The 72,089-nt window shown below is 35.3% G+C and overlaps 3 protein-coding genes, 1 long non-coding RNA gene, 1 other non-coding gene and 1 pseudogene across 8 annotated transcripts in view; 3 read left to right on the top strand and 3 right to left on the bottom strand.

Annotated features, from left to right (window-relative positions):
* The window catches only part of LOC145591583 (protein trichome birefringence-like 41), a 7,652-nt gene extending 4,671 nt beyond the window's left edge, over window positions 1-2,981 (top strand). The window contains exons 2-5 of the mRNA XM_081648114.1: window positions 588-759; window positions 1,637-1,812; window positions 1,919-2,077; window positions 2,552-2,981. Of these exons, the coding sequence (XP_081504240.1) occupies window positions 588-759; window positions 1,637-1,812; window positions 1,919-2,077; window positions 2,552-2,840 (796 nt within the window). The 3' untranslated portion in view covers window positions 2,841-2,981. The remainder of the gene's footprint in view (window positions 1-587; window positions 760-1,636; window positions 1,813-1,918; window positions 2,078-2,551) is intronic.
* Window positions 2,982-10,428: 7,447 nt separating this feature from the next.
* LOC145565644 (small nucleolar RNA R71) lies at window positions 10,429-10,535 on the bottom strand. The gene has a single exon (XR_014095070.1). It is a non-coding gene; the product is annotated as a small nucleolar RNA R71 (small nucleolar RNA).
* A 10,153-nt stretch (window positions 10,536-20,688) lies between these two features.
* LOC145633388 (protein trichome birefringence-like 41) lies at window positions 20,689-25,208 on the top strand. Its single transcript, XM_081685528.1, has 5 exons — window positions 20,689-20,942; window positions 22,820-23,006; window positions 24,132-24,310; window positions 24,670-24,828; window positions 24,920-25,208. The coding sequence occupies exons 1-5, from the start codon at window positions 20,689-20,691 to the stop codon at window positions 25,206-25,208; spliced, it is 1,068 nt and encodes a 355-aa protein (XP_081541654.1).
* A 5,766-nt stretch (window positions 25,209-30,974) lies between these two features.
* On the bottom strand, window positions 30,975-34,728 carry LOC145556622 (uncharacterized). Of its 3 annotated transcripts, none has more exons than XR_014091911.1 (4): window positions 34,515-34,728; window positions 34,171-34,240; window positions 33,225-33,422; window positions 30,975-32,879 (listed from the first exon to the last, which is right to left on the bottom strand). It is a non-coding gene; the product is annotated as an uncharacterized LOC145556622 (long non-coding RNA). The 3 variants fall into 3 exon arrangements; XR_014091910.1 differs by having other exon boundaries at window positions 30,975-31,619; window positions 32,402-33,422; window positions 34,515-34,725; XR_014091909.1 differs by having other exon boundaries at window positions 30,975-33,422; window positions 34,515-34,726.
* A 131-nt stretch (window positions 34,729-34,859) lies between these two features.
* On the top strand, window positions 34,860-37,364 carry LOC145556603 (protein trichome birefringence-like 42; annotated as a pseudogene). Its single transcript, XR_014091907.1, has 5 exons — window positions 34,860-35,232; window positions 35,846-36,018; window positions 36,384-36,544; window positions 36,719-36,877; window positions 36,997-37,364. The product of XR_014091907.1 is annotated as a protein trichome birefringence-like 42 (transcript).
* A 93-nt stretch (window positions 37,365-37,457) lies between these two features.
* On the bottom strand, window positions 37,458-42,491 carry LOC145556613 (large ribosomal subunit protein uL13c-like). The gene is made up of 4 exons (XM_081618267.1): window positions 42,103-42,491; window positions 40,628-40,813; window positions 39,184-39,354; window positions 37,458-37,791 (listed from the first exon to the last, which is right to left on the bottom strand). Exons 1-4 carry the CDS (start codon window positions 42,367-42,369, stop codon window positions 37,675-37,677), a joined length of 741 nt encoding a protein of 246 aa, XP_081474393.1. The 5' UTR covers window positions 42,370-42,491; the 3' UTR covers window positions 37,458-37,674.
* Between the last annotated feature and the right edge of the window lie 29,598 nt (window positions 42,492-72,089).

The following is a 72,089-nucleotide window of genomic DNA, read 5'->3' as shown; positions in this document are numbered from 1 at the left end:
AGGTAAGCTATACACAACATATAAGAAAAATATATCACGCTTTATTTTTATTTTTTTTGCTTTAATTTCCGTTTTAATAAATAGTAATTGGAGCTGTATAAGAATATAACAACAATAATAATAATACTCATGAGTGTGAGGGATTACTCAAATGGTAAAAGCTTCTCTAGGAGATTCTGAAATCGATTGTCACCTCTATCTTTGTGGCTATCTAAACACCAAAAAAAAAGAACGAGCTACCTAAACTTGAGGAAGATGATCTAAGCTCTACTAGTTTTTCTTTCAAAACAATTGGTTGGTGACTCAGTGATAAAAAAAATATATATATCATTTTGTACTTTTTTCCCACTTTTTCTTTAAGATAAATAGTTTAGTTATAGTGATTTTTATACAAACATGGGTACAAGTTACTCTGGTAAGTATATTTCGATTGTTCAAATAATTATTGCTCATTTATTCATCAAATGATTAATGATTAAAATTAATTGCATTCAGTGAATATAATAATTTTCAAGCTTCTTGCAAAGTATGAAATTGATTTATTAGTTCAATTTAATTGACCCCCTTTTTCTTAACTTAAAATACAGGTATGATGTAAATGACTTTTTCACAAAATTTAGTGGAAAGAAAATATTGTTTGTGGGGGATTCACTAAGCCTAAATCAATGGCAATCTCTTACTTGCATGCTTCATGCGGGCAATCCAAACGCTACATACAACTTGACGCAACAACAACCCATGTATTCCTTTCAATTTCCTGTAAGTCACTTGATTAGCTTTTTTATTAACCATTCAATCTATTGCACTATCAATTGTTAACTAATTTATGGTGACTAAATTACAATAATTTTTATAACCAAATATTAATTGATCCTGGGATCGATTCTCATCATCTGCCCTTGTGGCTCTCTAACACCCCAAAAAAAATAGGCAATTTTATAAACTTGGTTGCTCGTTACGTTGGGTGAATGAGACAAGGGTGGTATCTAGAGCCCCCAATGATAAGGAACTATTGGGTTTATTGGCTAAGTGTTGAATGTAGACATGTGGTTGTAATGGGGACGATAGTGACGGGGTTGCTAATGACTTGACATGTTGGGTAGAATAAAATGTTGGATTTGGTTGTAATTGGTGGTTAATTTACTTAAACAAATTAGGAGGGAAAGAGACCTATGTTCCTATTGAGTATTGATCTAGAAAGAAAAAAAAAGTTTCATGACATACAAAGTGTACGTGTCATGAGACATTTTCACATTCACTAAATTTTATAGTGTTTAAACACATGACCAGTGGTAATTAAGTTAGAAGTTTTAACCATCTAAGCCAATTTACTTATGTTTTTACATTTAACTAAAATTAATTACATCTAATTTTCAATAGAGGTTCTTATTTTGGTTTATTTTTCTTCCTATATTGTTTACTAATGTTTATTATGCACTTTATGTATTTAGAAACTTATACATTATAATATGAAAATTTAAAGTAATAACCCAGGACATTACTTGGACCACACACTAGTTGATTGAGTTAAATATGTGTAAGTTTAAGTATTTAATTTTAAAAATTTAGGAAAAATAAAAAGACAATTTTCTCTTCTAGATATGACTAAATTTAAATAATTTTTTTGGAATTGCAGGAGTATAATCTCACAATTAATATGCAATGGCATCAATTCCTAGTGGACATAGATGTGGAACCAACAGGCAGAATTTTAAAGCTTGAGTCTATCAAGGGTGGTGATGCATGGACTGATTTTGACTTGCTCATCTTTGATAGTTGGCATTGGTGGTTTTATGTTCCACCCCAGCAACCGTATGTCTCAATCTATTTATATATTTTTTGTATATTTCAAGTATCTATTACTACTTTTTCTCAAAAAAAAAAAAAGTTGTTAATATATATTGGAATACATTTGTAGATGGGATTTGATACAATTAGGAAATGAAACAAAGAAGGATATGAATCGAATAGAGGCATTCAAGATTGCGCTAGGAACTTGGGCAAAATGGGTTGATTCCGCGCTTGATCATAGTAGAACCAAAGTTTTTTATCAAGGCATCTCAGCGTCGCACTATCAGTGAGATAATACTTGCCTTATCCTTCACCGTTAAAACTATATTATGCTTCAATTAGAAACTGTACTACATGCATATTGTTTGCAATGATTAGACATTTTTCCCCTCCGCTTTATGTCAAATCGTTGCAAATAATATGTAACATATGTAGTAAATAGGTAGAACAGTAGATTTAGAAAAACAAAGTACTCGTAGCTATACAAAATTGTACTACGTAATCATAGATGACATAAACTGAATTTGTATTCTTCTTATCATCTTATCTAATTACTTTAATCATATAGTCCGTCAAATTACATACGATATGTTATTACTCCATGTGTATGTTACATGTACCAATACAATAACCTCTCTTTTTCTTCTTTTTTTTCTTTTTTTTTTTTAATTAAAACAACATACAAAAGACAATTACTGTGCCAACTTTGATTTTATATTCTAACACATCCTAAATGACATAATTCCCATGAAATTGGCAGTGGCATTGATTTTGGGAAACCAACGGCACAAGGTTGTGATAAGGAGACACAACCAATACCTGGATCAAAAAGCCCAGCACCACCAAGCCCAGGAATCGGTATAGTGAATAACATATTGGGCCAAATGAATAACCCGGCTTTCTTTTTGGACGTCTCATTGTTGACCCAATTAAGGCCCGATGCACATCCACAGAATTATGGTGCCTCAAAAACTGGCGGAGATTGCACACATTGGTGTCTTGCTGGTGTTCCTGATACTTGGAATTTACTACTTTATGCTTCTTTATAGTTTTTTAGGCCTTTATTTTTCATTTTTTATGATTAATTAAGGGATACACAATTAAAGTCTCATTCTTGATAGACTAAGTTGTTGAAATACACATTTATTTTTAATGAAATGTTTAAGAAATAAAAAGTTTAAATTGTCCTCCTTCCTTATGGTACTCGCAGATAGCCAGATATAGGTCTTTGTACATTATAATTGCATTATTCCTTTGACTTTATAGATTTATATTACTGTTTTTATTGTTTATAATGTTTTATAAACAATAAAAACAGTAATATAAATCAATATTAACCGGGGCTTCCTCTATTGTACTATTTTCTATGTACTCCCTCCGCCCACGATTATCTGCACCAAATATATTTTTTGCGGATTCCTAAGCAAAACTTTTAGTGTAGTTTAATTAAGTTTGAGTGGGTTTAATTAAATAGTAAAAATGAGGGAAATAGGAGACAGAAAGTGGTCCCATACTCCCATATGTTTAAGTATGATAGTGGGTTAAATGAGTAGGAAAGAGGAGAGAGAAAGTGGTCTCACATGTTTAATTAAAAAAGGTTAAACAAAATTAAAACAAAAAAGTAAGGGTAAGATGGTCTTTTTACACTTTAAATTTTACTAAAAGAGGAAAGAAAAAAATTTGTTGCACATAATAGAGAGCACCCATTTATGACAAATGTTGCAGATAATTGTGGGCGGAGGGAGTATAAGAAATGTGAGTGGGACACAAATCCTAAGTGCATGAAAAAAATGTACATGCACATGAGTTGAGGCGTAAACATTTAAAGAAATATGGGCTATTTTTGGTAGTTGAGTGAATAAAAAAAAATACGAAGGCAATTTGGTCTTTTCATAGTGTCCAAAAAATGGAAACAATAAATTGGGACACCTAAAATAAAAAATGGGAAAAATGATATCGGACACCCAAAATGAAAAATGAGAAAAACATTATGAGACGAGTGGAGTAACATATTTGTGCAAGTAAGGTTATATTGGAAGAAAGAAATAACACAATATAAAAAGATCCTTAGCGGCCAAACAAGAAAGTGTTGCAACCAATTATTATAACGTGGACATAAAAGAAAAGTATTACGGAAGGAGTTTAGAAATTAACTAGGTTAGAGCCCGTGCCATTCAAGTTGTCAATTTGGGTATTCAAGTCGGGTTCGGGCCGCGTCGAGTCAAATTAGGTTTTCGAGTTGAATTAGGATCAGGTTATATTGAGTTAATCTAGCCTCAGATCAGGTTAATTCAGGTTCAGGTCGGGTCAATTTTAGTTTAGATTATTCCGGGTCGTTTACCTTTTTGCGTGTAGGTCGGGTTCGATTTGAGTCAAATTCAGATCGGGTTCAATTTCAGGTTCAGGTTGTGTTGAGTCGCAGAGTCGGGTTTGGGTTAATAGATGGTACATTTAGGATCGGGCTAGGGTTGGGTCAATAATAATTGTTTGATTAGATAATCGTAAAGTTAGATCATTTTTGCTTTTGGTTCAAGTTCAATTCGAATATATAATGATGTGGTGAATCTGAACCTATATAATTTGATCAAACATTATCAAGATTTTATTAAGCCTATATGCGAAGTAATAGATGACAAAGGTATATAAGCTGAACAAATTGTACCAATATTTTGTTAAGAATTGAGGATTTGAAGAATTGTACAAGCTGAAAGAAAGGTGTGTAAAATTTTATTAAACCTTTCATGACTCGAGTCAATAAAAGGTTGTATGTGTTGGGTTATAACCGTTTTCAGGCTCTAACTAGTTCGGGTTCAGATTGTTGTCAGGTCGGATTAAAATCGGTTGACGGTTACTGTTAGATTGGGTGGAGGTTCGGGTTTAAGACATAAAGTTTTGGATTAAATCGGTAATCGATTAACAACATGTCGGGTTCCAGTCGGGTTGCAAGTCACTATTTTCACCCCATTGTTCGGGTACTGATCAAGTTCAGATCATTGCCGGTTCAGGTTGGGTTCTCGGGTCTGGTCAGTTTTTGCCAGCTAAACGTGCCATATATGCACGGTGATCATTATAGATTATTAATAGATAATTATTATAATCATAAATTAGTCGAGGAATAATAAAAGTATGTGATATGTTAAATTTTAATTGTAGCTTCTAATACACAATCAAAAATAAAAGTAAGCAAAAAAATCCGAGCAATATTTTTTTTGTTGTAAAACAAATCACGAAATATTTTTAAGAATATAATTTTTGGTTTATAGTTGTCCAATTTTCTGTTTTAGAAAAATTATTTGTGAAATCTTTTTATTTTAAATATACTATATTAATATGGAATATATACAACAAATAATATTATTTTTGAAATCGATTTGTTTCCTTAATTAATAATTTTTTTATATTAAAAAATAATAATAGTTAAGGACACACTAGAAGATGACACGTGTCATTGTCGGTGTGTCTTTTAATAAATATGATTGAATTGATTGATTTTTTAGACAATGCAGCTAGAGTAATATACTACCTCCGGATCAATTTAGTTGCAACAATTTCCATTTTGGGGTGGTTCAAATTACTTGCAACAAAAAAAAAATTCTTATTTGGTAACTTTTGGCCTGTAAAATGACATATATGCCCTTACTTTTTCTCTTAAACACTCTTATTAAATTACAAATCTGATTTCATTAAATTAAACCCCAAGCTTAATTAATTAAACTCTCACCCCTTTAGTTTTCTCTCTCCTCCTCCAACCCCCTTTTCATGGTGGCTTCGTGGTGTTAAGAGCAGTGGGGGTTGTAGATCAGCGGCGTGGGTTTGGTTTTGTGGGTGGGTTTCGTGGTGTTTGATCGTCGGGTTTCGTGGGTAGGTCTCGTTGGTTTGATGAGTTGGTGGTGATGGGTTTTGTGGTTGAAGATCGGCGACTGTAGACACCTAAAAATGTCTCCCCAAAACCAAACCCGTTGATGAACACCTTTCACCGCCATTATTGGTCGAGTTGAGTATTTAATCTTTGAAGTGCTTAAATCCATGTTCTATCCAATATATTTCATGAACCAATCCAATTTCTAGCTTATTTCCCTAAACCATAACCTATTTTCCACTTTTCGTGTCCACATCGCAAAACTGAGAGAAACTGATTTTATGGATATAAAATTTTGATCCAATTATTATTTTGTTGGATAGGCCTTTAAATAAGCTTTCCAACCATATATCATAAGCCCAGTTCCGAGCTATAACGAAAAAGATATGAGCAAAACATTAAACTCGGCCCAAAACCGACACCCTTCTACTAAAACAGCCATATCTTAAAATCTACGAATTATTTTGACCTGATTCTAATTGGGTTGAAAATTAGACTTGATAAGCTTTCCAATGATATATTATATGCTTTATTCTGAGTTACGGATCAAAAGTTATGATGATTTTAAAAACGGGTAAAAAACTGGAATTACCGCGCAGCAGCTAAAATGCCGCGACGCGGTAAGATCTGACGTGGCACGGGAGAAATTCCCGTGACAAGGTAATTTGGAGGGAATTTTCATGTTTTTTAGTGCCCTGTGACTTGGCATAAGTACCGTGACCCGGCGCCATATGCCGTGACACGGTGGACTTTGCCGCGTCACGGCGTTTTCTGCCGTGTCACGGTGGGTTGCTACCGTGTCACGGTGCTTAAAACTTTCCCGCGTCACGGGGAACTGTGCCGCGACACGGGAATTACTGCCGTGTCACGGTAGGAATTCCCGTGTCACGGTGCCAGTGCTGTGACACGGGACAACTCCGTGTTTTTTCCGCGTAATCCCTTCACGCGTTTTTACTCCCGTAGGTCAAATATTTCCCGCGTCACGCTAATTTCCCCCGTGACACGGTAGAGTCCGACCGTGTCACGGTACAGTCTGACCGTGTCACGGTACAGTCTGACCGTGTCGCGGTAGCCTTTTTTAGGGTTTTTATCTTTTTAGGGTTCCGTGTGTTCCCTCTGCTCATTTTCCCTATAAATACCCCCCTCCTTTTTGCAGTTCGGGGCAGCAATAATCATTCTCTCTCACCTTGCACCAAAAATCATCCTCTTCTCCCTCTTTAACCTAATTTCTAGCCTCCTTATTCTTCCATAATAATTCCCCTAAGCACTCCAAGGAGTTCATACAATACCCAAAGTTCTATACTTAAACCAAGGCGTGAAAGGTATAATTGACTGAGGGTTTGGACCAAATCAACTCTACTTTAATTTAATTTCCATTTACTTTATATTTTTATTAAAGTTACTAACAGTTTATTCATGATGTAGCAATTTAAAGGAACGCGCGGAATGTGAGTAATTAATTAATTTAATTACTCTTATTTTATTTTTAATATTGCTAGTATCATGATTAGGGTTGTTATTATTATTATTTGATTTGGCTAACACTATTATTGTTAAATTGCTTCCAATATTAATGTTTATTCTATTGTATTTTTTATGATCACCATATTGCATGTTAAAGGGAATATGTAATTGAAAATCACGCCTAATAAGATAATTTGGACAACCGGTTTAGGTTCCTTTTAATCTTGTTGTTTAATCAAGTGATCACAATATTTTAGAATTATATGTTGCATTAATATTCAACCAATTTAGCTTAATAATAGTTTGGAGCAAATTGAATATTTTGTTTGTATGCCTTTGAGATCGCAGGAATCACTTTTCACTATAAGAATCGAGTAGAGGCCAATACGGGCGAATGTGACTCCATGACTCACTTCGTACCATCATCCCCGATCCTCCTTTCGTGGTTCCGAACCATATGGAGTTAGTAATCTCATGGATTATGAATGGGGTGTAACCTTCACGGGTCAATCGTTGTTGCCTATCGTTGTCCCTTATCGTGGTTGCCTTTTTATGATCCGTGGACGGTTTACAAGTTCCTTAAAAACTTGTTGGCGGCTCCCTACTTTATTTGTCCCTAATCGTTGTCCCTAATCGTAATGTCAATTCCCACTTCCTATGAGTGCCAAGCATATTCACTACATGCTTTTTAACGTAGGCGCACTTCGAGCGACGCCTACAGCGACGTGTGGGTTTCGTGGTTGAAGATCGGTGACGTGTGGGTTTCGTGGGTGCTGGATTCGTGGGTTGCTGGGTGCGTGAGGGGCGGTGGTGGTGGGTGGCTGGGTTCGTGGGTTGCTGGGTTGCTGAGTGCGTGAGGTGGTGGTGGGTTGGCGGGTTCCTAGGTTCGTGTGGTGGCTGGGTTCGGGGGTTGCTGAGTACGTGAGGTGGTGGTGGGTGATGTGTCCATTTTATATAGTATTTTACCCCCGTCCCTTGGTCATAATTAGTAGTGTTTTTGGCTCTTTAGAGCCACTTTTATTACTAATTGGTGTTTTCTAGTGTTTTCGTAGATTTGGTTGACTTTCGCAAGGATTTATGCTTTTGGAGTATTTTCCCGAGTTATTTTGGAGCAATCACGAGCATTAGAGAAGCACGACCAGATTCAATAGCCCAGGGCCGGTTAGAGCCATCGAACCGGTGATTAAGGGCTCGGTATAGGTGATACCGGGGCATTTGGACCGAGTATTCAAGACCCAAAGAGGAAACCCAGATTGGCCCGAAGAATTGGAGCCCAATCAAAGTCCAAATAGTGGCCCAAATGAGCCGCCCGGCCAAAGAGGCTGGCGCCCGGAGGCGCGCCCGGCCGGGCGGGAGAAACTTAGGCAGGCGCCCGGTGACGCGCCCGGCCGGGCGGGAGAAACTTAGGCTGGCGCCCGGTGACGCGCCCGGCCGGGCGCGAGATTAGTATTAATAAGCAAACAAGGCGCGATCGTGTTATTGTTAGGAGACGATTAGCGTCGTTTAAGTTTGTTTTAGTTTAGGATTTTTGTACGGAGTATAAATACTCCTCCGTAATACGTTTTTAGGATCTCTTCTTCTTCTCTTTACTCTTTCTTTACTCTCTTAATTATTCTCTTAGAATCCTTTCTCTCAACTTTTGTTCTTAATTCTACTCTTAATTCCAGATTACTTTTTGGTAACAATTTCTTCCCCTTTAACTTCAGTTATTTTATTTGCTTCCTTGATTATGCTTTTATTTATTTATTTGATTAGTTTAGATTTAATTATGTGTGAGTAGTTTTATTTCTAGGGTTTATGGGGATCCTTAAATAATATGAAGGGGTAAATTATTGTTGTTGATTATCAATGCTAGATTAATTTCCTACTGATTGATTTAATGCTCTGTGACTAGATTGGGCCTATCTTTTATGCATGAGTTTGACAATATTGATTCAAGATTCGAGAGATGAGAATTGATGTTTAGGTCTAGTTTCAATAGGCAGGTTAATTTATAAATGGTTAAGTCGAGATTCGAGAGATGAGATTTAATACCGATAAATTAATTATGTGATTGTAATACGTAGCGAAAGCCCTTTACAATCTGGTTAATTGATGCATTGATGATTGACTATTATTGATTATTGGTATTGCATGATAATTTCTTATTGAATTGTTTTAATGTTTTACAATTGCGGCTTGTAAAAGTATAGCAATATTAAATTGATGAATCGAGCAGATGTTAATTTGATATTAAAGGCTATTTTCAATAAGAACTTAGATCTAGTAAATTGCGAGAGCCTGTTAGATCTATGTTGATTAATAAATTGCGAGAGCCTGTTAATCATGTTATTTATGCAATGTCAATGATTGATTACTATGTTTTACCCTGGAGTATTATTTATTGGTGAACCTATGCCCTAGATTCTTTTATTTATTATTTTCTCCTTATTCTCAATCTTAGTAGTTTAGTTTCTTATTCAAATATAAATATTGGTCACTTCATAATCTAGATTATTTTAGTTAATTAGGAATAGAAAGACTTGTTTCCCTGTGGAGATCGACCCTACTTCCCTATCTACTTTAGTTAGAGGATTTAGGAATTATTTTTGATTAGGGGATACGACTTTACCCTGTCAAAATTTGGCGCCGTTGCCGGGGAAACGGTTTTATTTTTATTTATGATTGTTTTTGTAGTCTAGATTATTTCTCTTTTGTCTCAGAGAGCGTTAGTTCTATGAGACAAATCTCATATTTGCTTCTAGTTTTTGTTTATGCCCAGGTGTTCCAGATCACGTTACATCCCATTCGATCTTGAGATCGAACGTTCCTTCCATAGACAGAAAAACTTCTACAAGCAAATCCTGGCGGATTCTTGTGATAATAACAATAATCACCGCGATCCTCCAACTGATTCCAGCGATTTAGAGGCATCATCAGACGCGGAATCAGAGATGACGGCTCCAAAGAATCTTAGTGACTATTCACAACCAAAGCTTACGGATTTTCCACATCTCACCCCTACTCCGGCTCTTGATGGGGTTCAATTTGAAATTAAACCTCAATTTATAACGATTATAGAGAGGAAGCAATTCAGTGGAGCCAAGGGTGAAGACCCGAATCTTCACATTGCCGACTATTGTCAATATTGCAACACCATCAGGCAAGCCGGGGTCACTCAAGACCAAATCAAGGAGATTCTCTTTCCCTTCTCTTTAACTGGAAAAGCTAAATTGTGGTTTAATGGCTTAAATAGAACTACACTTGGTATAACTGACTGGGAAACTCTTGTTTTGAATTTCTATAACAAGTATTATCCTGCAGAGAGAACATCAGTACTACGGAGTGCGATTCAGAACTTTGCCCGAGAAGCCGATGAATCTTTATATGAGGCTTGGGAGAGGTTCAATGACTTACAAAGAGAATGCCCTCACCATAATTTAGCACAATGGCAGTTAATCCAAGCCTTTTATAACGACATTGGAAATTCCTCTAGAATAATTTTAGACTCTGCAGCTAGTGGGAGATTTATGAATCTTAATGTTGATGATGCAGGTCAGGTTATTGAAGATATGGCGATACACAATTCCCAATATGGGAATCCCAGAGGATTTGCTAACAGGGGGAAGCATAGTGTCGACTCTGTATCCTTTTTGCAAGCTCAACTAACCTCTATTTGCCAAAAATTAGATAATCTGAGCACTGCTAATGTAGCTAATGTTTCTGCAATTAATAATAATTCTAATGAGGCTTTCTGTGAAAATTGTGGTATTGTAGGTCATTGGGAGCAGGATTGCAGGAGTTCCATGGAGCAAGTTAATGCCTTCCAAGCTTATAGGCAGAATAACCTATACTCCAACACTTACAATCCTGGGTATCGGAATCATCCATACCTTTCCTACCGGAGCACTAATGTTCAAAATCCACCACCACAAGAACCACAGGCGCCGCAGCAACAGCAGCAGAAATATTATCATCCCAATGCTAGCCAGAAGAACCAGCCACAACAAACCTCCTCATCTTCTGACCCTTCTTTGGTGGAAATTAGAGCAATGTTGGCCAATATGCAAAAGCACATGGAGAGCAGAGATGCGACAATTGATCAAATTCTAGCGCATAATAAAATTGTAGATAATCAAATTGCGCAACTCTCCGCTACTCTACAAGCCCGCCAACAGGGAGCCCTGCCGGCACAGCCGACTAGGCCTACGGATCAAGCATTTGCAATCACTCTACGGAGTGGTTCAAACTATGAAGGGCCTTCTATGCCCAAAGTTGATGAACCTGTTTTATCAAATAATGCTAATCTTGATTCCATTAAACCAAACAATGTAGTTGATAGCCCTGCAGGGCTAAAGGATAATACTAACATATCTAATTCTACATTGCAGAGTAAAACTCCAGAGAAGGTGGCTACTCCAGACAAGAATAAGAATGCTCCAAAGCCAATTATCAAACTTCCTTTCCCCAATCGTCAATCGAAGACAAACTTGGATAAGCATTTTGGTAAGTTCCTGGAGGTGGTAAAAGATTTGAAGGTAACAGTTCCCTTTACTGAATTGATCACACAAATCCCCTCGTATGCAAAATTTATGAAAGAAATATTGACGAGAAAAAGGTCTATTAGTGAGGTAGAGACAGTAGCTTTCACTGCAGAGTGTAGTGTCGTACTTCAAAATAAGTCTCCACCTAAATTAAAAGATTCGGGTAGTTTTTCTATCCCTTGTCATATTGGCAATCTCTTGATTGATAATGCATTATGTAATTTGGGTGCTAGTGTTAGCGTCATGCCATTATCTGTGTGTTCTAAGTTGAATATGGGTAAATTAAAAGCTACCAATATAACTCTACAAATGGCCGACCGTTCTTTCAAATACCCCTCAGGTGTTTTAGAGGATGTCCCCGTTAGAGTAGGTAAATTTTATATGCCTGTAGATTTTGTTGTTCTTGATATGGCTGAGGATATGCAAACCCCAATTATTTTGGGTAGACCATTCCTTAACACTGCAGGAGCAGTCATAGATGTAAGGAGTGGTAGATTAACACTATCAGTAGGGGATGATAAAGTTGTTTTTAATCTGAATAATGCCCCTAAAAACTCCATGACTGAGGAGAAATGTTTCAGTGTTAATGTGGTTGTAAATTATTCTAACAAGCCCCAAGCTCTTGAAAAAGATCCCTTGGAGGCGGTATCTTGTGTTGCATCCTTTTCAGATGAAATAGACAAATGGCAGAAGGAAGTCGATGCAATAGAAAGAGCACTCTACAATGTTGGTCTTGGTTTCGAGGATGAACAAGTGGAACCGATCGAGCAAGTTGTGCGAATCGAGCCTACGGTAAGTGTTCCGCCAGATCGAGTCGCAAGTGTTGAACGCGATGACAATTTGTAGCAACATTTGATCAAAGAAGGATTTTTAGTGCGTAGCATTGAAGATCCCCCAGTCCAAGTCAAGGAGGATCCACCAGATAAGGCGACTTGGCGCCCCACAGGTTATGTCAGGAAGCCGCATCGCAGCCTAAACATCGCTAGACCGGGTGAGAAACCACCCGATCAAGCGTTAGGGCAAGGGTCCTAGAAATTGTACTTGGTAAGAAGGTCGTGCGGGACCTAGATAAACCAGCGCTTTGCGGGAGGCAACCCGTATTTTTTAATGTTTTTAGTCTAGTTTTTCTTTTCTTTTTCCTATAAGAGGAGAGATGAGGGAATTTAATGAGTTCTATGAGTGTTTGTACAGGTTTGAAGGAAAAGAGTTAGCCAATTTTTGGAGAAAAGAAGAAAATTAATATTTCGCCGATTTAGTCTCGGGCCCGACCGGGCGAAGCTCGCCCGATCGGGCGCGAGAGCAATGATCTAAAAATAAGAAATTTTGCCCAAACGGGCGAGTGGCGCCCAATCGGGCGCGAAACTTGACGTTTACGGACTTAATTGTCCGCCCGATCGGGCAAGCCTCGCCCGATCGGGCGCGAGAAGGGCGAAAATTTTGACTTAAAAACCGCCCGACCGGGCGCGAGAGCTAGAAGAATATCAGGACGGTAGATCGCCCGACTGGGCGCGAAAGGTTACGAATTTAAACACATCAGATCGCCCGACCGGGCGAAGTCCGCCCGACCGGGCGCGAGAACCAGCATAGGAAATATCCCAGATCGCCCGACCGGGCGCGAGTTGTTCCGCGTCTTCTTCTTCCTTCTTTTCTTCTTTCTTTCTCCATTTCTTCTTTCTTCCATTACTTTCTCTCTCTAGAACTCGAATTCTCTCTACCTTCTCTCTAAGATTTCTCCTCCATTTCTTACCCAAATTCAAAACTCTTTACATATTTGTGATCCTCTCTTCATCCTCTTCACCTTCATATAAAAAATTTTCAGTTTTAATTCAATAAATTTTCAAACCCATTTCTTGAACATGACATTAAAGAGGGCTAGGTCCATTTTTGGTAGGAGCTCCAGTTCGAGGGAGGAATACGACCCGGACTTGCAACTCCCGTATTGGCCGACGATCTGGATTGTGAGTCGGGAACAAAAGGAACGGCTAGAGCATTTGGTCGGTCGTGAGGTAATTCCTTCTCGGTGGTTACACCGCCCTACCTTAGAATCATTTGATTTGTATGATTTTGTTAAACGATTTTTGAATGACATTGGCATGAGAAAATTTGTTGACATGCACTATCCTACATACCGAGAACTTACTTGTGAATTCCTGTCCACTTTTCATGTTGTTAGTAGTAGAAATGGGCCAAATTTATTTTTCAGGTTAAATAATAGGAATATTAGTTTAACTTTTGTTGAATTTTGTAAAATTTTTGAATTAAATTCTGAATTGTCTCACCAGTGGCATGCATACTATAAAATGGGTGACTTATATTATTCTTTGACTAGTTTACCTGCCCCCGACCCTCAACATGCTAGTACCAAACCTATTCACCACCCTGTCCCAAAAATCTGGCAAAGATTTGCGGGTTTGGTTTTTTAGGTAGGGCCGAGCCTCATAACGCTCAAACTAACGAACTAGCTGTCATAGAACATTATGTGTACGGGTACGGGAAATTGAACATTGGTAGGTTTATAGTTCATCATTTGAGTAGGCATGCCACAGCCAGCACCACTTCCAAGTCCCCTATCCGTTTAGGTGGCCTTATCACTCGAATAGCGGTGAAAAAGGCCGGTTTTGTAGTAGACGGACCCCACCAGTTGACCAACTGTGGACCAGATACCTACATGACTGCTAGGTATTTTGAGGATGTGGGGTGGGTTAGACCGGATAGCGAGCAGACACCATTTTGGTGTATTCGGACGGGGAACGAGCAACATTTGCCTATTTTTCCCTTACCCAGTCCTGACTTGACCGCTTTTCCCCCAGGGAAACCTTCCTACACTTTTGATGTTTTAGTTGCCAACGCTAGGGGGCAGGCACCACCACCACCAGTTCCACCACCCCAGCCTCAGCCCGAGGTGGCTTTCTCTCCACCTCGTATGTCCCATTACGTCCCTCATGTTGACTCTGACCCAGTTTGGGATCTTCAGAGTATAGGTCAGGCCCTAGGACATATCGAGCATTCATACACTGACCTTAGGAGGATGGTAGGCTCCTTAGACCAGAGGTTAGGGTATCTAGAGAGGAACCAGGGTAGAGCTCTCTACCCTATGTACGATGATTATGCTCGTCGGGGCAACATTCCCGACGATGCTATTCACCCTGACTGGTTTCAGCCACCACCCCAGGGATACGATAGGGATCCCACTGCCCGTGGTATTTACACTGACTATTCTTCTTTCTTCGGGTACGGGCAGGACATTCCTTTCGGGGGACCGGCGGGGGGGACTTTTCACGCTGATTATTTTGGTGGTAGCTCTTCTGGTGCAGGTGGTGCAGGTGGCAGTGGAGGTGCGGGTTTCGGCTCGATGGATGAAGATGATGAGGACTAGCTATGTTGGGCTAGTTTCCGAGCCAATGAGGACATTGTCTGATTCTGGCTTGGGGGAGATTTTGGTTTGGTATTTTTCTTTTTCTTTTTTCATTTATTTTTGGTGTGTTTTCTTAGGTTAGTTTTCTTGCTTTCTAGGTTAGTTTTATTGCTTTCTTATATATAAAAATTACAAAAAAATTGAAAAATAAAAAAATCCAAAAATACGTTCCAATGAATTATAAATTATGCTTCCCTGTGCCCCTTACTTGAGAAAATTGTTTTGATTCTTGGTATTTGATGATAGGCATTGTGGATTAGTTGATCATGATTTGATGTTTGATTGCCTTGAAACCTTAACATGTGTCAATTTTGTCCAACTACATACTTGTGAATATAGTGCTTGACTAGTTGATTTGGTAAGGAATGTGTGATAGTTCCATAGTTCCTGGTATGTCAATGAATTTGAGTATTGGTTTGCAACTATAACTAATGTTTATACGATTCATTATTATGCACATTGTGGAGGACGAAGGCATTTGTTCTTTTAGGTAGCCTCAAGATATTGTAGATACATTTGTTCCCTTCTTGCTACCCATGTTGTTGCCTTGACTTTTTGTTGTTTATTAGCCGCATTACAAGCCTATTTTTCCCCATTGGTTACTAGTCCCAAGCTTGGCTTGGGGGGAGCTATTAGTGAGTGGCTTGAGGGAGTTTGTAGTGTGCTTATTATTAGCACAATTTGGGTGGGTTGTTGAGAAGTTGTTTTATTTTTTATCATGTTTATTTTTGATGAGTTTGAGAGTTATATTTTCTTGAAAAAATAAAGTATGATGTTATGAAAAAAAAAAAGAAGTTCAAAGAAAAAAAAGTGAAAAAATAAGTGAACTTCAATAGAAAAAAAAATGTTCAAATGTTCTAGTTGGAGGTTGATCAAAAGAGAAAAAAATAAGAGCCTCAATGAAAAATTCAAGTTTGGAAAATAAAGTTTGTTTATTCACTCTACTTCTTCATTATTATATCTTATGAGTGAAATTGTAAGAGTTGGGTTTATTTATTATGATTGGAGTATATTTGGTTGGTGTCTGAGTTGGTTATGTTGTTGGAGATGTATGATCACTATTTATTTTGATCATGGGTTTTATTAGGATATGGCTCCTTTAAGCATAGCTTTTCTCTCACTTATTCCCAAATTTATCCTACCCTTTACCCTAGCCTTACATTACAAGCTTTAAAGACCTTCTGACCTTTGTGCATAGAGTTGTATGAATGTGAAAGTGTTGTTTATCAATGCAAGTTATGATTTGGCATATTTCGAGTCGACTAGTAGGATTGAGCGTATATTGTTTTTATACACGCGAGAGTGTGAGTTGGGAGGGCATTGTTCACATAGAGGGGTTGGATGGAGAGCGATCGAGTACATCTTTTACTCGCCACATAAATGAGAGTTGAGTGTGTGAGCACTAGTCTTGAATTCTATATGCTCTTGTGGTTTGCTCTGTTTGACAATTGTTAGGGAAGATTGGTAATTAGAGGGATTTGATTGGTTGATTCTGAAGCATGTTTATTTGATTTACCCTGGATCGTTTGTGCTTGATTTTTACTTTTTGGGGTGAAGTATATTTATTGATTCATTGATGAGATCTTTGCTTAGCGACAAGCAAAGGTTTGGCTTGGGGGAGTTTGATGTGTCCATTTTATATAGTATTTTACCCCCGTCCCTTGGTCATAATTAGTAGTGTTTTTGGCTCTTTAGAGCCACTTTTATTACTAATTGGTGTTTTCTAGTGTTTTCGTAGATTTAGTTGACTTTTGCAGGGATTTATGCTTTTGGAGTATTTTCCCGAGTTATTTTGGAGCAATCACGAGCATTAGAGAAGCACGATCAGATTCAATAGCCCAGGGCCGGTTAGAGCCATCAAACCGGTGATTAAGGGCTCGGTATAGGTGATACCGGGGCATTTGGACCGAGTATTCAAGACCCAAAGAGGAAACCCAGATTGGCCCGAAGAATTGGAGCCCAATCGAAGTCCAAATAGTGGCCCAAATGAGCCGCCCGACCAAAGAGGCTGGCGCCCGGAGGCGCGCCCGGCCGGCCGGGAGAAGCTTAGGCTGGCGCCCGGTGACGCGCCCGGCCGGGCGCGAGATTAGTATTAATAAGCAAACAAGGCGCGATCGTGTTATTGTTAGGAGACGATTAGCGTCGTTTAAGTTTGTTTTAGTTTAGGATTTTTGTACAGAGTATAAATACTCCTCCGTAATACGTTTTTAGGATCTCTTCTTCTTCTCTTTACTCTTTCTTTACTCTCTTAATTATTCTCTTAGAATCCTTTCTCTCAACTTTTGTTCTTAATTCTACTCTTAATTCCAGATTACTTTTTGGTAACAATTTCTTCCCCTTTAACTTCAGTTATTTTATTTGCTTCCTTGATTATGCTTTTATTTATTTATTTGATTAGTTTAGATTTAATTATGTGTGAGTAGTTTTATTTCTAGGGTTTATGGGGATCCTTAAATAATATGAAGGGGTAAATTATTGTTGTTGATTATCAATGCTAGATTAATTTCCTACTGATTGATTTAATGCTCTGTGACTAGATTGGGCCTATCTTTTATGCATGAGTTTGACAATATTGATTCAAGATTCGAGAGATGAGAATTGATGTTTAGGTCTAGTTTCAATAGGCAGGTTAATTTATAAATGGTTAAGTCGAGATTCGAGAGATGAGATTTAATACCGATAAATTAATTATGTGATTGTAATACGTAGCGAAAGCCCTTTACAATCTGGTTAATTGATGCATTGATGATTGACTATTATTGATTATTGGTATTGCATGATAATTTCTTATTGAATTGTTTTAATGTTTTACAATTGCGGCTTGTAAAAGTATAGCAATATTAAATTGATGAATCGAGCAGATGTTAATTTGATATTAAAGGCTATTTTCAATAAGAACTTAGATCTAGTAAATTGCGAGAGCCTGTTAGATCTATGTTGATTAATAAATTGCGAGAGCCTGTTAATCATGTTATTTATGCAATGTCAATGATTGATTACTATGTTTTACCCTGGAGTATTATTTATTGGTGAACCTATGCCCTAGATTCTTTTATTTATTATTTTCTCCTTATTCTCAATCTTAGTAGTTTAGTTTCTTATTCAAATATAAATATTGGTCACTTCATAATCTAGATTATTTTAGTTAATTAGGAATAGAAAGACTTGTTTCCCTGTGGAGATCGACCCTACTTCCCTATCTACTTTAGTTAGAGGATTTAGGAATTATTTTTGATTAGGGGATACGACTTTACCCTGTCAGTGGGCTGGCGGCTTGCTGGGTGCATGGGGTGGTGGTGGTGCGTCGACGGTGCTGGGTTTGGTACTGGGTGGTGGTGGGTGGTTTGGGTGATGATTGGTGGTGTTGGTGGTGGTGGGTTTCTTAATTTAATTAAGGTTAAATTTATTTTTTTTTTTGGTTGAATTAATAGTTAAGCATATACCCTAATTTACCCATAATCAAGTTTTCAATCTTTTGTCTTGGTTTCCGCAAACATGTCCTTTGTTGCGACTAAAATGAACTGGAGGTAGTATTTATAGATGAATTAATATTGATAATTAAAAAATCAATAAAATAAAATTTATTTATTTAATAAACTAAATAAAATCCGAACAAATATTTGGTCTTTTAAATAATATTGAATATATAAAAGATCTTTTTTAAAATAGGTTTTTATATATTACAAACAAAAACTCTTACTATATAAGTATATATCAATCATTCCCGTCAAAATATATATATATATATATATATATATATATATATATATATATATATATATATATATATATATATATATATATATATATATATATATATATCAATCATTGCATATCATTGATATACACAAAATCATACATCTACAATATAAATCAAAACTAGAATATATCATATAAATTGGATCAAATAATATTCAAATGGGATAAAATCGTGATCGTTGTAGATGATTTTTGATATTATGGATGAATACTCTCTTTCACATTCATGTTTGTGACAGTGGAGTCTTTTGATTTATTGTAGTTTTGAAATCAAATAATATTTGATGCAATTGATTTTTGAAATATCAATATAATATCAAAACTCTATATAAGTATATATCAATCATTCCCGTCAAAAAAAAAAAGTATATATCAATCATTGCATATCATTGATATACACAAAATCATACATCTATAATATAAATCAAAACTAGCATATATCATATAAATTGGATCAAATAATAATCAAATTGGATAAAATCATGATAGTTGTAGATGATTTTTGATATTATGGATGAATACTCTCTTTCACATTCATGTTTGTGACAGTGGAGTCTTTTGATTTATTGTAGTTTTGAAATCAAATAATATTTGATGCAATTGATTTTTGAAATATCAATAATATCAAAACTCTATATAAGTATATATCATCATTCCCGTAAAAAAAAAAAAAAAAAAAAAAAAAAAAAAAAAAAAAAAAAAAAAAAAAAAGTATATATCAATCATTGCATATAATTGATATACACAAAATCATACATCTACAATATGAATCAAAACTAGCATATATCATATAAATTGGATAAAATAATATTCAAATTGGATAAAATCATGATCATTGTAGATGATTTTTGATATTATGGATGAATACTCTCTTTCACATTCATGTTTGTGATAGTGGAGTCTTTTGATTTATTGTAGTTTTGAAATCAAATACGGAGTAATATTTGATGCAATTGATTAATTTTAGCTATAAAATAAAATAAATAAATAAATAAAAAAGCAAATTTATTGCTTAAGTATAGGATATTGATTAAGGAAAACAATATACATAACTAGCTCTTAGGGAAACATGTAGATTGTAAAGAGCTAAACATAGAAAATACAAATTAATATAATATATATAACAACAATGATTTGCATGTGATTTTGACATTCATTTTTAAATTAATACCAAATTAATAATGATAAATGATTACTTGGAACCCTTATTATTGCTACATATGAGTATATCATTAGTACCCATAAATTAATTAAAAATTGTGCATAGCCAATTTTAATAAGACTATAGAAATGTCTAGAAAATACTAAACAACTTGAATTACTCCTCGTAAGACCATGTTCACTTTACCTTAAATAATTTTAGTTTTGTAAAAATAAATTCAATTCAATAAAAATAATTTCAATCCAACTCGTCAAAAAAAATAATAATAATAATAATTTCAATCCAGTAAAATTCAGTAACTTTAAAGAAGAATTATAATAATTAAAAAAAATCAGTAAAAATAATTTCAATTCAGCAAAAATGATTTCAATTCGGTAAAATTAATTTCAATTTCGTAAAAATATTTTCAGCCTAACAAAAATAAGGTGAAGTGAATGAGACCTTATTCATGAACATTGACAAATGCAACCGAGTGCATGTATCTTAACATACATGAAGAATCTCATAATTTGAACCAATATTTCAAGCACATCTTAAAAATTATGCATGATAATACTTTTGGTAACAAAATATTCTTTCAATTTTTTAAAATGGAAGTAATATATCAGCTTTTGCAAAATTTGCATATATATATACATATCAAACATTATGTAGTGACAAATATAATTGTTCAAATTTTTCTGAAAAAAATAATATAATTGTTCAAATTGATACAATGGTGTTTAGGAGGCGTCTTTCGATTGTTTCCATGGTTGTGGTGTTGCTATTATCAATTTCGATTTATGAATCAATGGCAGATGATAGTTGTAACAGATTCGAAGGGAGTTGGGTTTACGATCCTAGTTACCCTCTATACGATTCTTCGTTATGTCCATTCTTGAGCAAGCAATTTGATTGCCAGAAGAATGGTAGACCTGATAAATTCTACCTTGGTTATAAATGGCAGCCTACTGGATGCAATCTTAATCGGTGAGTCCTAAGACCCCTAACTGTATGTCTGTATGTACTTATAAGTACGTTCTTTCCATTTGTATTGTAGTATTGTGTTATTCTCTTCTCTTTTCTTTTCTTTTTTGAAAAAAAAAAAATTAACAATATTTTTAGAGATTACTTTGAACGGTATTATTTTCAATTACTTAGGCTTCTTTAAACTGAAATTATTTTTGCTAAACTTAAATTATTTTTAATGAATTGAAATTAATTTTACTAAACTGAAATTATTTTTACTAAAGTAAATTTAATTTTTACTGAGCATAAATTGTTTTTAGTGAAGTGAAATTAATTTTTACTGAACTGAAATTATTTTTACTAAAATAAATTAATTTCACTAAACTAAAACTATTTTTGCTAGGTTTCAAAAAAAAAAAAAAAATTATTTTTGCTATATATTCTTCTATTAAGGTAAAGTGAACAGGGCCATTTTTTAATACATAAATATTGGAGAAAATAAGTTTCATACAGAATGAAATAAAATATCTTATGAATATATATATATATAAAAAAAAAAAAAAAATTGGATCAGAGAGGTGTATTAGCTTAGAGATATAGGTATATTAATTAACCTAATAAACAATAGAAATGACCTAAAACAAATGTAGAGAATTTTTTTTTTCAATAAATTTTATATGTGGATGGCCACACCGTATGATCAAGTTATATAGGTTATTAGGTCAGTATTACAATGGTTACTCGGTCATTGTTATAAGCGTTACTTGGTGAGTATTACAAGAGTTACTCGGTCATTGTTGTATATAGGAGTTACTTTGTTATTTTACAAGCGGTCGTATGGTATGATAGAAAATCTTACGTCGACCTAGTCCACAATAACATTATTGTGGACCTAAGGTTTATACACACGTAACTAGCAGTCTGGCATTATATTCAACATAGTGACCCCTAATTTTAATATAGTAACCTTATTTTTTAACATAGTAACCTTTTTAAAAACTTGTGTGACCTTTAATGTTATTATGAATTTAAAGTACGACATTTATTGAATAGTGACCTAATTTTAACATAGTGATTATTATTATTCATATTGAACATTATATTAAAATTTTCATTAAAAAAATTAACCTCTTATAGCTTTTATAATGTCACACTAACTTTTATTTCAAACCTAGCTAATAACTTTTTTTTTTTTTTTGAAACAAATCAATTCATTAATAAAAAGCCATCAGGCATCTACAAATGAAATCTAAATTAACAAATATATAAAATTGAATCAAATTAAGTTTTCCTTCATCAGAGCTACGATCGTTGAAAAGATCTTGCACTGTGGTACATCTCTCGCACACATCGCTGGAATATACAGCTTTTTCGGAGAGACGGTCTAACGATTTGTTGTAGCTGTAAGGATGATTCTCATCTGATTCGCCTGAACGCATTTGAAAATTTGACAACCGTTGCGATCCCGAACAAATCTTTACCAAAAAACTTACAATAGGGCAAAAGATGATTACTTTTTTTATGAACCCTAATACACAAACAAACCCTAAACAAAAACAAACAACTAAACTAACGAAAACAATCACGCACAAAACAATCATATTTACAAAACAATCATATTATATTTATTTTAATATAATAGTCTTTTGTTTTTTTATTAATAAAACAATCATATTGTCTCTAGTCCACAATAAATTATTGTGAACTAGGTTCATTTAAGAATTTGTAATGGTATGATCAGCCGCGCACAAAACACGATAAAAAGACATGCGACATTTACAAATGAAATCTAATAAGTACAATAATTATTGTGTATACCCTTATTTTAAAGTTGGTGTAAACAAATGACCAATTAATCACGCACTTTTTCTGAATTGATCATTACTTACAAATTGCAGGTTAGATGTAAATGAATTTTTTACAAGATTTCAAGGAAAGAAAATATTGTTTGTGGGAGATTCACTAAGCGTGAATCAATGGCAATCCCTAACCTGCATGCTTTATGCGGGCAGTCGTAAACCTATTGCTAATTACGACTTGGCGGAGCAAAGCCAGCAATCTCCCTTGTACACTTTTCAATTTCCTGTAAGTCACTTTCCATGCAATATATCCATTACTCCGTATTAAAATCGTTCTTTAAAAAAAAAAAAAAAAAAAAAAAAAAAAAAAAAACCAAAATTACATCAACGAAATTGTACTCCATATGGATTTTTTTTTAATTTTTTATTTTTAAATATCTTTAGATTTGTATTTTACGCAATTTTCAATGTACAATTTAAAGTTTTTCACCATTAGCAAAATAAATTGGAAAATTTGTCAGGAACTACATGCTAAATAGGGGTATTTGGAAACAACTACCCTCTAAAATTTATCAAAAAAACTACCCCCTAAATTGAAAAAGTTAGAGTAGCACTACCCATTTGCATTTTTCGACGAGAAAGTCCGGCATGTGGGGCCCACTTTTTAAATTTTTCTTCTGAAAATTCCTAATTGAAGAAGTGAAAACAAGTAGGGTATGCAATTCATAGGTAATTCTTCTTTTTCAATTCATTAATTATGAATTTTGATGTTAGGGTGTAACGATTAGAAAAATTAGGGTTCTTAGAAATTGGGGATAATTTAAAATTGGTTGAATTTATTGCTTTTAATTCAAATTGCTTATCTTAGGGTTACAAACTAAGGTCCAATTTGTCATTGCATCTTGTCTTTTCAGAGAAAAATTGAAAAAGTGGGCCCATGCGCCGGACATTCTCGCCGGAAAATGCAAATGGGTAGTGCTACTCTAACTTTTTAAATTTAGGGGGTATTTTTTTTTATAAAATTTTTTAGTGGGTAGTTGTTTCCAAATACCCCTATTAAGCGTGTAGTTCCTGACAAATTTTCCAAATAAATTTAATATTTTGTAACATACTCCATATATTTTTGTAAAACTTAAAAAAATGTTGATATTATAAAACTACGTATGAAGACAATATAGACGAATTTATATACATGTCATATGAGAATTTAACTTTTTTTATAAACGAATTAAAAAAAGCGGTAACTTTTTTTAAGTTTTACTAAATTAATAGTAAATGAAAAGATTAAAAAAAAATTGTAGAGTAACAAGATTATATGACTATTAAGAAAGACTTATTTAGTCATTTACACTTATTTATGCAAACATTTTCCTGACTTATTTACAAATTATACTTGTATATGCAATTGTAGGAGCATAATCTCACAATTGATATGCAATGGCATCAATATTTAGTCGACATAGATGTTGAAACAATAGGCAGGGTTTTGATGCTTGAATCCATCAAGAGCAGTAGTCATGTATGGAAGGATTATGAGTTGCTTGTCTTTGATAGTTGGCATTGGTGGTTTCACGACGGTCCCAATCAACCGTATGTCTCACTCAACTAGTCAACTTATATACTTTCGGAATAAATACTCCTACCACCTTAATTTAAGGTGTTTGACGTTTTTTTTTTTTTCAATTCGCTTCTCCTTGGCAGCCTCTTATTTAAAAGTTAAGAGGTATACACACTCTCAAATTCAATACAAAAATACCACATATTCTCCCATCCATGCATATACTTTCTTTATTAAAATAACAATTGATAATCACACTCCAAAACTCCGCCAATATGCCCTAATTAATTGAGTACACACTAAATTGAGGCGGATGGAGTACTAATTAATGCCTTATAATTTTATTTTATTTTATTTAATGTTGTTCGTCTATGTATGAGTGAATTTGTAGATGGGATTTCATCCAGTTAGGAAATGAAACAAAGAAGGATATGAATCGTACATATGCATTCGAGATTGCTCTTAAAACTTGGGCTAATTGGGTTGATTCCGAGGTTGATCATACCAGAACCAAAGTTTTTTATCAAGGCATCTCACCAAATCACTTACGGTAAGATAATTTAATTACTACTCGTATTTTTCTTATCCTTCAGGAACACTTTTTTTTTCTAAATAATAATATTTTTCCATGGAAATGGCAGTGGAAGTGATTTTGGAAAACCAGCAACACAAAACTGTGTAAACGAGCAACGACCCGTAAATGGATCAAAAAGCCCAACAACACCAAGCCCGGGAATTGAAATAGTGAAGAACATATTGGGCCAAATGAAGAATCCACCTTTCTTTTTGGACATTTCATTGTTGTCCGAATTAAGGCCTGATGCACATCCTCAAAAATATGGTGACTCAAAAACTGGTCCAGATTGCACACATTGGTGTCTTGCTGGTCTTCCTGATACTTGGAATTTACTCCTTTATGCTTCTTTATAATTTTGTAAGCCTTTTTTTCTATAAAAAAAAAAAATACAATTTATTAATGGACACACAAGAATAATGAATCAAATTTATTTTTTTCTTTATATGTGAAATTAATGGTACCTCCCATTAGAAATATTTTTATTGTTGACGATGTTGAAGTATGTCCTATCAATATCATTGATCTTTATATAGGAAGAAATAAGAGACCTTAATAATTTTTAATTACGGTTCATATTCGTCCTCTATGATGTTAAAAAAACTAATTCAATCTTCCATTATGAAAAACGTAAAATATAATATTTACTGCTATCATGTATAACAGCCGTGTATTGTATGGATCAAAATGCTATATTCTCAGAATTACGACAAATCCTAGCGTATCGTCCTTCAATAAATTTCTGTAGTTTGTTTGTTTAAAACTTTAAACATATGTAAAGAAAAAAAATAATTAAAATGCTAGGGTTTTTTATTTTTAAATGTAATTAAAATGTTAGTTGAGTTAAAAGAGTGTGGGCAAAAACTTACTTTTTTTGTTAATTGTTTTTGAAAGAACATACATTTATTCATTTTTAACAACTTAATTAAATCATTATAAATTTTGAAATATGGAATATTTTTTATATATTTGTTTAGATCTGAAGAGATTTGTTGAACAAATTAGTACGTTACTTTAGACAAAGACAAACCAATTTCCCATTTACCAAATTATATTCATCCCTATTTATTGCTCACATGTAGATCGATCCACATACGTATCTAACCAATTCATAACACTCAATTTAATTAATCTCATTAGCTTGTCGTTTTTGCTCCAATTAAATTAACTTAATAATCATTGAATCAAATGAGATACAATCCCAAATTTTATTTCAAACACAAACACTAATAATTAACTTAAATCAACTGGATAGTTGTCTTGTTGATGCTTATTTTATACCATTAGTACTTTAAAATCAAGTGTCATTGATACGTATATTACCCGGGGACATTTTTTTTAACAAGTACCATTAGTACTAAATTAAGTGTCGTTGATACTTATATTAATCGGGAACATTTTTGTTTTGACAAGTACCATTAGTACTTTAAAATAAACTAAGTAATACTATTTTATACCATTAATACTTTATACGAGTAATCAATTAAGATAGTCGTTAATACTTTAAAATCAACTAAGATAGTTGATATCTTGACATCTATTAAATCAAAGTTGCTCACACATATCTTCTCCTTTATTATAAACTAGGGTGTTTTGCGCGCGCTTTGCGCCTTCGCGCGAGTTGCTAGTTGGAATTTTAGTGTGTAATTCTTGTCTTGAGGTGTGGCAATGTGGGGTTTTTTTTTTTCTTTTTCAAGGAGGTAATGAGTTTGAAAAGAAATTCATGTGTTGGGTGCTTGTTACATGTGTGTATAAAGTATTGTTGATCATGGGTAAATTCAGCATAACCTTGTTCATAAGCGCGCGTGCTAGTTGGAGTTTTAGTTTGTAAATGTTTTCTCAGTTTTTTACTAATGTGAGATTTTTTTTTTTTAAGTTAATGTTTTTGTAAATATGTGTATACGAATGAGAATTATAGAGAATTGTATTTGTTATTGTAAATGAATGTAGTATGAGGACATTACTGTTTTTTTTTTTTTTTTTGACGGGAGAGGACATTACTTAGCCTTGTTTTGATAAGAAGTTGCTTTTTTATATATATAGTTGTCATTTGTAGTGAGAGGCCAAAAACCGAATTTGGTCCTTTAGAAAAAAAAAAGTGTGTTTATAATATCTTGCGTGATTTCTAGGAAGCTCCCATGCCTCACAATGAGCGTCATAAAAATGTAGTTGTAAGTACTTAGGTCCTCCATCAGGAGGTATTAAATTATGCAAGTAATGATAAATTTGCCCAATTATCATGCCCCTCTGCTAAGATAATTGCCCAATTATCTGAAGTGATTTCTTAAGTGGTCTCTTGATTTTCTTATGTGATCTTAATTTCCTAAAGTGATCTTTCTTTAATTTTTGAGTGATTATTCTTCTTTTTTGAAAACTTTCTTAAGTGGTATCTCTCTCTTGTTCTAGCATTTAGTAACTCTTTTTCCTAAGCTAATTTCTTTTTTAAGTGATCGAGCATCTAGCATTTAGTAACTCTTTTTCCTAAGCTAATTTCTTTTTTAAGTGATCTTTCTTAAGTTGTCTTTTCTTTTTTATGTTAAGTGACCTTTATTAAGTGGTCTATCTCAATGATCTTTCGTAAGTGGCCTCTCTCTCTCTCTTTTTTTTTTTTGACGGAATAAGTGGCCTCTCTCTCTCTAGTCTATTAATAGGTTGTTTCTTAAGCAATAATTGTCTTGATTTTCTTAAGTCGTTAGTTAGTTTTACTTCGTATAAAACAATGGTTTCAACAATTGTTTATTGTAATTGATTTCAGTTTATCCAAGCTATGGAAATTCTGAATTGATAACAAAATTTGATTTGGAATATAACAAATGTAATCTATTTGGGTTTCACGTCGACTAATATTAAGTTGACATGATTTTAAATTGGTTTGTGTCTAACTTGATATGAATTTACTTAGACTATGATAGGCTCGTGGTATTAAAAATTTGTAAAATGTTACTTGTTTTAAGAATGGTTTTGTAAAGAATAAAAAGGAACACCTTAAACGGTTTCTTTCTTTCTTACCCTCTCCTAAGCTAATTGCCATAAGATTCTATCCTAAACTAATTTTCCTTAATTGCCCTAAATTTCTCCCCTAAGCTAATTGTGTGCCTTAGATTTTCTTAAGTTATCATTCTTTTCTTTAGTAATCATTCTTCTTCTACTTGAGTGATTTTTCTTCTTAAGTGATATTCATAAGTGGTCTCTCTATCTTTTTTGCATTTTAGTAACTTTTTACTTTTTTAAGTGATATTTCTTAAGCTGTCTTTCATTTTTTATGTTAAGGGACCTTTCTTAAGTGGTCTATCTCAATAATATTAAATAAGTGGTCTCTCTCTCTTTCTAGTGTATTAATAGGCTGCTTCATAAGCTAATGCCCTGATTCTCTCTCTCTCTCTCTCTCTCTCTCTCTCTCTCTCTATATATATATATATATATATATATATATATATATATATATATATATATATATATATAAGAAAGCCTTTTCCTAAGCTAATTGTGTTTTTCTAAGCTAATTGCCCTAATTTTTGTAAATGATCTTTCCTAAGTGACCTCTCTCTTTCTCTCTCATTTCTAAGCTAATATCCTTTAGTTTTTGTATGTGATCATTCTTAATTCGTCTATCACCTCTCCAAAGCCAATTGACCAGTTTTCATAAATGATTTTTCTAAAGTGGCTTCTTTCTCTTTTTCTCTCTTAAGATAATTGGCTTGATTTTCTTAAGTGAATTTTTGAGTCGCCTTTTTTTTTTTCTCTCGCATTTTAGTAAGCCTTTTTCTTAAGCTAACTGCGTTTTTATAAGCTACTCGTCCTAACTTTCTTAGGTGATGGATCTTTCTTAATTAAGTTGTCTCTCTCACTCATGGTTTCTTTCTTTCCCTCTACTAAGCTAATTGCCCTAAGTTTCCCTCCTAAACTAATTTTCCTTAATTGCCCTAAATTTCTCTCCTAAACTAATTGTGTGCCCTGATCGTCTTAAGTTATCATTCTTTTTCTTTAGTAATCTTAGCTTAATTTCTTCTTCTTCTTCTTGAGTGATTTTTCTTCTTAAGTGATATTTTTTAAGTGGTCTCTTTTTCTTTTTAGCATTTTAGTAACTTTTTTCTTTTTATAAGTGATCTTTCTTAAGTTGTCTTTCCTTTTTTATGTTAAGGGACCTTTCTTAAGTGGTCTATCTCAATAATCTTAAATTAGTGGTCTCTCTCTCTTTCTAATGTATTAATAGGCCGCTTCATAAGCTAATTTCCCTGATTCTCTCTCTCTCTCTCTCTCTCTCTCTCTCTCTCTCTCACACACACACACACACACACACACACACACACACACACACACACATTTTAGAAAGCCTTTTCCTAAGCTAATTGCCCTAATTTTTGTAAATGATCTTTCCTAAGTGACCCCTCTCTTTCTCTCTCACTTCTAAGCTAATATCCTTTAGTTTTTGTATGTGATCATTCTTAATTCGTTTCTCACCTCTCCAAAGCCAACTGACCATTTTTCATAAATGATTTTTCTAAAGTGGCTTCTTTCTCCTTTTCTCTCTTAAGATAATTCTCTTGATTTTCTTAAGTGAATTTTTGAGTAGTCTCTTTTTCTCTCGCATTTTAGTAATCCCTTTTCTTAAGCTAACGGCGTTTTTATAAGCTACTCGTCCTAACTTTCTTAGTGATGGATCTTTCTTAATTAAGTTGTCTCTCTCACTCATGGTTCTTTCTTTCCCTCTCCTAAGCTAATTGCATTAAGTTTCTCTCCTAAACTAATTTTCTTTAATTGCCCTAAGTTTCTCTCCTAAACTAATTGTGTGCCCTGATCGTCTTAACTATCCATTACAGTTGACATTAATAGGATAATGTAATAAATATTATTGTTTAATAATAAAAACAAGGGTTTTTCTACATGGTACCCCCCCAATTATTGCGTATTCTATATTGTGCCCTTTTAAATCCAAACTTCTACACGGTGCCCACAAGTTTAAGTAACTTTATCACTTTTAACCATTCATTAAGTTACTGTCAAACACTTTAAATTAACTACTAACTATAATTAGCAATATATATTTCTTTTCCATTTATTTTATTAAAAACAAGGTTAATAAGATGTAATTATAACTTTATAAGATAATGTGGTTCTATTTCCCCAAATTCAAGATCTTCCACCATTGTCAGATTCTTCTTCTCCATAATAAACATTGATAAAATGAACTCTTTTTCTCTGAACTTTCTCAATCTTCTCATCACTAATTAAAATCCAAATTCTACAACAACGAATTAGCAAACAACCTCAACCAATTTCTAATCCGCAACCTTCCCCATTAAAACCCAAAAATCCCTCTCCCGTAAAACCGTCCAATTCAGCCCCAATATTCACCGTATCGTCATTCTCCGATGTCAAATCGACTCAAATGTAATTGCAAGACACCAAAACATGCTAAATTGAAGGTGTCTTCTACGAATCACAATTTCAAGAAGGGGTGAATAGCAATCCGTCATTATTTTGCTGGTTATTTTATGTGAAAGTGAATTAAGGATGAGTTAGCTTTGATTGTAGTAAGTTAAAGGATGATTATCTTTGTTTGTTTTGTAGGTGGATTTGTGTGAACATCATCAATGAAAATTCAAATTTGTGCCAATTCTTTCTCTGTCATTTTGGTTTTCTTTGCCTAGATTATTTTACAATTCTTTCTGTCAAATTTGTAAACATCATCAATGAGTGTGAGAGGTTTGATCAGAATGGGGTTTTATTTATGTATTTTATGTCATTTAAATTTAAGTAGTAATTAACTAAGGTGGGTGGTTAACTTAACCATAAGTTAATTACAGTTAACAAAACAGCTTATGGAGGGCATATATAAAACAATACACAAAACTTGTGGGCACCGTGTAGAAGTTTGAATTTGGAAGGGCACAACATAGAAAACGCAATAATTTGAGGGTACCATGTAGAAAAACTCTAAAAACAATTTACTCTAGAAATTGATTAAAATAATACGAAGAATATATAAAAATTAATATAGACTATTAACAACATTTGAGAAGTGATGTAATGTTATACATATGTTTAAAAAAAAAATTAGAAAATAACAAGAATATAAATTAAAACATTACAGAGAATGGAAGATTTTGGTTGCCAATGTCTGAAAGTCACTCAAGTAAGTTCACTTAAATATTGTTATACATATGTTTCAAAAAAAAAAATGTTACACATACATCTTATATGTTTACATCAGCTTAAATTTTAATTAATACTTCTTCAAAAATATAAAAAAAAATTTATAATTGATACAAACAATCCTAACAATCAATGGAACTTTCACTCAAGCAAAAAAACAGTAAGTGATTTTGACGAATTTGACCATTTCAAGCTAGTTCTATATGCCCTTTTTTTTTGGCATCCTCAAACAGATGATTAGTATAGCATTCTAGAAAGGTGCTACAATACCAGAAGGTGCAGAATATATTCCTCTAGATCTTCATGGTTATAGCTGGAGAATGACAGCAAATTCATAGCAATCAGCATCCATAGAATGATGTGCTTTCACAAGATTCAATATTACAATACCAAAGAGATTAATCTCAATAGGAGATTCATGTACAGAATTAACTTCTATTGCTTTTACGTTCATCTAATGTGAGCGCAGGAGGTCTCACTACTTCTGTTTTATTAGGTGCATCTGACGATTCGTGCACAAGAGTTACAGTAACCTCTACTGCCGATCTATTAAGTTCATCTGTTTGATGCTTCATCTGGCTCTGACAGTGCGAAAACTCTTTTGCTTGTCCCTGTCTCAATGACAAAATCACAAATAAAGAAAAACTTTGATTCTACACTCCTATCACACTTCATGCAAGATTGCAATGTCACATATTACCAGGGAAACGGCAGGAGAGACAGCAGACCACTAAGGGCAGGATTTCATAAGTTAGTGATGTAAATAAAAGACATGAAATCTATACCCAGCCATTGGCCATGGACCAAGCATAAATTAAGAGCCATTCACCCTACACACCCAACCTGCCCCATATACCCACCTTCTCAAACCTGTCACCCACCCGGTAAAATCAAGTTATACTCCCTCTACTTACAAATCAACATCTTATATATGCCATATTCATCCCAATTTTATCAAGTGATGTGCGTCTTAAAAAAAAAGGTTTATCTTTCTTTTACACTACAGTCTACACTGTCAATATAATAATTTCCTTTTTACACTATCTATCTAAAGCCTTACCCCTCCATCTTTAAATTTTAAATCTTTGAGCCAAAAACCCTTAGGAGAATTTTATTAGTAAACAGAGTGAGTAGTCAGTACAACTACTCAATATATTTTGCATGAGCCTTAACCTTAAAATCCTTTGAAATCATTTCCTAAGCAATCAAAGAAGTGAATGACATCAAGATCATAGTGATTGAGCTACAACTATGGCTACTAAACATGGCATTCGGTTCACACCTAATATACAAAAATGTAGTCATTGGCTTCCAAAGACGGCTATACAAAAATTTAGACGTATGGTTTAGGTATTAACAGCCAAATTAAGAAATGGTAGCAAAAGAAACTTACAATTTCGAGAGATTCAAACAAAGCAGCCATTGCAGCATTGGTAGTGTTGGCGGGTTTCTTGTTTTTCTGACACAGATTTTGGAGATCCCTTCAACTGAAGCTGTGGAAGTCCACCTTCTTACTGTCATTCAACATCTCGGTAACCTCTTCTTGTGCGTCAAAATCAATGACTTTTTTCCCATCATTGACTTGCTACTCTACCTCCTTCTGGGGTTCACTTTGTCCTTTAAATTCAACTTATTCCCGAAACCACTTCTGAAATTTCCTTAATCTAACCTCCCACACAAGAAGTAGAAACAAAATTTCAAAAATCAAAAACAGGGAATAACATCCAAATTAAAATTCTGAAAAACCATTACCAAGAAGCACACTGTTGTCAATTACGCGAGCATGAACTTCTTGACAACATAACGACGGCAACAAGAAGTATAATTGAAACCAAAATCAAACTCAATACCTGAAAATTGTTGTACTCTCACTACAAAAAAAACATAATAACTCCATAAATATTACAATACTTAAGCATTGTAGAGAAGAAAACAAAATATAATTTTGATAATTATAGAGAGGAGTTGGCAATTGGCAACTAAATAGCAAGATTGTGTTATAACCACATCCCATCAAATTGAAAAGGCAATCAACTTGATAGTTACGGCGTCATTAAATCAAGGTCCAGCAAAAGATACAATAAACCAATACAAGCAAATATTAAATGCTTTAAATTCTATTAAAAATAACTTGAGAGGCAACTACAAAGACAAGAAAATGAAAAGCACATAGTTGTATCAGTCAAAACAGCCATCTTAAGCTACAGGATGCAAACCTTATTGTAATATGTCCTTGTTGTAATACCATTGTTGCCAATGATGTAAATATATTATTCAATTCGTGAATTGTAGAATCCACATTCTGAAGTGATTCAGCTCTGCTCTGCATACAAGTTTCTTGCAATGAAACCATCTGTTGCTGCTGTTGATTCTGTTGTTGCAACAATGGCTGAGATTCCCTAACAGCTAATTTTCTGCAAAATTAAAGATCAATGAAGTCAACACCTTAACTAAAGGAAACAAATGCCATTATAATTACAAGCTACTAAAAGATATAATTTGCCAACAAAAAATATTATTACTCAAATATATATAATCCCATGAACGATTTGCTCCTCATATTCTCACTTTCAAACCATCATATTCAACAAAGTAAGAAAGTTTCAAAGGTTAGATTAGAGTTGAAAAAAATATAGAAAATTATCACTTCAATCAATGCCTCAATTTTTTACACCCATTGAAAAAACAAAGAGCTAAAACTCTAAGAGCTCACTCAATCTGTCAATCATAAGGTTGAAGGTTGCATAGGATATCATTGTCTTAGTATAGAATATGTTATTTTTACTTCTAAATACGAATGTCAAAGGTAAAATTTTCACAATCAATTACAATTGTAACAATTAAAACTCTACATGAGGTTATTGATTTCCCAGTGCATCCCCTTTTCACCCTTAGCAGACCCCTTTGTATCGCCCTATTAAAATTCACAACCACCAAACTCAAAGTAAGCAAAATTAACTATCAAATCATTTCACGGACATAGATACCCAGATGAATCAAAAGGGCGAAAAATCCTCAACAGTTCGATTTTTCAATCAAATTTGAGAAAATTTATTAAGAAAAGTAACCAGACAAAAAGGATTGTGGTTTTCTACGAAAATTAAAGCTATATCCTAGATTGTCCAAAGATATTGGTGATTAGAAAAAGGATAAACATCTTACCTCAAGAAGCTGGTTTAATGGAGGAGATTAAGCTCATAACACGCTGAAAGCCTTCAGTGGATAATAAACCCTAGAAATAGCCCAATTTATTTAATAGTTCAATTATTCACATTGGAAGAACCCTAAATTGAGTATACTGTAAAATTAAATTGAAAATTAATACGAAAATTTGATTTTAATGGGGACGAAATTAGGGATTGAAATTGGGTAAACTTGCAAACAAATTGAAACACTTACTCACCTAAAATCGTCAATATCCCAAATCCCAACTAAGTAAAACCAGAAAAGCCGAAAAATCAAAAGAATTTTAAAACCCTAGAAATAGTTAATTTCAAAGACAATACCCTTGAGAAGATTCTGAGGCTTGAGAAACCCAAGAAGCTGAAAGAGAAAGCTCTGAACCTGAGTCGGAGGAAGAGGCAGAGGACGTTGGTAGGCTCCATGGCGATGAGGGAAGTGAAGATGAGAGATACCGTCAAGATGAGAGTGAGAAGTGCCGAGGAGAGAGAAAGAGTGTGCAGAAAGGAAAACCAAATACCCATGTGCACATATAAAATATTTTGAGGGCAAATCAGGAACACACTGTAGATAAGGAAATACAAGCACAAATCTGGGGGTAATATAGTCAGCGCACTCTTCATAAGGAGAGCAATTCTAATTTGTGCTCCCCGGCTTTTATAGGGTAGGAATACAAACACCCCTTTTCCCTCACTCTTTCACTCTCTCTCTCTCCTCTCTCTACAAAATGAAGACTAACTTCATTTCAAGTATTCTTCTTCTCCTTCTTGTGGCAAATGCTGTTATCCTCGTATCGAACGCGGGCGACGACGAGGAGTTATCGAGTGCGGTACAACGACACAGGAATCGCAAGCCGAAGAGAAGAGGGCGGAGAAACGGCTGTAACATCTTCAAAGGAAGTTGGGTTTATGATAGATCATACCCATTGTATGATGCAAATAGTTGTCCATTTATTGGAGACGGATTTAATTGCCAAAAGAATGGAAGACCTGATAAAGATTATCTTAAGTATAGATGGCAGCCTTCTGGTTGTAATCTTCAAAGGTAATTAACTTTCCTTGTTCTGTTTTTATTTTAATAATAGTAATTAATTATAGTTATATTAATTATTAATGGTAATGTGGTTAGTTTATAAAACACAATTTGCATGACATTTTAGTTGGTTATAATGTACCCGTTATAATAAGTTTGGTGATAAAGACGATTGTTTAATTGTAACGTTCGTTCTGTTCGGAATTTATAGTCACATACATTGTTCAATTTGTTCACACTCACCGGTACCTTCCATTTAAGTAGGTAATATATAATCGATAAATCGTGATTCCGGGCGGAGTGAATATGAGATATGAGATCGGTGTAGATCGTGGACAGAGTGGGTTTGTTGGTATTGAGAAATTAGGAGGATGGGCTGGAGGATGGAGAAATATGACCGTTGTACCTAAATATAATAAAAAATAAAAATATAAAAAATAAATAAAAAATAACCGTTGATTATGTCGTATGAATTTTGCTACCCGGCATTTTAATGAAATGGGGGTAATTATTATTATTATTAATATTATATATAAATAATGTCTAAAAAAAAAAAAAACTTCAGATGTTTGATTTACTGCAATGTGGAAATTTTGTGAATATATTGGAAATTTTTTGTGAACAGATTCCATGGACGTGCTTTATTAGAGAAATGGAGGGGAAAAAAAGGTTATGTTTGTTGGAGAATCATTAAGCTTCAATCAATGGGAATCACTTACATGCATGCTTCATAGCGCGGTGCCTCTATCCAAGTACACCGTTGTCACTAGAGGTTCTCTCTCTGTTTTCTCTTTTCCGGTAAGCTATCTCATCCATTTACACTCTTCCCGACATTTTCGGTCCATTTGCTAGGCGGTAATTACTCAATTTGTTAGTACAAAGTTATTTTGTATTTCTTCTAAATTACGTATATGTGGTGGATGTGTTAGGGAGTACTTTTTTTTCTTTTTTTTTAGACATATGTACGAAGCTTAAAAATTATATATAATTCGATGATCATTAAGTATTTTCAATTTGTTAGTATTTTCATATATACTACTTTACATGTTTTATAATAAGCTTAACACTTTTTTGTTCTTGTACGTACTTTATATATAATTACGTTAGGCTTATACGGATTACATGACATTATAAAATAAGATCTGTTTATTTATTTTGAATAGGAATATGATACTTCAATAATGATGTTGAAAAATGGATTTTTGGTGGACGTTGTGACTGAAAAATTTGGACGAGTACTCAAGCTGGATTCTATTAGTTCCGGCTCTACTTGGTTATGGGCTGATGTACTTATTTTCAATTCCTACCACTGGTGGACTCACAGGTACATTATCATTATATTTATTATAATCATTACGAGTACTATATGTCTATATTTATTACGACATCCTACTCCGTAACATGAAAGACAAAGTACTTGTTACGGCGTTGCAGAAATGCAATATATTTTTAAACTTTATGTCGATGGCTTAAATTAAGTGTACAACATTTGATGCAGATGGGAATACTTCAAGACGGGAGGCAAGATTATCAAAAACATGGACCATATGAAAGCGTACAATATTGCATTGAGAACATGGGCTAAATGGGTTGATGCTAACATTGACCCTAGAAAGACTCAAGTTTTCTTCCAAGGAGTTTCAGCTGCTCATCTTAAGTAAGTTCTTTTAGATACACCCAGCTCGCTAATTAGCTTGGTTGAATACACCTGATGCTCACAAATTCTTTTTTCTTTTCCGGTTCTTTTGGTGTGTTACTTGGGTTTTGTGGGTCCAGTGGAAGCGAATGGGGAGAACCAAGAGCAAAATTTTGTCGCAAAGAGACTAGACCGTTGTTAGGATCAGTGTATCCAGGTGGTAGTCATCCGGGTGAAGTGATTGTGAGGAAGGTATTGAGTAAAATGAAGATGCCTGTTCATTTGCTCGACATAACCCTTCTCACTCAGTTAAGAAAAGACGGACACCCAGCAATTTACGCTGGTGGTGGACCTAAATTACTTGATTTTAGTCATTGGTGTCTTCCTGGTGTTCCAGATACTTGGAACCAACTTTTGTATTCAATTTTGTTCCGACAATGAATTCAACAAACAAAAACAATGAATTTTAATTTTTAAACAGCAACTGTCACTTTTTGTTGATTTTTTTTCTTCACCAGCAAATAGTTATATTAAACACTATTAAAAACAGGAGCTCGTTGTCAAAAAAATATAAAAATAAAATTAAAATAAACACAGGAGCTGAAGAGCTGCTTCGGAAAAAACATTAATACACCTTTAAAAGATACAGAGATTCTCATCTGGTCTAACAAATGTGAGTTTGTTCGCAGAACTGAAATACAAAATGGTAAAATTATCTACCAGCTATAACCTACTGAAAGAACTTGATTTTCAATCTACAAAACAAGATGCATAATTGTGTTAAAACTTTGGCAAGATCAATGGGTTGCTTAACAAATTTATTTCGACACACGAATTCTCTTGTCTCGGAGAGGAAGATCAATCGGTTGCTGAGCTTGGTGAGGATGGTCTGGTCCTTTGTACACTTTGAGGTGATTGAACAAATACCGGCCAAGCTGTAAATAATTTTTTAATTAAATTATAAGAGGGTAACAATTAAATAGGCAACACCATCAATAAGAAAGCATAGAAACAGAAGAAATTTCATTCAGAGATCCACATGGAATCTAGCACTTCCTTTGTTTTCTTGCTCTATTTTATTTTCCCAAGGGTCAGTGTGGGTGTAGAATTGTACTTTCTTAATGTATGCACGGAAGCCCTAACACATGGGCTGAAGTAAGACAACGTATAGACTCTTCAGCTGTGTGGGAGGCGGCTCAAGGTCGTGAGACAAGTAAAAAAGATACGGTGTCTAAGAATATTGTGCTTTTTTTGTACTTTTATTAATGATAGTCTATTGTGCACTTTGCGTAGAAAGTTCAAGGCTCAGGTTTCCAAGAACTTTGATAAAAAAAAAAATTTGAATCATATTCAGAAACCATGAGGCTGGAAATTAAGTTTTAACTTGCTGATATAGCATGTTAAATATCGCTTTTAAGAATAAATTTTAAAGGGTTTTTCTCGTTTTTGGGAAGTCAAATGCAGTGACTTGCAGAAACCTCTCATGTGGCCTAGTTGGGGGAAATTAATTACAGTGACTAAGGAGGATTTCTGAATAAATTGAGGGAAATAAAAAATGCAAGATGAAATTTAAGTTCATAGAATCTAAACCTACTGGCAATTTCAAGTCTGGCGGTTGGCTGTTGTTTAAAGCATAAACAAATATCCAGACAAGCAGAGCTTCTACAATAGGTTATAATTGGAGTATTAAGGCGATTTAAAGATTCCTCATATTGGGGCAGTTTCATAGTGCTCAGGTTGAAGTCTCTCTTGTTAAAAAGCTCATTTTTCCACCCGCCACAACATCTCAATTAATCTACTAAAAAAAATGCATCCTTGCTGCGGCAGAATCAAGGAGCAGGATGTACTTAAATCATTTTATAATTGGAAAACATTGCCTACGTCATTGCACAGAAAATACACAACTCTTTTTCTGTAATTAATCAATATGCAACACATTTTCCTTCATGTCACACACACACACACTCAGCTGCTCTCCAGAAAATCTGCTTTAATACATAGCACGGCTTTACTTGGCTATTGGTGTTAGACATAGGTACACATCCAACATCCAAGTCATAAATTTGGCTATATTTAACATACTGAGGTCTGAGGTGTCAAGGATCCTACAAGGTGTTTTGAGATGATGAGCCTGAATAACATAGGTCAAAGAAAATGATGCAATTTTCATAGAGGTGGTATATAATTACATGCATGTTGAGTAAAAGTGTTTGTATGATTCAGTCTATTTAAACCAAACTACCTAGTGTTTTGTCAGCTGTCGATTATTAGCAGGCAGAATTAAACTATATCATAAGTAAAATGAAGATACAGCCGAAATCACTTACCCTTCCTTTAGGAAGCATGCCACGAACAGCATGCTCAACAATTCTTTCAGGAATTCTTTTCTGAAGTTGGTCAAAAGTTTCCTCTTTCAGACCACCTGGCCTTCCTGAATGCCTCCTGTATAATTTCTGTGTCCTCTTTTTACCCGATACAGCAATCTTATCAGCATTTACCTGTAGTTTTCCAAGTAGAGCGAAAGCCAATTAGCTTGTAGATACTTCATGCCTATACTACATGTATGTGAGTAGCAAAACCTATATGAGCCTTAATATGACCAGATCTAGTATGCAAAAAGTAGTGAAGAAGTAGCAAAAATGACCTGAATCATCATCTGAAAATAATAATCTCTAGTCCACACTATTATATGACTAATATTCACTGCAGTTTGAATATTGTCTAGTATAGATTGCCTGATAAAGAGAGTTTCTTGTACTTCAATATCTTGTAAGCATCCAAATTCCCAATAGTTCAAGCTTATTGTTGTTACGCACATTTTAACGAAACCTAGTCATTTATCACAAACAAAAATATCTGAATTTCACTGCCCTCTATATTATTAATGTTTTGCTAGGCAGGGAACAGGTGTGCCTAGGTGCTGAGAAAAGCAATGCTCCTCTTTTTTTTGTAAGAGAGGCAATTTTGATGAGGTGAACACTTTCTTTTAAAACACAAAAAAAATATTGATTTATTATTAACAGCGCCTCACTTCAACGAGGCATACGTAAGGCACAGAAAACCCCCCCATCACCATGATGCACCCTGAACCTATTATGCATTAGCAAGGAAAGGCAAGCTTTTGGAGCAGGGTCCGTTACTGTCTAACTAATCACTAAGAATCCATAAGTAAGGAACAAAGCTGTTTACCTGGCTAATAACAGTTTTGAAAATCCAAGATCCACTCAACCAAATTAAGAAAGTTTGCCAGTGCATATCAAAAGAACAAAGAATACCATAGTTCCTGCTTACCCAACAGTTATCATAGTTCTACGGTTCTACCTACTTCCTGTTAGTGAGAAAGTTGTTTTCCTGAACATCCCCTTTCACTTCTATAAGCACTAATAAAGAGTTAAGGAACAGTTATGGTACACAAATGAAGATACACTGTCAACATTCAAGCATCGGAGAAAAGCTATAGTACTTTATAAGTATATAACAAAAAATTCTAACATTCACAAACTCTCATCTTTAAGCTTCAATACTCAAGAGAAAACAAGCTACATGATGTATCACAAACTTTCTGCTAGTTTCCTAGGGTAAGGAAAATAGACAACAATTTTTAAAATATGAGGTTTTGCCTTTTTTCCTTTTAAATTGTAATTTACGTTGGTCAGCCCCGCAGGTATGAGAGGAACTAATGAACGCATGCAACATAGCTATGTAAAGGAGGATGCAAGAGACAAGGCCACATGGTTTATAATAAGCCTAAACTTCAGAGAAATAACATACCACAATTACAAAGGCTCCCATGTCAACACTTGGAGTAAAGGAAGCCACATTCTTCCCACGAATATGTACTGCTATAATCGACGCCAACCTCCCAAGAATCAGATCTGTGGCATCAACAACATACCATGTCTTGTCGGTAGGGACGTGGTCAGCAGCTTTAGGATACCAAGTTTTGTTCCAAATATCCTGGAAGCAGAGAAAAAAATAAATAAGCGTGAGTAAAACAAATTGATTCACAAAGTTTTTTTAACCAAATGATACGATTATCAGCCACATGAAAATAGTATGAGTTGCTTGATTGCGAGGACAAGGTGCAAGTTAGACATTTCTCCACATATATAATGTGCGAACATGACTTTTGATGGAGACCACATTCATTAGCTACCTAGACCTAGAAGTAATTTAGATAAGCACAAAGAGGAGGAAAAACAAGGGGTATGCACATTCACACTCGACCAAGGCTTCTATTCAAATTCAATCTTAACAAAGTGAAAAACAGCAAAGTTCTTTCTGGGTTTGGCAGGCTGCAATTTCAATTCAAAGGCCTTTTTCTTCAGGAAAATTTTCTTCTGTCAATTTTGTCACTGAATAATAATTGCAATTAGGAATAGCTACTTAAAAACAAAAAAGAGAGAGAGAGACTAGCTTTATAATTCGTTAAAAATTTTGCTGATGAAGAAACATTCCACCATGTAAAGATAATAAAACCATTTGTATCAATAAAAATGAAAAACCTAAATCTTCCTAGTGAAATCTAATGCCATAATTACAGCACAAAAACCCCCTGCTAACTTGCTAAGAGTATCCAATAACACCTACACAAAGAATTACAATATGATTGATGTAATTATTGACATTGGGCTAATTATTTCAACTCAGTTTTATTTCCAGCTTTTTCTATCTCATTTTTGTTTGCTTTCCCGAATTTTTTTCTTCTCTCTCTAAACTAGGAATTCAAATAGCGAAAACATATTTGCGGAAATCAGTTTCTGTGACATTGTAATTAAACACTTAAAATAGCTCCAACCACTCAATCCATTGTAGAATTATACTCAACAACCCAAAATGCCAACACAAAACATAATCAACATATTTTTAGCCCATATTCATGCCCAAATTTCACCAAAAAAGCCTTAATAAGCTAATTACAATTCCAGTCAATAATTAGCCTCAATCTTCAACAACCCACATCAGAATTCCCTAAAATATGGCTCCCACTACACCAAAAACAAGCATAATTGGAGTTTATCAAACCACAACACATTCAATTTATTCATTAACAAAAAATAAATAACAAATGTCAATGCGTGATTTTGCCATGAATTCCGAAACTTAAAACCCCATTACGAAATACAGTTAGCCCTTGAGGTTGCATATATCACGATCAATAAAATCAATAACTGAGAAGTCACCCATACAACAATAAACTATTAGACATTGCAGAAATTGTAAGGAGGAGAGAGAAAGAGAGTTACAGGGCCAGCAGCTTCATCAAGAGTAAACATCCAGCGTTCGGCTAAAGGAACATGAGGTATAGCAAGCTCTTTCTTCACTTCCTTTTTGAGTTGACGCCATTGCTCAGTACATGACTTAGAGGATGCTTGTGGGCTGACAATTGCTGTTGTTTTGGTTAAGCCAGGAAACCTGAAAACTGGAGTTTGCTTTAATTGGGTTCCGAAGATGGATTTCTGGGTTTGTGTTGATGGAAATGTTAGGGATGAAGCGCTGGCCATTGCCGCCATTGTTGTATGTGTCTCCGAGCTTAGAGAGAGAATGAGGGGGCCAAGAATTGGATAAGATGACACTCAATAGTGCACACTCGCAAGGTAATGAAACTGGGATTTTGAAGATAGGGGAGAGATGGAATAAAACCCCCAATTCAATTTCAGCCTATTTGGGTTCGTGGTTGGGTTTGGGTTCCAATCCCGATTAAAAAGGTTCAAAAGTTTTGGGTATCTCTCATGAATAGATTCTTCATTGTTCATGTAGGTTACAATGTGGTGACTCATGAAATGGATGAATATAGACAACACAATTACCTCTTTACATCTCTCTCTTATTCTCCCTTTCCCCTTATTTTATACAGTAATACGTTATCAGCACCATACTCTAAACGAAACTATTACATTGATCACTCCGTAAGTATACTAGCCAAAAAAAAGTCCAGGTATTCATTTTATAACATTAGTTAACACGTATCAAATATTGATGCTAGAAATTATATCGTCCGTAAGTATGCTAGCAAATGTTTTATATTAACACGGATAGGAATTATAACAAATGCTTTCCACCTTCACTCTCGTTTTGCACCTTCACCTTATATGCCTTTGGTTTTGTTTTTTTTTTTTTTTTTTTTAACAAGGTGTTATATGTCGTTAGTCTTGGTAAGGTTTACAATAGTATAATGTTAATTTTGCTTCTCACATGTTCATAACCATTTTAGTTTGATGACTATTTTGCTTTCTTCTGAATTATTACTTTTCTTTTCTAATAATTCGGATTATATTATTTTAGTTTTGTTAGGAAATAAGGGTGTAGTTGTGTTTGACTAATGCGGAACACGTCAATGAAATTAAGAACGAGAAAAACAATAAAGAAGATAAACAAACAACACAAGGGTTTACGTGGTTCGGTCAAAATAGACCTACATCCACGGGTGGGGGATTTGAGAGCTTCTTCACTATAATGGAGAAAGAAACAAGATAATAATACAAGGAGTCTTAAATCTAATGGCTAAAAAAAGGTATGATCTAATTGATCAACTAAAGGGTCCTTTTATAACACAAGGAAACCCTAATAAAACCCTAAGATTGTTCCCCAAGTATACTCAAATAGCCGTATAGAAAAGATATAATTTATGGAAATATTCCATCAATTATCCTAGAATAACCTAACTACCGAGCTATAACTCGGAAGCTAGCTCATGCCTGCCGCAAGTCCTCATAGGGCCGAGCTATAGCTCACTCGCATAGAGTTATAGCTCGCAGCCTCGTTGCAAATTTCCAGCTTCGTCAGGTTTTTGTAAAACGGTCATAACTTTCTCGTTTCTTATCGGAATTGGGCATATGACCTATCGTTGGAAAACTCTTGAACCAAGCTATCACCTCCAACTTGAATCACCTCAAAATCAGTTGTAGTTTGAGAGATATAATTGTTAAAAGTCAGTCCTACTAGATTTTGAGTCACAATTTAACAATCTCCACCTTGACTTGAAATCGACCAAAAACAAGGTAACTCCACCTTGAACCAAAAACCAAGAAGTAATGCTCATAATAAAACATAAAACCTCCACCTTAAACAAAACTCCATAAGCCTACTCACATTAGGCTACCACCAAACGGACATCTTCCATAACTTGTGAACTGGTGTGTCTCCGAACACAAAATTCCGGACACAAAACCATCACATGGCCTAGATTGAGAGTATAATGTCCCGATGCCAAGCATGCTTATCAAAATTGACCAAACTCTCTTCAAACACTTCTTCATCTCAAAAAAATCAAACTAAAAAAACTTAAGCAATTCTAGAAAGATAAAAAATTGCATCAAGAATTTCTAAATTGCAATTGTACTTAATAAATCACAAAAGTACCAAATTGAGATAAGAAATAGCATAACTAGAACAAAATCTAATGCATAACCAAGATTGCTACTTTATTACAAACAAAAATCAAAAGCAATCTATCATAGACTCCATACCAAAAATCCACATGGTTTCTCGTTTTACCAAGAGATCTCAAAGGGGAACTTATCATGAAGAGATCGTAGAAACCGCAACCCCAAAGCTCGTAACCCTAAAGTGCATAATCATAATCATCATTGTTGTTGGCCATATTTGCGGATTTGTCCTCATTGGACTTCTCCTCACACTAGTAGAAAAATGAAAAAGCCACCGGTTAAAGGCCACCGGTTTTTGTAAACCGGTGGTTTAAAAAATAGGTGGGCTAGGACAAATATTATTGCCACCGGTTCAAACTAAACCGGTGGCAAAAATCCTCAAGACCACCGGTTTTGAACCGGTGGCAATATTCAAATAAAAAAAAAAATCGCGGCTTTTTATCTCATCTTTCCCCATTCTCTGGCTCAATTGAACACTTTCGTTCCCAAGTTTCGACCAAAACGACAGCATCGAATTGAATCATCTCTTCAAACCCTACCACCACAAACTCCACCACTGACGCCAAAGCTACCGCACCACCATCCACCACCTCTGCACTCCCTCCACCACATGCGCACACCTCCACACTCCCTCCACCACTCAGCGCAAGCAGCAAATTAGGGGAAGCGTTCGTGGTACCTCCACCACCTGTCACCAGTCACGCCACAGCCACCGCACCACCATCCACCACCTCCACACTCCCTCCACCACCTCCGCACACCTCCGCATTCCCTCCACCACGCACTGACCACAAGCAGCAAGCAAGGGGAAGCCTATTCGCCCAAGCCGCCGCGCCACCGTGCCCTGCCGCCGGGGCCTTGACTGAGGTCCCTCCACCGACCGTCGTCCCTGTCCACCTCCACCTAGGGTTAGTATATTATTTTATTTTGTATTTTGAATAATTTTTTAATTTCTTTTATATTATTATTATTATTATTATTATTATTATTATTATTATTATTATTATTATTATTATTATTATTATTATTATTATTATTATTATTATTATTATTATTATTATTATTATTATTATTATTATTATTATTATCAATTTGTCGTTGTTGCTTAATTTTTGGTTAATTATAGTATGAATTGAATTATTTTGGAGTTAGATTGAGGAGTTATCCGTTTTAGATTACATTACATAATGATTTTCCTAATGCTTTTAGGAAATATATGGATTATGGAGTATAATTTGATATGTTGGAGTGGTGTTAAATTGATTGTTAGGTTTTATTAGGAAATTTTGAATAAATTAGAGAGTTACTTAATTAGTTGAATTTGGTAGTATATTGTTGTTTTAATTTCTTTTATATTATTATTATTATTATTATCAATTTGTTGTTGTTGCTTAATTTTTGGTTAATTATAGTATGAATTGAATTATTTTGGAGTTAGATTGAGGAGTAATCCGTTTTAGATTACATTACATAATGATTTTCCTAATGCTTTTAGGAAATATATGGATTATGGAGTATAATTTGATATGTTGGAGTGGTGTTAAATTGATTGTTAGGTTTTATTAGGACATTTTGAATAAACTAGAGATTATTAGTAACCTTGTTACTTAATTAGTTGAATTTGGTAGTATGTTTTAATGTGTAATTTTAGGTTGTTTTATAGTTCTTGACAAAATTACTAACTTTATTTTTTGTTTTATTTTTTATTTTTGTAGATTCATAATATGTAGTGAAGCACAAGTTTATTAATTAGCTATTCAAGTGGGAATTGAACTTCGAGACATTACATCCATTGTACTTGTTATATTAGTATGAACTATAAACTTTATGGAGCTATATTTATTTCTATTAATCGTTTTGATAAAAGTTTTTTCATGATATTACAAGTTGTGTCTTGTTCAATTATAAATAATTACAATAATATGTAGAATCTTTGCATCATCATATGCCTAGATACCCATTCAAGGCTTTCTCATTAGGAGAAAGTTTTGAATAGTCCCCGGTTGGGACTGTTCTGAATGTTTACTCTCACTTAGGTGGTGAATGTATGTCTTTTTTTCGATTTTAAGGAACATCTTGGCTTTCCATTTCTTCTCCATGTTCTCTGGGTACATATGTGGGTAAGTAATTATCTACATCTTGTACTTGGGGAACTGGGGGGAAGTGCTGCCGGATTTTCCTTAAAATTGGAAAGTTGACATACATTCACTAGTGAGAGTAGACATTCAAGGATGGGTTAGGTTGGAGTGATAAGGACACTTTGGAAACATGCATTTTTTTCACTATATGAATGGTATATTCACGGTGTGTACTTGAAGTTGATTTACATAAGATATGTAGCAATTGTATATTATTGATAATATGTTGCTATATATGTTTAGAGACACTTTACTAAATGGGGAAGCATCGTGGTTGGATGTATGGTAGACGTGATACAATGGAATTTTGGAATGGGGTTCAAGAGTTTTGCGAGACGGCTTTATCTTATCAGCGCAAAATTGGTGAGGAAAGCCTATACTGTCCTTGTGTTGATTGTAATAATGTGAAGGTGGTCAATAGTGTTGAAATCATTAGTGATCATGTACTTTGTCGTGGGTTTAGACTTAAATACCATGTGTTGGCATGGTGAAAGTGGAGAGTATAGTGGGGATCTTGATGGGAATGATGTGCATGATAGAAACAATGAGATTCATGTGGACGAGGAATGCGAGAATGATGAATATGTTATTGATAGTGGTGAGGATGGAGCTGAGGATCATCCAGTGGATGAGGTCGAGGATGAGGACGTGGATGAGATGTTGCATAATGTCGAAGGTGATGTGTTTGAATTACTATCGGAGGCTTCCAAAAAGCCTTTGTACCCTGGGTGCAAAAAATACTTCAAACTTTCTGCCGTGCTAACACTTTTTAACATTAAGTCGAAGCATGGGTGGACGGACGTTAGTTTTACTTCTTTGTTGACCGCATTGAGTGAGATGTTGCTTGATGGGAATGAAATTCCTAAGTCTTACTATTATGCAAAGAATCTTATGTGTCCATTTGGTTTAGAGTATAAGAAGATACATGCCTATCCTAATGATTGTATTGAACAAAGGTGGTGGAGTGGGGGTAAAGGCACCAACTAAGAGAAAGGGTAGGGGTACGACAACAAGTTTTAAGAAGCCAACCGGTCCCATGGTGTTGGAGTATGACAAAAGAGGCCGACCTACTGGCCAATGGATTCGGAAATATGCAAACCAAGTTGGCATATGTTCGCGCAAAATCCCCATTACACTTTGTTGGAAGCAAGTACCTCCAGGCTTGATTCAAACATTTTGGGATGATATCAGGGCAAGTGTTTTGTTCAAATGCACATTTACACAATTACAAACAATTTCACCTAATGGTTGTTTGTAAATGGAAAATAATAATTACTTGTATTTCTGATTGCAGAAGCTGTTTAATATTCCTAATGATCCCGAGAAGAGAATGGTGTTTGATTCTTTACTAGCGGAGAGATTCAGAGGCTTCAAGACCCACTTGACCAGTGGATGGATCTATAAGAAAAAGAAACACAAGAAGAAAGATGGTGAAGGTGGAGATGAGGAAAATGTTGAGGAACAAGACCCACCATGGAAAAAATGGCCAAGCGTGACGGAGGACGAGTGGAAAGACTTTGTTATTCAAAAAACTCGACCCAAAGCAATTGTAAGAACTACTAAATCTAATGAGAATTGTATAATATATTGACTCTTTTTGCAGTAATGATGCTAACATTTCTATTTACGTAGGAAATTCGAGAGCAAAACAAGGAAAATGCATTGCAGAAGGAGTACCGCCATCGTACGGGGGCCAAGACATTTGGTGAATGGAGGCAAACTTGGAAGAAGGAGGGTATATACCCCACTTTGACTCAAGGATCATCCGAAGAACCCTCCAACTCCACGATCACTACGTTGGTTAGTCACGCTGGCGATTTCATTTGTTCTCTACATTCCTTTGATAAGGACACCGGAAAATGGGTCATCAAGGAACCGGAAAAAAAAGTGGCTGATAAACTTGTAAGCTATTTGAAACTTTAGCATAACTTTACCATACAAAAACATTATATGTATTCATGTTAACATTTTTTCTTATGCTATAACTTGAGTACACTACAGAAGTTGTTGAAGGCAAGCTGGTCCCGACTATAGAGGAAGACCCTTTCACCTTGGCTTTGGGAAAACCCTACCATCCAGGCCGGGTAGTAGGTATGGGAGGGACGTTGCTAGGATGGGAGAAGGTGATGGGTTCCGAATACACAAAAATGGGAAGATCTCGAGCAATTGTTAACTCACCGGAAGAATTGGATGCCAAGGTGGCATCCATCAAGGAACAAGTTCGCAATGAGTTAATAGGTGAATTCAATGCTTGGGCGAAGCAAATGAACTTACCCTTGCCGTTCCCCCAGACTACACCGGTTGACTCAAGTAGTCACCCAAAAGGACAAGGAGAAGATGAGAGACATGGAGAAGAGGAGATACATGAGGTAGTTTTCTATCTATTAGTTTTGGCCTAGCTAGTGAGTTACGTGAGATCTAATGTGGCATTATTGATTAATTATTGCAGGTTGTTACTCCCATACATTCGGACTCGAGGGAGGTTGATAATCCAACACCCCATGAATTTCCAGATTTAGAGGTGAATTTAGGATTCGAGGGAGCGTGTTTGGTTTTAACATAGTGAATTTCGTTACATGATCAATTGTGTAGGAAAAGACCCTTTTTTGATAATTTCAGTTTTTACAAGTGAATTTCGTTACTGGTGTAGGTAGAGACCGAGTGTACACTTCTATCCCCGGGGCTATCAAATGGAGGAGAGTTGCAGTTGGTGGCGTATGGTAGTGCACAAGCGACAACCGGTGATACGGTCCATTTCCAATCGCTTAGGCCACAACATTACTCGGTCGGGATCAATTCTTACATTGCTGGGTTCGAAAACATCCCACTACCGGTGCCTATAGTGGATGATGGGATTACTCTTCTTTGGGAAGAAAAGGGTAGCTATGTGCAATGGCCACGTGCTTGGGTAAGGTTGATCAACGAGGTAATATTTATTTTGATGTTGTGCAAAATAACAAATCTGCATGCGTACTTACTAGCTTAACCCCGGCCAAAAATTTTTGAACTCTAATTATCTTTGTTTGATCAGATTTCGAAAAAAAGGCAACCATCAAAGAGAAGGAAGGTGGAGAAGCCTAAAAGCGTTGATCAACCTACAAAGAAGATGAGTGAACAAGGGTTGAAGAGTGAACAAGTGTCGAAAAAGAATTCTTCGAAAGGTTCAGCCATGCAACCTACTCCACTTGTTGGAGACAATGTCCTTCAATCGCTCACTAAGGATTTAACTTTTCTACACAATCGTTTTAGTCATTTTCCTAGTGACGATCCCATTGAAATTTCACTTCCTAAGGCAATGTTCCATTATGATGAGGATGCAAGTGCATGGTTAAACAAACAAGATGTGAAGGAATTTTTAAGAGGTTCAATGCTTAACATTTCTCTCATTCAAATATTCATGAGGTACGGGCACATGCCACTTAAATTAATTATGTTATTCATATTAGTGTTGTTTATCCTTCATATATATGTCAATTAATTTTTCATTGTCCATGCACGCAGAGCACTACGGGAGCACTTAAGTAACACTGATTCCCCTAGTAAAGTTGGGTGGTTATGCCCCGAACAGACATCCGAGACTAGAATCTTACACAACTCCCCCGAGGTGATGTATTATGTTAATCATAGTATTAGGGAATCAATGCGTGCGGGAGACAAGTTCATATTCGCCCCATGTTATGAGGAGTACGTTTAACCATGTGTAATTCAATTCTTTCTACATTTGAATTATATGTTGTACCCTAATTATTGATTTGTTTGTGTATTGTGAATTTATGTAGGTTTCATTGGTTCCTCATGGTGATTTGTCCTGCTAATAATACAATCTTTCACCTTGATTCAGCTCGATCAACAAAGAAGTACCTCGTGATGTCTGTACTACAAAAGTAAATATAGCTACCTAGTGTTGATTATCTTAACCTAACTCATTTAGTAGTCAAACTAATCAAATTTGAATTTACTTTCCTATAGTATTATGAAGAAGATACATGGTCGTGCTCCACGGGGTCCTACATGGAAATCACCTATGGTAATGCCACATCATATTGTGATTATATCTTAATAAACATTGCTAAAACAATTGTGGATTTTATGTGACGTTTGATTCATTTGATTTGTTCCTATGCTAGTGCCCACAACAAGATAATGGAGTTGATTGTGGATTATACGTGATGAGATTCATGCTTGACATAGCGACTCATTGTACCAACACCATACATCTTGATGAGGTACGACCTTAAACTTAGTAAAATGCTCTTTTTACGTGATTTCAAGGCTTAGACACCTATAAATAAGTATAACTGAGATGTTATGAGAAAGAACATGGTCATTAGTTAAAAAATGTAGAAAATGGGCAAGTAGAAGTCATTTAGGCCTTATTTAGGCTATTTAGGATGAAAATGCGACCTTAAACTTAGAAAAATGCTCTTTTTCTGTGATTTCAAGGCTACCTATAACTAAGTATAATTGACATGTTATGAGAAAGAACATGGTCATTAGTTTAAAAATGTAGAAAATGGCCAAGTAGAAGTCATTTAGGCCTTATTTAGGCTATTTAGGATGAAAATGCGACCTTAAACTTAGAAAAATGCTCTTTTTCTATGATTTCAAGGCTTAGCCACCTATAACTAAGTATAATTGACATGTTATGAGAAATAACATGGTCATTAGTTAAAAAATGTAGAAAATGGGCAAGTAGAAGTCATTTAGGCCTTATTTAGGCTATTTAGGATGAAAATGCGACCTTAAACTTAGAAAAATGCTCTTTTTCTGTGATTTCAAGGCTTAGCCACCTATAACTAAGTATAATTGACATTTTATGAGAAAGAAAATGGTCATTAGTAAAAAAATGTAGAAAATGGGCAAGTAGAAGTCATTTAGGCCTTATTTAGGCTATTTAGGATGAAAATGCGACCTTAAACTTAGAAAAATGCTCTTTTTCTGTGATTTCGAGGCTTAGCCACCTATAACTAAGTATAATTGACATGTTATGAGAAAGAAAATGGTCATTAGTTAAAAAATGTAGATAATGGGCAAGTAGAAGTCAGTTAGGCCTTATTTAGGCTATTTAGGATGAAAATGCGACCTTAAACTTAGTAAAATGCTCTTTTTCTGTGATTTCAAGGCTTAGCCACCTATAACTAAGTATAAATGACATGTTATGAGAAAGAACATGGTCATTAGTTTAAAAATGTAGAAAATGGCCAAGTAGAAGTCATTTAGGCCTTATTTAGGCTATTTAGGATGAAAATGCGACCTTAAACTTAGAAAAATGCTCTTTTTCTGTGATTTCAAGTCTTAGCCACCTATAACTAAGTATAATTGACATTTTATGAGAAAGAACATGGTCATTAGTTAAAAAATGTAAAAAATAGGCAAGTAGAAGTCATTTAGGCCTTATTTAGGCAATTTAGGATGAAAATGCGACCTTAAACTTAGTAAAATGCTCTTTTTTCTGTGATTTCAAGGCTTAGCCACCTATAAATAAGTATAAATGACATGTTATGAGAAAGAACATGGTCATTAGTTAAAAAATGTAGAAAATGGGCAAGTAGAAGTCATTTAGGCCTTATTTAGGCTATTTAGGATGAAAATGCGACCTTAAACTTACAAAAATGCTCTTTTTCTGTGATTTCAAGGCTTAGCCACCTATAACTAAGTATAACTGATATGTTATGAGAAACAACATGGTCATTAGTTAAAAAATGTAGAAAATGGGCAAGTAGAAGTCTTTTAGGCCTTCTTTTAGACCGTTATGACCTAAGTATTTAATTTTTTACATATTTATTACTCACATGTTTAACTTAACTAATTTAATTTATTCTAACATAATTTATATATATTCCATGTTTTGCAAGGTGCAAAAGGGAGATCCGTTAACAAGCAAGGACCTTAATGAAGTTCGAGACATGTTGGCATCTTTCATCACCTTCAATTTGTAAATGTGGCATCATTTTGAATTTATACTTTGTTAATTATTAACTTTTAGACTACAATATTGACTAGTTAGTATTGTTTGTATTTATGTATATCCCACTTTATTTGTTGTATTGCATTTGGTTTTAATTATTAATGTCTAAATATATATTTTTAATTCTTGTTATGATTATTAATAATAATTATATTATGGCAGAATTTATAGCAATAATATGGCAGAATATTATAGCAGGATCAGTTGCAGGAATAATTGCAGGCAAAAAAAAAAAAAATTCCTATTATTGCCACTGGTTTACCGGTTCAAACCGGTGGCAAAAGTCACTCTTCCAAACCCAAAAAAAAACCGCGCCATTTACATTGCCACCGGTTAACCGGTGGCCATAATTATTATTACCACCGGTTTTGAACCGGTGGCCTTGCGTTGCATTATTGCCACCCCCTAAATGACCACCGGTTCAAAACCGGTGGCAATGGGGGGTTTTCAACCGGTGGCCATTACATATTTTCGCCTAGTGTCATTCTTCTTCTTTAATTTCCAACACTCGGCTTTGATATGACCCTTCACATGACAATAGTTACAAACTTTTCCTTTACCAAAATTCTTATTACCATCATGAGCAACTAGAGCATTATTTTGAGCAGGATTATTAGATTTATTAACCAATTTATTGTCAATTAAATCTCTTTGAGTTAAGGCATCCTTAACATCCTCCAAACTCAAATCATCTCTACCATACAATAAAGTATCTAAAAAATGCTTATACGTAGGCGGTAAAGAACACAACAACCTAATAGCCATATCCTCATCATCGATCTCAACATCGATGTTTTGCAAATCCATAATAATATAGAAGAATTCATCTAAATAAGACTTAAGCGGTTTACCTTCTTCTAGACGAAGATCATGAAGTCTATATTTGAGTAGTAGACGGTTGGTCACGCTCTTTGTCATATAAAGTGACTCCAACTTCAACCACAAACCCACATAAGTCGTCTCCTTGGCAACCTCTCTCAAAACATCATCAGAGAGACATAATTGAATTGCCGAAAGAGCCTTCAAATCGATCTCCTCCCACGTATCCACCGTCATGCCCGAAGGCTTTTTGGATACACCTTCAAGAGCCTTATGATAGCCACTTTGAACCAAGATGGCTTTCATCTTCAATTGCCATAGGCCAAAATTCACTTGCCTATCGAATTTCTCAATATCAAATTTCATTGGCATAATTTAATCAAACTAATCTATAAACACCTAAACCTTAAGACCTTAAAACCTTGGCTCTAGATACCACTTGTTAGGAAATAAGGGTGTAGTTGTGTTTGATTAATGCGGAACAAGTCAATGAAATTAAGAACGAGAAAAACAATAAAGAAGATAAACAAACAACACAAGGATTTACGTGGTTCGGTTAAAATAGACCTACATCCACGGGTGGGGGATTCGAAAGCTTCTTCACTATAATGGAGAAAGAAACAAGAGAATAATACAAGGAGTCTTAAATCTAATGGCTAAAAAAAGGTATGATCTAATTGATCAACTAAAGGGTCCTTTTATAACACAAGGAAACCCTAATAAAACCCTAAGATTGTTCCCCAAGTATACTCAAATAGCCGTCATAGAAAAGATATAATTTATGGAAATATTCCATCAATTATCCTAGAATAACCTAACTACCGAGCTATAGCTCGGAAGCTAGCTCATGCTTGCCGCAAGTCCTCATAGGGCCGAACTATAGCTCACTCGCATAGAGCTATAGCTCGCAGCCTCATTGCAAATTTCCAGCTTTGTCAGGTTTTCGTAAAACGGTCATAAATTTCTCGTTTCTTATCGAAATTGGGTATATGACCTATTGTTGGAAATATCTTGAACCAAGCTATCACCTCCAACTTGAATCACCTCAAAATCAGTTGTAGTTTGAGATATATAATCGTTCAAAGTCAGCCCTACTAGATTTCGAGTCACAATTTAACAAGTTTGATGACTATTTTGCTTAGACTACTAAGGCCCTGTCACTAGGCGAAAATTGCTAATGGCCACCGGTTGAAAACCCCCCTTTGCCACCGGTTTTGAACCGGTGGTCATTTGGGGGGTGGCAATAACACATCGCATGGCCACCGGTTCAAAACCGGTGGCAATAGTCTTCATGGCCACCGGTTAACCGGTGGTAATAATACTTATGGCCACCGGTTAACCGGTGGCAATAGGCAATGGCGCGGTTTTTTTTTTGCTGCTGAAGGCGTACTATTGCCACCGGTTTGAACCGGTAAACCGGTGGCAATAAAAGGATATATATATATATATTTTTTTTTTTGCCTGCAATTATTCCTGCAACTGATCCTGCTATAATATTCTGCCATATTATTGCTATAAATTCTGCCATAATATAATTATTATTAATAATCATTACAAGAATTAAAAATATATATTTAGACTACATTTATAATTAAAAACCAAATGAAATACAACAAATTAAATAAAGTGTCTAGTCAATATTGTAGTTTAAAAGTTAATAATTAACAAAGTATAAATTCAAAATGATGCCACATTTACAAATTGAAGGTGATGAAAGATGCCAACATGTCTCGAACTTCATTAAGCTCCTTGCTTGTTAACGGATCTCCCTTTTGCACCTTGCAAAACTTGGAATATATATAAATTATGTTAGAATAAATTAAATTAATGTGTAAAAAATTAAATACTTGGGAAAATTAAAAACAGTCGCATTTCATCCAAAATAGCCAAAATAAGGCCTATTTGACTTCTACTTGCCCATTTTCTACATTTTTAAACAAATGACCAAGTTCTTTCTCATAACATGTCAATTATACTTAGTTATAGGTGGCTAAGCCTTGAAATCACAGAAAAAGGGCATTTTACTAAGTTTAAGGTCGGCATTTCATCCAAAATAGCCAAAATAAGGCCTATTTGACTTCTACTTGCCCATTTTCTACATTTTTAAACAAATAACCAAGTTCTTTCTCATAACATGTCAATTATACTTAGTTATAGGTGGCTAAGCCTTGAAATCACAGAAAAAGGGCATTTTACTAAGTTTAAGGTCGGCATTTCATCCAAAATAGCCAAAATAAGGCCTATTTGACTTCTACTTGCCCATTTTCAACATTTTTAAACAAATGACCAAGTTCTTTATCATAACATGTCAATTATACTTATTTATAGATGGCTAAGCCTTGAAATCACATAAAAAGGGCATTTTACTAAGTTTAAGGTCGCATTTCATCCAAAATAGCCAAAATAAGGCCTATTTGACTTCTACTTGCCCATTTTCTACATTTTTAAACAAATGACCAAGTTCTTTCTCATAACATGTCAATTATAGTTAGTTATAGGTGGCTAAGCCTTGAAATCACAGAAAAAGGGCATTTTACTAAGTTTAAGGTCGCATCTCATCCAAATAGCCAAAATAAGGCCTATTTGACTTCTACTTGCCCATTTTCTACATTTTTAAACAAATGACCAAGTTCTTTCTCATAAAATGTCAATTATACTTAGTTATAGGTGGCTAAGCCTTGAAATCACAGAAAAAGAGCATTTTCTAAGTTTAAGGTCGCATTTTCATCCTAAATAGCCTAAATAAGGCCTAAATGACTTCTACTTGCCCATTTTCTACATTTTTTAACTAATGACCATGTTATTTCTCATAACATGTCAATTATACTTAGTTATAGGTGGCTAAGCCTTGAAATCACAGAAAAAGGGCATTTTACTAAGTTTAAGGTCGGCATTTCATCCAAAATAGCCAAAATAAGGCCTATTTGACTTCTACTTGCCCATTTTCTACATTTTTAAACAAATGACCAAGTTCTTTCTCATAACATGTCAATTATACTTAGTTATAGGTGGCTAAGCCTTGAAATCACAGAAAAAGGGCATTTTACTAAGTTTAAGGTCGCAATTTCATCCAAAATAGCCAAAATAAGGCCTATTTGACTTCTACTTGCCCCTTTTCTACATTTTTAAACAAATAACCAAGTTCTTTCTCATAACATGTCAATTATAATTAGTTATAGGTGGCTAAACCTTGAATTCACAGAAAAAGGGCATTTTACTAAGTTTAAGGTCGCATTTCATCCAAAATAGTTAAAATAAGGCCTATTTGACTTCTACTTGCCCATTTTCTACATTTTTAAACAAATGACCAAGTTCTTTCTCATAACATGTCAATTATACTTAGTTATAGGTGGCTAAGCCTTGAAATCACAGAAAAAGGGCATTTTACTAAGTTTAAGGTCGCAATTTCATCCAAAATAACCAAAATAAGGCCTATTTGACTTCTACTTGCCCATTTTCTACATTTTTAAACAAATAACCAAGTTCTTTCTCATAACATGTCAATTATACTTAGTTATAGGTGGCTAAGCCTTGAAATCACAGAAAAAGGGCATTTTACTAAGTTTAAGGTCACAATTTCATCCAAAATAGCCAAAATAAGGCCTATTTGACTTCTACTTGCCCATTTTCTACATTTTTAAACAAATAACCAAGGGCATTCTACTTGTCTCCCGAACGCATTGGTTCCCGAATATTATGATTAACATAATACATCACCTCGGGGGAGTTGTGTAAGATTCTAGTCTCGGATGTCTGTTCGGGGCATAACCACCCAACTTTACTAGGGGAATCAGTGTCACTTAAGTGCTCCCGTAGTGCTCTACGTGCATGTGCAATGAAAAATTAATTGACATATATATGAAGGATAAACAACAATAATATGAATAACATAATTAATTTAAGTGGCATGTGCCCGTACCTCATGAATATTTGAATGAGAGAAATGTTAAGCATTGAACCGCTTAAAAATTCCTTCACATCTTGTTTATTTAACCATGCACTTGCATCCTCATCATAATGGAACATTGCCTTAGGAAGTGCAATTTCAATGGGATCGTCACTAGGCAAATGACTAAAAAAATTGTGTAGAAAAGTTAAATCCTTAGTGAGCGATTGAAGGACATTGTCTCCAACAAGTGGAGTAGGTTGCATGGCTGAACCTTTCGAAGAATTCTTCTTCGACACTTGTTCACTCTTCGACCCTTGTTCACTCATTTTCTTTATAGGTTGATCAACGCTTTTAGGCTTCACCACCTTCCTTCTCTTTGATGGTTGACTTTTTTTCGAAATCTGATCAAAACAAAGATAATTAGAGTTCAAAAATTTTTGGCCGGGGTTTAAGCTAATAAGTACGCATGTAGATTTGTTATTTTGCACAACATCAAAATAAATATTACCTCGTTGATCAACCTCACCCAAGCACGTGACCATTGCACATAGCTACCCTTTGTTTCCCAAAGAAGAGTAATCCCATCATCCACTATAGGCACCGGTAGTGGGATGATTTCAAACCCAGCAATGTAAGAATTGATCCGGACCGAGTAATGTTGTGGCCTAAGCGATTGGAAATGGACCGTATCACCAGTCGTTGCTTGTGCACTACCATACGCCACCAACTGTAACTCTCCTCCATTTGATAGCCCCGGGGCTAGAAGTGTACACTCGGTCTCTACCTACACCAGTAACGAAATTCACTTGTAAAAACTGAAATTATCAAAAAGGGTCTTTTCCTACACAATTGATCATGTAACGAAATTCACTATGTTAAAACCAAACACGCTCCCTCGAATCCCAAATTCACCTTTAAATCTGGAAATTCATGGGGTGTTGGATTATCAACCTCCCTCGAGTCCGAATGTGTGGGAGTAACAACCCGCAATAATTAATCAATAATGCCACATTAGATCTCACGTAACTCACAAGCTAGGCCAAAACTAATAGATAGAAAACTACCTCATGTATCTCCTCTTCTCCTTGTCCTTTTGGGTGACTACTGGAGTCGACCGGTGTAGTCGAGGGGAACGACAAGGGTAAGTTCATTTGCTTCGCCCAAGCATTGAATTCACCTATTAACTCATTGCGAACTTGTTCCTTGATGGATGCCACCTTGGCATCCAATTCTTCCGGTGAGTTAACACTTCCTCGAGATCTTCCCTTTTTTGTGTATTCTGAACCCATCACCTTCTCCCATCCTAGCAACGTCCCTCTCATACCTACTACCCGGCCTGGATGGTAGGGCTTTCCCAAAGCCAAGGTGAAGGGGTCTTCCTCTATAGTCGGGACTAGCTTGCCTTCAACAACTTCTGTAGTGTACTCAAGCTGTAGCATAAGAAAAAATGTTAACATGAATACATATAATGTTTTTGTATGGTAAAGTTATGCTAAAGTTTCAAATAGCTTACAAGTTTATCCGCCACTTTTATTTTCGGTTCCTTGATGACCCATTTTCCGGTGTCCTTATCAAAGGAATGTAGGGAACAAATGAAATCACCAGCACGACTAACCAACGTAGTGATCATGGAGTTGGAGGGTTCTGAGGATGACCCTTGAGTCAAAGCGGGGTATATACCCTCCTTCTTCCAAGTTTGCCTCCATTCACCAAATGTCTTGGCCCCCGTACGATGGCGGTACTCCTTCTTCAATGAATTTGCCTTGTTTTGCTCTCGAATTTCCTACATAAATAGTAATGTTAGCATCATTACTGCAAAAAGAGTCAATATGTTATACAATTCTCATTAGATTTAGTAGTTCTTACAATTGCTTTGGGTCGAGTTCTTTGAATAACAAAGTCTTTCCACTCGTCCTCCGTCACGCTTGGCCATTTTTTCCACGGTGGGTCTTGTTCCTCAACATCTTCCTCATTTCCACCTTCACCTTCATTTCCCTTGAAAGCTTTCTTCTTGTGTTTCTTTTTCTTATAGATCCATCCACTGGTCAAGTGGGTCTTGAAGCCTCTGAATCTCTCCGCTAGTAAAGAATCAAACACCCTTCTCTTCTGGGGATCATTAGGAATACTAAACAGCTTCTGCAATCACAAATACAAGCCATTATTATTTTCCATTTACAAACTAACATTAGGTGAAATTATTTGTAATACATGTAAATGTGCATTTGAATAAAACACTTGCCCTGGTATCATCCCAAAATGTTTGAATCAAGCCTGGAGGTACTTGCTTCCAAGAAAGTGTAATGGGGATTTTGCGCGAACATATGCCAACTTGGTTTGCATATTTTCGAATCCATTGGCCAGTAGGTCGGCCTCTTTTGTCATACTCCAACACTATGGGACCGGTTGGCTTCTTAAAACTTGTTGTCGGACCCCTACCCTTTCTCTTAGTTGGTGCCTTTACCCCCACTCCACCACCTGTGTTCAATTGCTCCTTTCCTTGGCTTTGAGTTTGAGGAGTAGTGTTCTCACCAACAATCTCAACAATTGTAGAATCAATAGCAGGCGCACGTTCAGCTGAAATTTCAAATTCATCAAGCCTTTGCTCATAAGCATCTTGTTCCTGATCTTCTGGCTCACCCAAATTAGTCTCCTAGTTGACATCATATGGCTCGTCCTCATCCTCATCCTCATCCTCATAGCCATCATCATCATCCTCCAAATCCTCTACTAGTGGGTCATAATCGTCCTCCATGAGTTATAAACACCTGTCATTACAAACATAACACGATATTAGGTCCATAAGAGATAAAAATGTTGACATATAGGTCATAATACATGTTAGTATATAAAATATTAAATTCTATCATTTTTGATGCATTTTGACATAACTTGTTATTATCTAGTACCGTTAACACTAAAAAAATTAAATTCTATCATAACATGTCAATTTTGAGATATACTTCATTCATTAACAAGAATTTGTGAAAATTTAGCAACTAAGATAACAATATCATACATTTTCCCTCCAACTATTCATAAAATTACCTTACTTCTGATTAAATTTAATAATACTTTTAATTGCTCACAATTTCAAATTAAATGGTATAGTACCTCATTCTAATATTCCTTCGTTGTGGTCTGACCGCATATAACATGTTTGGTCGTCTATGTCATTTGATGCAATAGGTCTAGGAACAGTGAAAGGCGCTGAATCATCAAATGCATCGTATTCTTCCTCATCTTCAACATCTCCAATGCCTAGGATTCTTCTTTTCCCAGCTAGCACAATGGACCATCTTGAATTGACTGGGTCAGTTACATAGAACACTTGCTTAGCTTGAGAAGCTAGGATGAACGGTTCCGCACTATCATTCAAGTGCCCAAGATCTACAAGAGTAAAGTCATCATACTTGACATTACGCCTGATATTATCAACCCACTTACATTTGAAAAGAGCAACCGTGAAGTTACAATAATCAAGCTCCCATATTTCTTGAATTCGACCGTAATATGACAATTTTGCATCGACAGGTGATTTATCCTTAGCACTTGCAAACTCCCTTGACGATGCCACAAGCGTTACTTCACTGTTTTGGGTCGACGTTGATTTCAAATCCCGACCCTCTGTCCAAAAAGTGTACCCATTGATGTCATATCCCTTAAATGAGCGAACATCATCCTAGGACCATAAGCAAGCCACCTTACTGTATCGGTGACACTATCATCCAAGCGACTCATCACTCGTTGACTAAACCAATTCACAAACCTCTTATTATGCAACTGCATTAGTGCCCTTTCACCTTTCGATGGAAATTCATCACGCAAACTAGCCATGTGCTCATCTAAATATGGGTGAACATCAGCAACATGGTGCAACACATAAAGGTGTGCTTGTAAGAACTGATCTCGATCCGGTGACATTTGTTTCGACCCAATTGTGCTATGACCATCCAGTCTCCCTTCATGTCGAGAAGCAGGAAGACCAATAGGTTCAGCAACGGCTAAATAGTCGGCCACAAAATTACCAATCTCCTCACTCACGGTCCCTTGAATCATGCTTCCTTCCGGATGAGCCGGATTCCTTACTTTATCTTGCAATGTGCCCATGTGTCTTTCAAAAGGATAGCACCACCTCAAGAAAACTGGACCGCACAACTTAATCTCACGCACCAAATGAAGAATGAGATGCACCATTATGTCAAAAAAGGAGGGTGGGAAATACATCTCAAATTTGCACAAAGTCACAACCACATCCGTTTGCAAAGCATCAAGTGTACAAGGATCAAGCACTTTAATGCATATTGTATTGAAAAACGAACATAGGCTTGTAATAGCTTCTCTCACGTGCTTCGGTAAAATACCACGTATTGCAATCGGTAGAAATACTTGCATCAACATGTGACAATCATGGGATTTCATACTTGTCAGCTTCAGTTCTCCACTTAAGGATACAAATCTTTTCATGTTAGATGCGTACCCAGATGGAACCTTAATGCCGTACAGACATGCACAAAACATCCGCTTTTCTACCCTTGACAATGTGTAGCAAGCCGGTGGTAAATACTTCTTCTCAACCTTGCCTTTACCCTCATCTCTACTCTTTGAAGCATCCGAGGCCTTTCCCTTTCCCTTGCTCTTCCCCTTTCCTTTTTTCGAAACATTTACAGTTTCTTGTTCCGGTTCCTTTCCCTTTCTGTCCTTCCCCTTTGTAACCTTGTCTTGAGGCCACAATTCCGGACGAATCCCCATCTCTTCCAAATCTAACCGTACACCCTTTCCATCCTTTGTTTTGCCTGAAATATTAAAAAGTGTTCCCACAAGAGCATCACACACATTCTTCTCTATATGCATCACATCTAGACAGTGCCTAACATCATGTTCTTTCCAGTACGGAAGCTTCCACAAAATTGATTCTTTTTTGAAAAGAGCTGTTAAGACCGGAGCTTTTTCAGATTTTCCAAACACTGTTCGTATACCCTTAACTCGAGCATAAACCTCAACACCGGTCAATGGCCTAGGCGCAATCTCCTCTTCCACTGTCCCATCGAAAGCTTTTTTTTGCCTATGGTACGGGTGATCACGCCTAAGGAAACTTCGAGTCCTTATATACACATCTTTGTGAGAATTCTTAAGGTATATGCTTGATGTTTCATCAATACATATGGGACATGCTTTTTTCCCTTTAACCTTGTACCCACACAGGTTGCCATATGCAGGGAAGTCATTCATGGTCCACATAAGGGCTGCACGTAATGTGAACACCTCGTTCTTATGAGCATCAAAACAAGAAACCCCTTCGTCCCACATCTTTCTCAAATCGTCAATTAGTGGCTCAAGGTAAACATCTATGTCATTTCCAGGTTGCCTAGGCCCCGTTATTAGCAATGAAAGCATTATATACTTCCGTTTCATACATAACCAAGGAGGAAAATTGTAGATCACTAAAAGAACCGGCCAAGTGCTGTGTTGGGTACTAAGAGTGCCAAATGGATTCATCCCGTCTGTGCACAACCCAAGTCTTAAATTTCTGACTTCATTACCAAACTCCAGAAACTTCAAATCAATGTTCTTCCATTGTGGGGAGTCACCCGTATGCTTCAGCATTCTGTTTTTCTTCCTTCCCTCGGCATGCCACCTCAAGTTTTTAGCGTCTTTTGGTGTTGAGAATAGACGCTTCAACCTTGGAATAATAGGAAGATACCACAACACCTTAGCAGGAGGTCCGTTCGTACCAGGATTGCAACTTATGCGCTTGTAGCGCGATTGCTTGCATCGTGGACACTCCTCCAATTGTTCATTCTCATTACGATACAAAATACAATCATTAGGACAGGCATGTATCTTCTGATACTCTAAACCAAATGGACACATAAGCTTCTTTGCATAATAGTAAGACGTAGGAATTTCATTCCCATCAGGCAACATCTCACTTAATGCGGTCAACAAAGAAGTAAAACTAACGTCCGTCCACCCATGCTTCAACTTAATGTTAAAAAGTGTTAGCACGACAGAAAGTTTGGAGTATTTTTTGCACCCAGGGTACAAAGGCTTTTTGGAAGCCTCCGATAGTAATTCAAACACATCACCTTCGACATTATGCAACATCTCATCCACGTCATTATCCTCGACCTCATCCACTGGATGATCCTCAGCTCCATCCTCACCACTATCAATAACATATTCATCATTCTCCCATTCCTCGTCCACATGAATCTCATTGCTTTTATCATGCACATCATTCTCATCAAGATCCTCATTATACTCTCCACTTTCACCATGCCAAATCCACACATGGTATTTAAGTCTAAACCCACGACAAAGTACATGATCTTTTATGATTTCAACACTATTGACCACCTTCACATTATTACAATCAACACAAGGACAATATAGGCCTTCCTCACCAATTTTGTGCTGATAAGATAAAGCCGTCTCGCAAAACTCTTGAACCCCATTCCAAAATTCCATTGTATCACGTCTACCATACATCCAACTATGATCCTTTCCCATTTAGTAAAGTGTCTCTAAACATATATAGCAACATATTATCAATAATGTACAATTGCTACATATCTTATATAAATCAACTTCAAGTACACACCGTGAATATACCATTGAACAAATGCATGTTTCCAAAGTGTCCTTATCACTCCAACCTAACCCATCCTTGAATGTCTACTCTCACTAATGAATGTATGTCAACTTTCCAATTTTAAGGAAAATCCGGCAGCACTTCCCCCCAGTTCTCCAAGTACAAGATGTAGATAATTACTTACCCACATATGTACCCAGAGAACATGGAGAAGAAATGGACAGCCAAGATGTTCCTTAAAATCGAAAAAAGACATACATTCACCACTTAAGTGAGAGTAAACATTCAAGAACAGTCCCAACCGGGGACTATTCAAGACTTTCTCCTAATGAGAAAGCCTTGAACGGGTATCTAGGCATATGATGATGCAAACATTCAACATATTATTGTAATTATTTATAATTAAACAAGACACAACTTGTAATATCATGAAGAAACTTTTATCAAATGGATATATAAATAGAAAGAAAAATAGCTCCATAAAGTTTATAGTTCATACCAATATAGCAAGTATAATGGATGTAATGTCTCGAACTTCCCACTTGAATAGCTAATAAACTTGTGCTTCACTACATAATATCAATCTACAAAAATAAAAAATAAAACAAAAAATAAAAGTTAGTAATTTTGTCAAGAACTATAAAACAACCTAAAATTACACATTAAAACATACTACCAACTTCAACTAATTAAGTAACAAGGTTACTAATAATCTCTAAATTATTCAAAATTTCCTAATAAAACCTATCAATCAATTTAACACCACTCCAATATATCAAATTATACTCCATAATCCATATATTTCCTAAAAGCATTAGGAAAATCATTAGGTAATGTAATCAAAAACGGATTACTCCTCAATCTAACTCCAAAATAATTCAATTCATACTATAATTAACCAAAAATTAAGCAACAACAACAAAAATTGATAATAATAATAATAATATAAAAGAAATTAAAACAACAATATACTACCAAATTCAACTAATTAAGTAACAACAAATAATTAACAACAAAAATCAATTTAACACCACAAATTAACCAAATAACCTAAGAATCAATTTAACACCACAAATTAACCAAAAATTAAGCAACAACAACAAATTGATAATAATAATAATACTTAAAACACACAATAAAATCACTCAAAGTTAAACCCTACCAACAACAAATAAAAGCCAAAAAATCCGAAAAAAAAACCAAAAAATTGATTGAAAAATCGTAAATTAGGGCAAAAAAAAAAAAAAAAATCTCACCTAATGGCTGAGGGATGGTGGTGCGGTGGCTGTGGGATGGTGGCGTGGTGGCTATGGTGACAGGTGGTGGAGGACCACGCACGCTTCCCGGCCCTCACCTTGCGTGCTGCGCTTCTTGTGGATGAAGGGGCGTGCTACGCTTCTTGTGGATGGTGGAGGGAGTGCGGATGTGGTGGAGGGAGTGCGGAGGTGGTGGATGGTGGTGCGGTGGCTGCTGTGGCGTTGTGGTGGAAGGGAGATGAAGAGGAGTCGTGGTTTTGCTCGAATTTGCAGAGGGTTTTTTTTTTTAGAGTGAGATACAGAGAGTTGCGAGCTGGGAGAGAGAAGAAGTAGTGTACTGTAGATCGAAGAGGCGGGTTTTTTTTTTTTATTCAAATATTGCCACCGGTTCAAAACCGGTGGCCTTGAGCATTTTTGCCACGGGTTCGGTTTGAACCGGTGGCAATAAAAGTAGTGTAGAAGAGGCGGGTTTTTTTTTTTTTTTTTTATTCAAATATTGCCACCGGTTCAAAACCGGTGGCCTTGAGCATTTTGCCACGGGTTCGGTTTGAACCGGTGGCAATAAATTTTCCCATATGCCCGCCCATTATTTAAACCACCGGTTTACAAAAACCGGTGGCCTTTTCAATTTTTCTACTAGTGTGTTCTTTTGAGCTTCTGGGCAAAGCAAAGCCTTTTTTAGCAGAGCAGAGCAGTTCAGCAAAGCAGATATTTTTATATTATTATTAGTATTATTTTTAATAGAGCAGGGCAAAGCAGAGCAGATTGAAGCAGAGCAGAACAGAGCAGAGAAGCTCTAAAGATCGGGTCTAATATGTCTTGTAAATATGTTAATAATTGTATAACTCATGATATCCCCTTCATATGTGATTAAATCATTAACAGTAGTATTATTGTTTTCATATAGTATATGTTTATTGTATGCTATTTAATCTTGTCTTGTTATTTTGTATAGTGATAATGTCGAGCCTTGCCAAGCTCGAATTTGTGGCCCTTGATATTACCGGAAAGAATTATTTATTATGGGTGTTAGATGCTGAAATACACCTAGATGCTAAAGGGCTTGGTAAAACAATCAAAGAGGCTAATGAGGCAACACCTCAAGATAAGGCTAAGGCCATGATATTCCTTCGCCATCACCTCCATGAAGGTCTTAAAAATGAATATTTAACTGTGAAAGACCCATAAATCCTTTGGAGTAATCTAAAGGAAAGGTATGACCACAAAAAAATAGTGATACTTCCTAGAGCTCGTTATGAATGGTTGAATTTGAGATTGTAAGATTTTAAATCTGTTAGTAATATAACTCAACTATGTTTAAAATAACTTCTCAATTGAAATTATGTAGAGAAAATATTACTGATGCAGAAATGCTTGAAAAGACATACTCCACTTTCCATGTAAATAATATTGTCCTACAGACACAATATAGAGAAAAAGGTTTTAAAAAATATTCTGAATTAATATCTTGTCTTCTTGTGGCTGAGCAAAATAACGAGCTGTTAATGAAAAATCATGAATCACGTCGTACTGGCTCTACTCCATTCCCTGAAGCGAATGTGACAACCAATAACAGGAAATAAACTAAAAATAGAGACCATTCCAGCAGTAGTGGTCGAGTTAGAGGTCGCGGTTGTGACCAATGGCGCGGTCGTGGTCGTGGGCGTGGTTTTAGTGGATATGGTTGAGGTCTTGGAGGTCGTTTCACAAACTCACCAGAAGTGGGAACGTAGGGATGATAAAGAGAAAAGTGATACCAATATATGTTACCGTTGTGGAGGAAAAGGCCATTGGTCTCGGGTTTGTAGAACTCCAAAGCATCTTGTTGAACTTTACCAAGAATCATTGAAGAAAGGAAATAAAGTTGAGGCAAACCTTGTTCTTGAAGATGGTGAAGGTGATTTTGATTTTGGCAATGCAAATCATTTCGATGTTGCTAATTTCCTTACTTCCCCGGAAGGGAATAATTTTTATTTTTGCAATACAACTCATTTAGAAGTTGGTGATTTCTTCAATGCCCCAGAAGGGAATAATTAAATTTATATTATTTTGTGTCAACTTTAAGTATTAGACTTTATCTAGTTATTTACTTTATGTTAATTTCTATAGTTGTAATAAGGACTTTATATGCTTTATGAATTTTTGAATTATTTGGGTGTTTTTATTGATTTATTTATTTTATCATCTTTATTTTTATGCTTAATATTTTGCCATGTATTTTATCTCATGAAGAATGTGGATATTACTCAAGTTCAATTTGCTATGAATGGTGAAGAATTATGTCTTGCCGACAGTGAAACTACTCATATAATACTTAAAAATAAAAAATATTTCTCTCATTTGATGATGAAAAGGATTAATGTGAGTACCATATCGGGTAGTACAAATATCATTGAGGGCTCCAGATAGCCACTATAAAATTGCCTTGAGGAACTGAAATTAAAATAATTGATGCTTTATACTCCCTATTGTCTCAAAGAAATTTATTAAGTTTTAAGGATATTCGCAACAATGGTTGTCATATTGAGACAATCAATGAATAAAATAACGAATTCCTTCAAATCACAAATATAACTCAAGGCTCAAAACATGTTTTGGAGAAACTACCTACATTCTCTAGTGGTTTGTACTACACAAAAATCAATGCTATTGAAGCTCGTGCTATAGTAAACCAGAAGTTTACTGATAATTTTTTTGTTTGGCATGACCGGTTAGGCCATCCCGGTTCAATAATGATGCAAAAAATAATTACGAATTCATGTGGACATTCTTTGAAGAGCCAGCAGATTCTTCATAATAATTTTTCATGTGCTGCTTGCTCAGAAGGCAAGTTGATTATTCGCCCATCACCAGCTAAAATTAATTTTGAATCAATTAGTTTTCTGGAATGTATACAAGGAGATATTTGTGGGCCCATACATCCCCCATGTGGACTATTTAGATATTTTATGGTTATAACTGATGCATCAACTAGATGGTCACATGTGTCTTTGTTATCAACTCGTAACCTGGCGTTTGCGAGATTACTTGCCCAACTGATTAAGGTACGGGCACATTTTCCAAATACTCCCATTAAGACTATTCGGCTTGACAATGCTGGTAAATTTACATCTCAAGCTTTTAATGGTTATTGCATGTCCATTGGGATATATGTTGAACATCCTGTAGCACATGTTCATACACAAAACGGTCTGGCATAGTCATTAATAAAACGTATTCAGTTAATTGCTAGACCATTGCTTATGAAATTCAATCTCCTAATTTCTGCTTGGAGACATGCTATATTACACGCAGCAGCACTAATTCGCATTAGGCCAACAAGTTAGCACAAGTTCTCCCCATTACAATCGGTTTATGGTCAGGAACCAAATATTTCCTATCTAAGATTTTTGGATGTGTGGTTTATGTACCAATAGCTCCACCACAACGCTCTAAGATGGGTCCTCAAAGGATGTTGGGAATATATGTTGGGTTTGAATCCCCGTCAATAATTAAATATCTTGAGCCTACAACAGGGGATTTATTTACGGCTCGTTTTGCAGATTGTCATTTTAACAGGTCACTTTTCCTAACATTAGGGGGAGAAAAGAGAGAGTTGGAAAAAGAAATTAAATGGAATGAATTATCATTATCTTATCTTGATCCTTGAACTAAACAATGTGAACTGGAATTTCAAAAGATAATTCATTTGCAAAGCTTAGCGAATCAATTGCCAAACTCGTTTGCTGACCCAAAAAGAGTGAACAAGTCACATATTCCAGCTGTAAATGCTCCATTTAAAATAGATGTCCCGGAAGGACAAAATAATTTTGCTAATGAGTCTAAACTACGTCAGAAACGTGGAAGACCAATAGGTTCCAAAGATAAGAATCCTCGGAAAAGAAAAGGAACATTGATTGATGATGGTCAAATTGAAGAAACAATTTCCAAAGGATCTCCAGAAGAGACTTTAAACATGATACAAGTAGAAATTCAGGTATGTACCTGATAATGAAGAAATTTCAACAAATTATATCATGTCTGGAATTACATGGAACCGAAATCAAATCGACGTCGATGATGTTTTTGCATGCAATGTAGCATTAGATGTTATGGATAATAATGAGGATCATGAACCAAAATCCATTGAAGAATATAGACAAATAAATTATTGGCCAAAATGGAAAGAAGCAATTAAAGCATAATTAAAATCTCTTGGAAAAAGAGAAGTTTTCGGAGCTGTAGTCTGTACACCTGAAGGTGTAAAGCCAGGGGGATATAAATGGGTCTTTGTGCGAAAGAGAAATGATAAGGGTGAAGTTGTAAGATATAAGGCACGCTTAGTTGCACAAGGATTCCCACAAAGACCTGGTATTGATTATGAGGAGACATATTCTCTTGTGGTCGATGCAACTTGTAGGCGTCGCTTGAAGTGCGCCTACGTTAAAGCATGTGTGAATATGCTTGGCAATCATAGGAAGTGGGAATTTACATTACGAATAGGGACAAAGCAAAGTAGGGAGCCGCCAACAAATTTTTAAGGAACTTGTAAACCGTTCACGGATCATAAAAGACAACCACGATAAAGGGACAACGATAGGCAACAATGATTGACCCTTGAAGGTTACACCCCATTCATAATCCATGAGATTACTAACTCCATATGGTTTGGAACCACGAAAGGAGGATCGGGGATGATGGTACGAAGTGAGTCATTGAGTCACATTCGCCCGTATTGTTCTCTACTCGATTCTTATAGTGAAAAGTGATTCCTGCGATCTCAAAGGCATACAAACAAAATATTCAATTTTCTCCAAACTATTATTAGGCTAAATTGGTTGAATATTAATGCAACATATTATTCTAAAATATTGTGATCACTTGAATTAATAACAAGATAAAAAAGGAATCTAAACCGGTCGTCCAAATTATCTTATTAGTCGTGATTTTCAATTACATATTCCCTTTAAACATGCAATATGGTGATCATAAAATATAATAGAATTCTCATTAATATTGGAAGCAATTTGACAATAATTCCAACAATATACAATCGTTAGAAAAATATTAGAAATAAAAGGAACATAATTTTTACTTTGATTCTGTTTGCTTGCAACTATAAAATAATAAACGAGTTAGTAACTTCAAGGAAATAATAATAAAACAATAATTAAATTAAATTAAATAAAGTAGAGTTGATTTAGGGCCAAACCTTCAAACAGTTCTACCTTTCACGCCTTGGCTTAAGGACAGAACCATGAGTAAAGTATGTATTCCTTAGAGTGCTTGAAGAAGGAATTTTGAAAGAATAAGGGTAGGCTAGTGTTTAGGCTAGAGCATAGAAGAGAGAAAAAATAGAGAATAATTGATGCCCCGTACATCAGAAATGAGGGAGTATTTATAGAAAAAATGTGCTGAGGGAACACACGGAACTCTAAAATGATAAAAACCCTAAAAAAGTATCCCGCGACACGGCACTGTGTATCTTGACACGGGAATTCCCACCGTCAGACGGGAAAAATTCCCGAGACGCGGTAAACAATTGTGTGACGCGGGAAATATTTTAGGGTACGGGGAATAAAACGCGTGAAGGGTTTATGCGGAACGGACACGGAAACTCCCGTGTCACAACAGGTTTCCCGTGTCACGGGAAATCCCACCGTCTGACGGGACTGTTTCCCGTGACACGGTGGACTATTGCCGTGACGCGGGAATTTTTTATCCGTTTTTCCGTCTAAATTCATTTTTAACCCTAATTTCGTTCAGCAGTTTAAGTGCCGATAGATAATTTCGGGCCATTTCTGTTTTTATTATTATTTGGGCTAAAATAAGAAAATAAGTAAATAAAATAAATAAAAGGTTTGGGCTGAAATTAAAAAAAAAATCTATGCTTTGACCAAACATCAAGATTGATCCATGGACTATTCAGAAAAATGAATTTAATAAAACACAATTTTTTGAGCACTCTCGGGATTAAATACTAAACCCGACCAATAGTGGCGGTGAAAGGTTGTTCATCATCGGGTTTGGTTTTGGGGAGACATTTTTAGGTGTCTACACAACTACTTTTAGATTTTTGATTAGTCTGGCAATAAGAGAAGGACTTGACTTACGTTTGATGGATGTAGTCACAGCTTATTTATATGGCCCACTGGATAATGACATTTACATGAAGCTTCCATAAGGATTCAAACTGCCAGAAGCAGCAAAATTTAGTTCTCGAGAACATTTCTGTATTAAATTGAACATATCTCTTTATGGATTAAAAAAATCTGGGCGTATGTGGTATAACTGTCTAAGTGAGTATTTGTTGAAAGAAGGTTATAAGAATGATCCTATCAGCCCATGTATTTTTATAAAGAAATTTAGATCGGGATTTGTTATAATTCCAATGTATGTTGATGATTTGAATATCATTGGAACTCCTGAAGAGATTTCAGTGACTGTCAATTATTTAAAGAAAGAGTTCAAAATGAAAGATCTAGGAAAGACAAAATTCTGCTTGGGGTTACAAATAGAGCACCTAGATAATGGAATCCTTGTGCATCAATCAACATACATAGAAAAGGTTCTTAAAAGACTTTCTATGGATACAGCACATCCAATGAGCAGCCCTATGGTTGTAAGATCACTTGAAGTAGATAAAGATCCATTCCGACCTCGGGAAAATGATGAAGAAATTCTTGGTCGTGAAGTACCATATCTTAGTGCAATTGGAGCACTAATGTACCTTGTAAGTCAAACACGACCCGACATATCATTTTTAGTTAATTTATTAGCAAGGTTTAGTTCATGTCCAACCCGAAGGCATTGGAATGGGATTAAATATTTACTTCGTTACCTTCAAGGTACGAAGGATATGGGTTTTTCTTTCCCAAAGTTTGATATGTCCATTTTATTTAGTATTTTACCCCCGTCCCTTGGTCATAATTAGTAGTGTTTTTGGCTCTCTAGAGCCACTTTTATTACTAATTGGTGCTTTCTAGTGTTTTTGTAGATTTGGTTGACTTTTGTAGGGATTTGCACTTTTGGAGCATTTTCCCGAGATATTATGGAGTATTTACGAGCATTGGAGAAGCACGACCAGTTTTTATATCCCAGGGCCGGTTAGAGCCATCGAACTGGTGATTAAGGGCTCTCGGGATTAAACACTAAACCCGACCAATACTAAATGAATTTAATTAAACACAATTTTAAGCACTCT

The sequence above is a fragment of the Chenopodium album genome, chromosome 1 (genome assembly GCF_948465745.1).
Source record: "Chenopodium album chromosome 1, dcCheAlbu1.1, whole genome shotgun sequence".
In the NCBI taxonomy this organism is placed as follows: Eukaryota; Viridiplantae; Streptophyta; class Magnoliopsida; order Caryophyllales; family Amaranthaceae; genus Chenopodium; species Chenopodium album.
Note: the sequence above shows the minus strand (reverse complement) of the source record. Positions and strands in the feature narration are given on the sequence as shown.

Bases quoted from the DNA above. Each gene is read 5' to 3' on its own strand.
- LOC145556613 (XM_081618267.1), bottom strand. From the start codon at position 42,369: ATGGCGGCAATGGCCAGCGCTTCATCCCTAACATTTCCATCAACACAA. The intron at 40,814-42,102 runs GTAACTCTCTTT...CTCTGCTTCCAG, and splicing joins TTGATGAAGCTGCTGGCCCT to GATATTTGGAACAAAACTTG. The intron at 37,792-39,183 runs GTAAGTGATTTC...AATTATTTACAG, and splicing joins GCATGCTTCCTAAAGGAAGG to CTTGGCCGGTATTTGTTCAA.
- LOC145633388 (XM_081685528.1), top strand. From the start codon at position 20,689: ATGGTGTTTAGGAGGCGTCTTTCGATTGTTTCCATGGTTGTGGTGTTG. The intron at 20,943-22,819 runs GTGAGTCCTAAG...TACAAATTGCAG, and splicing joins ACTGGATGCAATCTTAATCG to GTTAGATGTAAATGAATTTT. The intron at 23,007-24,131 runs GTAAGTCACTTT...ATGCAATTGTAG, and splicing joins TGTACACTTTTCAATTTCCT to GAGCATAATCTCACAATTGA.